The 71,579-nt window shown below is 39.5% G+C and overlaps 5 protein-coding genes across 10 annotated transcripts; 1 reads left to right on the top strand and 4 right to left on the bottom strand.

Moving 5' to 3' along the window:
• Nucleotides 1-15,013: 15,013 nt before the first annotated feature.
• LOC144702494 (Protein kinase superfamily protein) lies at nucleotides 15,014-17,756 on the bottom strand. The gene has a single exon (XM_078574554.1). The coding sequence runs from the start codon at nucleotides 17,682-17,684 to the stop codon at nucleotides 15,309-15,311; it is 2,376 nt and encodes a 791-aa protein (XP_078430680.1). The 5' UTR covers nucleotides 17,685-17,756; the 3' UTR covers nucleotides 15,014-15,308.
• Nucleotides 17,757-21,845: 4,089 nt separating this feature from the next.
• On the bottom strand, nucleotides 21,846-30,250 carry PTAC17 (plastid transcriptionally active 17). Its single transcript, XM_078574515.1, has 11 exons — nucleotides 29,865-30,250; nucleotides 29,638-29,703; nucleotides 28,674-28,854; nucleotides 25,127-25,323; nucleotides 23,558-23,608; nucleotides 23,381-23,472; nucleotides 22,912-23,039; nucleotides 22,606-22,697; nucleotides 22,372-22,476; nucleotides 22,061-22,214; nucleotides 21,846-21,938 (listed from the first exon to the last, which is right to left on the bottom strand). Exons 1-10 carry the CDS (start codon nucleotides 30,183-30,185, stop codon nucleotides 22,077-22,079), a joined length of 1,371 nt encoding a protein of 456 aa, XP_078430641.1. The 5' UTR covers nucleotides 30,186-30,250; the 3' UTR covers nucleotides 21,846-21,938; nucleotides 22,061-22,076.
• An 865-nt stretch (nucleotides 30,251-31,115) lies between these two features.
• LOC144702447 (calcium-binding EF hand family protein) lies at nucleotides 31,116-34,589 on the bottom strand. Of its 2 annotated transcripts, XR_013581253.1 has the most exons (9): nucleotides 34,094-34,589; nucleotides 33,553-33,620; nucleotides 33,120-33,343; nucleotides 32,962-33,045; nucleotides 32,670-32,883; nucleotides 32,269-32,445; nucleotides 32,080-32,199; nucleotides 31,521-31,782; nucleotides 31,116-31,390 (listed from the first exon to the last, which is right to left on the bottom strand). XR_013581253.1 is itself a non-coding variant. In XM_078574499.1 (8 exons), exons 1-8 carry the CDS (start codon nucleotides 34,437-34,439, stop codon nucleotides 31,588-31,590), a joined length of 1,428 nt encoding a protein of 475 aa, XP_078430625.1. In that variant the 5' UTR covers nucleotides 34,440-34,588; the 3' UTR covers nucleotides 31,408-31,587. The 2 variants fall into 2 exon arrangements, 1 of the variants encoding a protein (XP_078430625.1); XM_078574499.1 differs by lacking the exon at nucleotides 31,116-31,390 and having other exon boundaries at nucleotides 31,408-31,782; nucleotides 34,094-34,588.
• A 186-nt stretch (nucleotides 34,590-34,775) lies between these two features.
• LOC144702464 (protein trichome birefringence-like 14) lies at nucleotides 34,776-38,097 on the bottom strand. 5 transcript variants are annotated; one of them, XM_078574552.1, is made up of 6 exons: nucleotides 37,853-38,097; nucleotides 37,568-37,643; nucleotides 37,268-37,465; nucleotides 37,065-37,184; nucleotides 36,641-36,836; nucleotides 34,776-35,844 (listed from the first exon to the last, which is right to left on the bottom strand). In XM_078574552.1, exons 3-6 carry the CDS (start codon nucleotides 37,431-37,433, stop codon nucleotides 35,019-35,021), a joined length of 1,308 nt encoding a protein of 435 aa, XP_078430678.1. In that variant the 5' UTR covers nucleotides 37,434-37,465; nucleotides 37,568-37,643; nucleotides 37,853-38,097; the 3' UTR covers nucleotides 34,776-35,018. The 5 variants fall into 5 exon arrangements, with proteins under 5 accessions (XP_078430678.1, XP_078430660.1, XP_078430654.1 ...); XM_078574534.1 differs by having other exon boundaries at nucleotides 37,065-37,187; nucleotides 37,268-37,476; nucleotides 37,853-38,096; XM_078574528.1 differs by having other exon boundaries at nucleotides 37,065-37,187; nucleotides 37,853-38,096.
• A 24,399-nt stretch (nucleotides 38,098-62,496) lies between these two features.
• Nucleotides 62,497-63,104, top strand: LOC144713891 (uncharacterized). Its single transcript, XM_078588627.1, has 2 exons — nucleotides 62,497-62,878; nucleotides 62,929-63,104. The coding sequence occupies exons 1-2, from the start codon at nucleotides 62,497-62,499 to the stop codon at nucleotides 63,102-63,104; spliced, it is 558 nt and encodes a 185-aa protein (XP_078444753.1).
• Nucleotides 63,105-71,579: the final 8,475 nt, after the last annotated feature.

Raw genomic sequence — 71,579 nt, 5'->3', positions numbered from 1 at the left:
CATGATATTAATTAATAAATTTTGATGAATGTTAAGTTAGCGCCTTATTACCCTATACCATTGGGACATAATATAGGTTCCAATATTTTGATACATATGTTTGAAAGTTCCTAATGATGCCTTAGGTTTTTTCTTCCCTAAAATCTCTCTCCCTTAGGCCCTATCAACAGTTGGATACAACTCAATCCATTGAGTTTGAGCAATCTAAGATATCAAAGTATCCATGCGGATGGATCTTAGTGTTCCATAACCCTCACATCATCCCCATTTGATGTCATATCTTGATGAAGACTTTCTTGATTACAAATTTTACCCTGGCCTGTTTGGAGATTCTCCCTCTCATGTTTTATTCAAATGATCTTCTTCGGTGCTTCGATTCACTTCATTCATGTACTAAAATGTTTCTATTCTTTGATTCAATTTTCCAATCTGACCATACCCAGGAACTTTCTTAGTTTAAATGATATCCAGATTTAGTTAGTATTTAATCTAAGGTCAATCCTTGTGTACTATTAGTTAAATTTGCAAAGACAATTCAAATCATATTTTTCTTCCATCAGTCTATAAAATTTCAAAATCCATTTATAAATTTAGTGATTCAATAAGAGTTTATAATTGATGCTTAAGTTATGCATATTTTGGTCACATATCCTCCCTAACCTTACAACAAAATGTATGAATTTCACTATAAATATTACTAAGGCAAATCAATGATTTACCAACATAACCTATATAATATTTGATAAATTAAATCAATGTTAACTTTGCAGGGTTGAATCCCAAAATCCCCCTAAATTGGAATTTTCCATTACAGTGAATTCTAAGTCGATCTCATTGATGTTGGGCAAATTTTAACCATTTTTGGAATTTTTTAGCTTGAGAGGTCATGGACGAGTATAGGAGAGGGTTGAATCAAGAAAATAGAATGAACCAGGCAATTGAAGGTCATTCAAGTGCTAAATGGTATGAAAATTTGTACATACAGAAAACATAACATGATGCATTAATCTAGCAATCTCATTAAATTATGAATTAAAATTATGGATTAATCAACAACAAAAGTATGGTAAGTGAGTTTGAAATATTAAAATAATCTGGAAACTCAACGGTTCAATGTTGGATCTCAGCTTTCTACTAATTGTTTTCCGTTCTAGAGCCATGAGTCTGGCTTAATTCTCTTCCTTGTCAGAGATCCAATTCATGTCAAAGAAAGGCCTCGATATCATATTCCCAAAAAAATACAAAACAAACAATCACTTTTGGAGCATAAGTTCCACTTGTCCGTCATTTCTAGTTCCACCCAGCACCAGATCTTAAAGGTGGCGGGGGCTCTTGGACTGTGAGTGGTTATCAGTTCAGCCTAGCAGCATGTCGTAATGAGGGGATGTCCGGAACCAAGGTAGCCAGTATCAACCATAGCCCTGGTTTGTTGCTTTCTATGTAGTATATTAGTTCATTTCCACTTTCCCATGTAGCCCTGGTTTGTTGCTTTCCATATAGCATATATTGTATTAGCTTGTTTTGACTTTCCTATAGCCTTATGGGCTCCCACTTCCTTAATCTGCCTTGGTGTATTAGCAGTCCTATTTACCATATATTGTTCACTGTCTTTATATATATATATATACATATTGTTCACTTTAAGACAACCCCGGGAGTGAGCAGGGATAACACATTGAAGGTTCTGTTTTATCACAGAGTAATCTGACCATTCGATCAGAATATGATGCTATGTATATTTTGTTTTGTTGAGGCTTTGACATTAATGTGGTCCTCTTTCAGCATTCCAACTACCTTATTTACTAGTTCTGGATTTACTCAGTTTGGACTAAGTCAACCCGATCAATTTCACTTAGCCAACTAGCCTTATCTGTAACCCTCTTGTGCATGATTAAGGCTCTTGGACAGATGACAGACCATCATATGGCAGCCATATACAGATTTATATGGTGGCTTGTCCAAAATCCAAATGGTAGATGGCAGGATATCATTTTGGATGGAGCAGTTTGGGGAAAATTCAGGTAAAGGTCGAACTCCCATAAGAATTCTAGGCGGGTTAGGGGAGAGAGGGGTGTACAATGGCAGTGATGGTGGCACTGGGTGCAAGAAAAGGACTCAATGGCCTGCTCAGTACATGAAGGGATTAGATTGGGAAATAAGGGTTTCTCAACCCCTTCACCCCCCATCATTGTTGCCGCATCCTTCTCTGCAATCATGGGAGGGTCAAATGACAGATAATGGACGATTTTAAAAATGATACTAATAAGTCCATAATTCTTCAAATAAGTAGAAAAATCCTCCATCTATATTTGTGAAGACTTAAATAAATCATTTATTTATGAAAAATTATGGAAAAATAAAAATTTTTAAATAAGGGAAAATTCTTTTTACTAGATATATTATCAGTAACTCAGGTGAAAATCTAGATTAATTTGGGCTTGATTTCATTCATATTAATGTCTTTAGTATTCATAACGTATTATATAGTAGGAAAAATGATTTTTATGGATGAATAAATAAATTATATCCAAAATACACTATCTCAGTAACTTACTCGCAAAATTGATGATATATGATGTATCAAAACATGATAATAATTTAAATTATCACTAGATGCACACATTTTATACCTCAATGTTTTAATCATGTACACCAAAAAATTCTCACTATTTATGTCTTAAACATAAAGGTTAAAACAAGGTTTGTAATACAGAAATTATTTTTAAAATTTTATCTACGTTTTATGTCACCAATGCTGGGTGTTATTTTTTATCCCTAAAGATATACCTATGTTTAACTTATAGATAAAACGTATCCATACTAACAACAAAATGCAAAATAAATATATGACATCAGGTACGGTAGATATTTTGATCAAGATCAGGATAATGCTGCTGAACTATATAGAACATCTCCCCCATTTATGATCTCCAACTAGGTAAATTTAGGTCTTTCTTGACTCAAAATTAAGTTGTATTGAATATCTTTTCTACCTACATATCAGCATCATAGGAAGTAAACTTAATTGTTGAAAATAAAAGTCTCAGGAATTAGACTTATTATAAAAAATTAATCTTTTGATGGCTGTAAAAGATTCCTTCAATTATTTTAACTTGATAAGCCCTTGGTCAACAGAAGGATACTTGAGATGAATTGTGGTCAATTATGGAAACGTGTATAGCCATATCATGATTTCAATAAATTAAATGAATCATTTGGTGATAAATTCAAAAACATGATACATAGTAACTTCATCATTATGATAATTTCACTTTATATTTTATTTTCATATAGCGATTTTGACTTTTGAAAGTAAAGTTAAAAGATCAAAGCGTTTGAACGTGGGTGTGTAAAATTTCAGAACAAAATGCTACTCAAATACAGTTTTTTGAGATCAGCCATACTTTGTTTGATGATTCAAATATTAAAATCAGTCCACATATGTAGCGAACTGTTAAATGCTTAACTGAGTAAACTTTTTAATGATTTATGAATGATTAAATATTGGAAACAACTATTTATTGAAATAAAATTTTAGGAATGACGAATAATTTACAAAGTGTTGTGAGATTTTTTGGATCATCATTTGATGAGTTGATGGTGTTATATACTTGACTTGATAATGTTTATAATTAATACTTCTTAATTTTAATAGTTGAAAATTAATTAGGTGTATCAACATCACCTATTTTCTTGTGCACAAAGATATAAAGGTTATGATGAATACAAAATTAGTTTTTCCTTGGAAGGGTAAGAATGTATAAAGAAAGAAAAAGAATGTTGATTGTGTGTTTATATATTTTCACGATGCCAAGAGTGATAATGCAAAAAATCTGAAACAGCGACTAATAATGCTATGTTGAGGAATTTAAATCATTTAAAAAATAAATTAAATAAATAACTCCCTAATATCTACAGCATGTTAAGTAATTTATGGACTTATTCACAACAAATCAACTTTATTGGTTGATCAATATTAAATTTATCATTTTCAAACTTACATGCTATTAAATTGGATACGAAGGATGTTCAAAAGAAGGAAAGGAGGAAAAAGAAGTAAATAGAGGAAATGTTTAAATGCAAGTTTATTGAAGTTTTCACTCAATCTCATCTCTTGTTTGCATTGAAAAATGCCTGATCCTGGAAAAATATAAGGATGTAGACTTGAGAGGAAGCATTGAGGGCTCATTAAGCTTACATTGAGGTTTTGGGAACTTAGATTTCTATTTTTCCATCATTATCTATCTATTTTTCCGTTTAAAACCATCACTTTCACCCTCTAGACACTTGTTTTTCCCTACTTTCTCTTTGTAGAATTGACTCTTTCTCTCTATAGACTTTCATCCATACCCCTAGTTCATCCCCTTAAAATTTCATAAAATCTCCTTCATTTTTTCACCCCCAAATTCCCTCTCAAACACCTTCTACTCCCCTTCTTCATTTTCTCTCTCTATCTCTTCATTTTGATATTTTCTCTCCCTAGACTAGTTTCTTTCTCTCTTCAAAACCTACTTCTATCTCTCTCTAGATGATTTTATTTCTCTCTTTAAAATGTATTTCTATCTCTCTTTAAAACGTAATGTTGTGCGGCATGTGTGCGTCAGGGACACCCCTCTACTTGCCGGTCCATGCGCGGGAAGTATGCATGAATGCAGGGTACAAGAGTGCCATGTGCAGGACTTATCCAAATCAGCCAAGTCCTGACCCTATTGGGCTAACCCAATCGGGGTGAACCCATTGGGGTGACCCAATTGGGCTTATCCAACAGGTCACCTAAATGGGCATGACTGGGCCGCTGACCCGAAAACCCAAACTGCACTCTGCCGCAGCTCCGCCACCAGGGATCACTAGAGCAGGTATTTTATTCATTTTATGCATTTAAAATTTTAAAATTGATGAAAAATCAGGAAAATTAGGCAAAAATCTTTTATGCATTTAAAATTTCCAAAAAAAGCAGGAAAAATCCTTTAAATTCATATAATCAATTTCTAGTGATTTTAACATCTGAAAAATTCTTTAAAAACCTCTAACTCTCTTTTTTAATATTTTTATTATTTTGGTGTAAATTAAATTTCAGAGATTTCTAAAAATATTTATTTCATTTTCTGTTGTTAACTAAAATTAGTAAAATTAGTGTAAAATATTTATAGTGATTTTCCTTGTATGTCGGCCTCAATTTAAACCATAGAAAATTATATAAATTAATTTAAAAACCACAAAAATTACACAAATTATATTTCTCATCTTTAAACTCATTTACTTCAATTAAAGCTTCAGGAAAGCTCTGAAATTAAATTTCTACCGCTCTATGATCGACCCCTTACTTGTCCTATATTAATTATAGAGTATTTAAGTGGAAATTTTCATAAATATTGTTGGTTAAGTATGAATTAAAACAACGACCTTTAAACCCTAAATTTGGACTGGCGATGATGTCGGAGAGTTGAATCAAAAATCAAAGTATCCAAGTTGAATAATATTATCTAGTTCCACTCATTTGATGAGTATGACCCGGCCAGTACTCATTAGTGTGGAGATACTAAATAAAACTATTAGGTTATATTTAGAAGAAAGAGTTCAACTAATGGATCCGGATAAATCCCTTAATGGTATTGTACCAAACTAAAAACATATTATGGATAGATGGTTGTAGTTTGACTATGAACGACATGTTCCTATTCATGGAAATACAAACTGTCCTATCTCAGGTGCAACCACATAACATTATTGAGTGGTCTAGAATGGATTGACTGGCCTTGGTATAAGAGGAGACAACTCAAGATGATACAATCAAATGCTTGGCTAAGGAATTGTGCTGTCATATAAGAGTTAACCAGATAACTCAAATGACCGATTATGTTATTATAGTTGACCATACCCTAAGTCACCTTAGGAGTATCAACAGGATGAAAAACTATTTGTGCATGAGTGTGATGACAAAAAGGTTCCATGAGAGACCCAATATATTACTCTGTATCTTCTAAAGCACGACGTGTAGATAAGCACCCCACATATGGAAACTCAACCAATAAGTATTCTTTTTTATGTCAAAAGATATAATTACAATTCAGAAGTTTTTTTATGAAGAAATATCATTAAGTATCAATTGGAGATGTCCCTAAATGAAATTCACCAATGCCAAAGTTTTAAAGGTGCCCAAGCTTCTTATTCCTTCTTCCCTTGGTTCCCTCCACTCCTCATATGATCTAAACATCATAATGATGTTGATAGATTGATAACATGGACCGTCAACACTGAGGAGATTCAATGTTCTGGGGTTGCATGGATACATCTACAGGCTGGACAAAAAATTCACACATCTTACTTGAGGATATGAGTTTTGAAGATTTTTATGATTCCATTTTCATTCTTCCACTACATGATCAGTTAATTTTCATCTCGAAACTAGTGCGCAGTGCGGTAGTCTAGTGCAGAGAGTGGTAGTTTCCAGCAATAGAGGGTGGAGAATGGTGTTCTTTAACTAGCACAATATTTACTACCACTCTCTCCCTAAACTATGTTGGGGACTGCACACCCAATGTGCATCATAGTCTCCTATAGGAGGTTACTTACCGCTGCATTACAGGGGTCTACTAAGCCCACACAGGCTTGGCCAAAAATCCCAAAATTTTGAACAAGTTTGTTTTGCTCAAGGAAATTCATAATTCTCATGGATAACATGACATGCGCATTCACAATTACAAATCTTTAGTTGAGACCGCCATTTTCACCACCAACCACCGCCACCAATCACTACAAAATTTAGTTTTCATAAATTTAACATTTAAAATTAAGTAAAAATGGAAGGATCTTAAATTAATATTTATGATATTAATTCTAAATAAATCTCTAAAATATAGTAAACTATTAAAATTATATATTTATCCTTTATAAAATTATATTTTAACTATTTCTTGCATCTACCTATTAAATCAAATATGGAAAATAATATTGAATTATTTAAAAAAAATTAAAAGATAAAAAATATTTAAAAATTTAATATTATGCATCCTCGTGGATTTCCCCTTGGTCATAAATTAGAGGGACATAAAACATATAAATTTGGACTTATTATTCATTATCCACAACAGCCATGGGACTTGTGTAGGAGAATAAAGATGAATCAAATCACACATTGAAAACTAAATTACAAATTCTTAATGATCAAATCTGTTTACACATTCAAATCAACAACCATTTTGTTCCAAAAATGAATCATCCCAAGATGCCAAGATGTCCTCCTTCAGCGTATATCCTTGTGTTCCTCATACCATTGGGCCTTGGAATTGGCTAGAGTTCTGTTAGGTTTTTTGATGTAACACGACGGATGTCAGGATCGAACGTCTCATGTTACACACAGGGAGGGCGAGGACAGTCATGTCATGTAGTGGAGATGACTAATGTGGACGTAATGTAAGTGATAATGCAACGATGAAATCACTGAGAAGTATAAATCCGGTGTCGATGAACACCAACGACCACTAGGCTGTGGTCAATGCGACCTGGGAATGCCACTAGGCTCCCGATGACCCGGACGACGGGTTGAAGTTAGACAGTGCGAGTACTACTATTGCCGCTCTTGCGTGCACCATATAAAGCGCCAACCAAGATAGTATTGATAGAAACCTATTCCCACTTACGTATTCCAATCTATCACTAACCTAAACCCGGCGTTGTAGACACGCGCGGGAGGCACTAAAAGATATATAATAATGAAGAGAAGGATTTTATGAGCTTACCTGTAGCAGCAGGCGAGGCGATGACTGGTTTGGAAGCAACGGCCAGTGAATCACACATAGGTGCGATGGCATCGCAGGTAGATGCAACAACGCAAGGAGGCATAGTAGTGGGGCAACGCGGCGGCACGGCGGTGGTCGATCGAGATGGCTGAGGGCGGCAAGGGGCAGATGCAGGCAGCGATGGGCAGCCATGGGGCAGCCGAAAGCAGCTCGGCGAGACTCAGGGCAAACGAGGGCCGCCGAGCACGGCAAAGGACAGCAAGGGTGTGGCCGAAGGCGGCTCGGGGCGGTCGAGGCAGACGAGGGCACTGAGGGTGGCCAAGGGTGGCCGAGGGCGGCCGAGGAGGGCCGAGAGCAACCGAGGAGGGCCGAGGGTGGCCAAGGAGGACCGAGGGCAGCCAAGGAGAACCGAGGGGGACAGAGGGGGACCGAGGAGGGCCGACGGCGGCCGAGGGTGGCCGTGGGCAGCCTAGGGCAGCCGAGGGTGGCCGTGGGCGGCCAAGGGCGGCAGAGGTTGGCCGAGGGCAGCCCAAGAAGCAGGCGGTTGCAGACGGGAAGGCCTGGCAGCAGTGGCAGCCAGAACTCCAGCAGTGGCGACGGTTTTCAGTGATCTCTAGGGTTTGTTTTCTCTCTCCTAGCTTCATAATGGCATTTACGTAAAATATGGAAAAAACTAAAAAACACTAGAAAGTCAGGAATATCCTTTAAAAATCACATTTTTAATCTTTCTTTTCTTCTCTTCCAATGGGTGACCCCACCTTTTATAGGGGCAAATATGGGCCTCCCCGTTAGAAATAAAGGGAAGAAGGCCCAATAAGAGTAATTAGGGCCTCCTAATAGGAGAGAGAAACTCACTAACACGTCCACACATGCGCAAACATGTAGGTCCATACAACGGTCCAAACACGTGCGAACAAACAAAAACAGACACATACGCGGCCGACTTACAAGGCCTACTAGACAAGGAAAATAAGGAAAGATAATGTCAAGCCTTTGTGGCCCATTGACTAGGGTACTCTGAAGGCTAGGTCTTGTGCGTGAGGCCTTGCTTGACAAAGTGGTTTGCCGGGGTCTTCAAAGTTGGATGCCCCCCCATCATTTTTCTCACCTTTGTGAAAAAAAATAGGAGGGGGAGTTAGTGGGATAAATCGAGGGATTCAGGACTCAGTTTGCAACTCTCTAACTACTTCTTTAAAGTTAAAAAATAAAACATTTAATATGGCCAATATCCAAAGAAAGGAACTTTAAAAATCACATAATTCTATAGCACATCAATAGTTATCTCATTTAAGTCATATAAATCTCGACACACATAAGCATTAATAATACTGCATTACATGGAGTTCAAGCAAGGTAAATTTAAAATGGCATAAATATACATAAAATGATATTAATAAAAAAATCAATATATTCCAAAATTTTAGTTCATATGATGATAAATTTATTATTTAAATGCTTAAATATATATGTATCAATTCCACATAATTATGGAAAATATATATTTAACTTCTCAACTTAATTAATTACTAACCTCTTTGAAATGCCCTTTATACTCTCCCCCATTCGCGCATAAAAAATGTTTAAGATAACAATGAAAAAATGAAGATATTATATCACGTAGCCTACTAATATTAAAGATGGGAGAGGTAGAAAAAAAGGTAAGAGCAGACATACATAAATATTCCCAAATGATTTGATAGAAGCACAAAAGTATCCACATGGGACAAAGAAAAAAGATGAAGAAAGGCTCAAGATGAAAATATAGTAAATAAAAAATACAAATCCATGAAAACCCTCCATGTAATGCATTTAGTTTATTTTTATATTTTTAAGATGGGTAGAATATGCATAAAAGTTAGTCCTAAAAAAATAGAGAAAGTTATATCATCATGATGATGTGTGAAAACTGTCCCATGTCATGTGAATTTAAAGTACAGTAATGAGAATGTAATGAAAGACCAAGAAGAAGGACAACAAATGAGGTTGATAAGGTGAAGAGCGAAATTTTTTAAGGAAGATAAAAAGAAAAGGATAGCACAAAGTGGAAGATTGACAGACTTGAGAGTTATGCAGTAATAAGGAGAGTAGGTGAAGGATGGGTTCCTACAGTGGTACTAGGTAGACAAGATAGGGAAAGTGGGTACTAGGTAGTGAGGTGAAGCAGGTACTTATAGTTTCCAAGTTTGGCTTTAGGAGTGATAACATCAAATTGGATCAACAAAATTATGATTTTATACTTATTTTTTACCACATATTTTAGATTTTCACTAGCATTATTCGCCATTTAAGGATAAAATGTGAAATTTATGATTTATTTTAGTAAGGTAGATTTTTATACTTAACCTTAGAGTGAAGTGGATTTCTCACATTGTTTTGGAGTTTTATTTGAAAACAGGACTTAGGTAAGTTAAATGTGAATTTGAGATACAAACCAGAGGAAAATAGAAACCTAAGCCATCTAAAAGATAATAAGAAGAGGCCAATGCACAAAAAGCCCACTCTAGAAGCCCATTCAAAACTCCGTAAGGACCAAGTCAACTAAAGGAAAACATTATGGAACTAACCCACAATTTGAATGTGAAAAACCTAGTCTCAAATATGGGAAAGAGGGAATGTGGGTCCAATGGATCCTAACCCTCTGAACCCTTGGAATTAATTCCAATGGATGGAGGAGTTGGGGCACCTCTATTTATTCTCTTCTCCCCTCTCTGTGTGTCTCATCTTGCATTTCTGCTCCCAATTTGTTTTTGGAAGCCTAGTGCATCAGATTTATTTGATCATGATTCTTGGAGAATGCACACCACTTGGCTGTTGGGGGAAGTGATAATAAGGTTTGTATGATCTCCTGAATGTTTGATTGGAATTTTCCAACGCAAAAACAGCACTAAAACTTCCTCTTGTAGCAAAAGTTACTGTGTTTTCAGTCTACTAACCCCCCAGCGGAGCACCGCCGCCCACGAATTGTGATCAAAGGTTTTCTTTAATGTTCAAATGTTATTTTTTGCCCTAAAAATTATCCAATAATTCCAAAAAAATCATATTTAATTATTATAATTTATTAAAAACAATATATATATATATGTATTTCATTCATTTAAAATAGCTTTTACTAGTTTTCATTTATTTCATTGATTTTCCTATTCAGAAAACTTTAAAATACATAAAAAATATAAATCACCTAAAATATTAATTTAAAAATATATTTGAAATGCAAAGTTACTCTCTTATTACCTGCTTCTTGTGGATTCAACCCTTACTCTTTCTATTCCAATGGAAATTTTATAAATATCGTTGCATCAGTCAGACTTTAAAACGTCTTATTTAACCACAATTTTGGTTTATCAAGGAGGCTCAAAGAAGGTAATTTTGTCCTTATGACTTGAGGAAATGAACACTTCTTCTAGATGAAGGTTTCGCAAAATGACGATGATGATTCAATAGACACATGGACTTGATCTGGTCAACCAAACAAGCAAGGATATGGGTAAAATCAATTTGCATATTGCTCTTTCCGAAAATGATACCACTTCTTCCCATTTATTTTTAGGTATGGCTTACCGTATTAGATATCATATCCACTTTGAAGGTGACCAAGAGGGTCTATCTAATACAAGAGCCTTACTTTTCTCTACAGAAGCTAATAGAATGAAGAATTGGACATATTTGTCAATGGGTTTGAATTAATGGAATTAATGCATGCCAAAATATATAATACTAAATAATTGTGCATGTATCATTAGATGATGTGCTTATTGCTTTCACACTCAAAATACCCTCAGCAGTTATACACATTTTCTATAATTCAGAGAATACATAAATCAGGTAGGAAAATGAAACTCCATACTGTACTATGTAGGTGCTGATCATCTTATGATGAATGTGGGTGAAAACTGGAACTTCCAAAATACTTTGGCTCCTTTTTGGGTGATTAGTACAGCTCAACAAACAAACTACCCATTATTTCCTCTTTTAAACAAAATAATGAATTTGATGAATACTTAAGAGGTGGATGTGTAGTAGATCAGAATCCTTTAAGTTATGCATGTGGGAAGCTTAAGGGGTCTCCTCTTGTATATGTAGGGAACACTATAAACAACAAAAGTGTGAAGACAAGTAGGACAGAATCCAGCTTCCATTAGATAAATCAAATAAGTGGAGTTGATAAACTACCAGAAACAACTAAACGGAAAATATAAAAAATTAGTCGTGAAATTAGTTTATGAACATTAGAAATCTTATATAACTCAATCCCTACATAGATAATTTTGCATTTTAATGTATGTTTCAGGCCTTTTTAGTAAAAGTTATTAATCATGAAACCTTTTCTCATTACAAAAAGAAACCATTAGTCATTTGAAATATCATCTCATTAACATGGGTCTAAATAATGTGGAGCACTGAAACGAAACATGCAGTTATATCTTTCAATAATGAAGTATTCATCCAAATTTTTAGCGTAAAATCTAAAAAAATAGGATCAACACCAGTTGTGTTTGTAGTGTTTTGTTATAGCATCAATGGTTGTACTCCACGTAATTCATAATTTCAAACAAATAGATAAACCTTTGTGTCTAAATGTCGAAATCATGATTTTCATGAACCATGAAATCGAATGATTTAAATGTTTAATAATTGAACACAACCTTGATTAAAGCGTTCCTTGAAACTTAGCTTCAAAGTAGAATAATCAAAATCATTGAATAGTTCTAGGGGTCTAAAAGGGATGGTCCAAACCATGCGAGCGAATCCCGCTCGTGCGGTTGTGCGGATGTGCGATGCGGTTGTGTGATGAACCGCACACGATATTTGCACACCACACCGCACACTGCACCACGGTCGGTGCGGTGCGGATTTTCACAATTGTGCGGATTTTTTTAGTCCGTCCTCACCCCCCCCCCCCCCCCCCCCCCCCCAACCCCGCTCTCCGCTGCTGCCCCCCTCCTCTCCGCTATTGTCCCCTGCTGAGTCCGCCGCTGCTCCCCCTGCTGAGTCGTCTGCCCGCTGCTACCCTGGTCGGCCGCTCCTCTGAGTCCTCTCCTCTTCAGTCTCCACTGCTGCACCGCTCCTCTGAGCCCACGCCCCCTCCGGCCGTCCCCGTCGGCCCGCCCCCCCTTCTAGCCCACGCTTCCTCGCTCCGGCCTGGCCGGCCCGCCCCCCCTTCTCGCCCGCGCTTCCTCTGACTGCCCCCGTCGCCCCCCCCCCCCTCCTGCCCGCGCCCCTCCGGCCATCCCTGCCGCCCGCTCCCCCCACACAACCCCCCCCCCCTTTCCACCCCCGCCGTGTTTGCCGTCTTTGGGGGGCACCGTCTTCTCCAGCGCCGCTGTCTGGGCAACGCGGCGGTGCCGATGTCTGGGCGCAGCGGCGCCGCCCTGGCCCGCCGTCTGACGGTGCCGCCGTGTCATAGTAATTTTAATTATTAATTAGATTAATAGTTAAACATAGTAATTTTACCAATTATACTAAGAATTAAACATAATTATTTTATTTTCCAAATCGCATTAAAAAACCCTTAATAATTCCTTCAAAATGTGCGAATTTAGTGCGCTGTGCGGTGTGCTTTTCCGCACAAAAGTGCACCGCACACCGCACAGGCCATTTTGTACGTGTGAAAATTCGCACACTCGGTGTGAATTTTTGCACCGCACCGCACCGCACGACCAACTCTAGGGTCTAAATGCTCGGCCATTTGATGCTAAAAATGCAACAGGTGTAGAAATTTGATTAAATGTACTAAAAATGAAAATTTAATATAACTTATTGAAAACTTTAATAAAATAAAATGTATTCTGACTTATTAAATTAATTTATTTAAGAACATTATGTAATAAAATACTAAAATTCCTGAAAAACTCAGTATATAAGTTTGAAAATAAATTTAATCATTTGAAATCATAAAAAATGAAGACATGATCATTATAATGTAAATATATAAAAATCAATATATCAGTGCAATAATTAGCATGTCATTTATGGGCAGAAGTCATTTTATTCTGCAAAACTCAAAATGCCAAAAAAGTTCAACTAATCGTCCACTTAACAGTCCTACTGTGTCACCAGTACGTCAAGTGGCATGGTTCACTGGCAAAGTAGAGTTTAAAGTAATGCTTCGTATTGTGAAACTAGTGACTAATAGAGAGGATAATAATGTCAAATGGATTTATGCATTGAGGTCTGGCTCTTATTCCAGAGTACCTGAAATTTTATCTCAATTCAATCAGGAACGTCAAATTTTGATAAAAAACGTAACAAATACAATATTTTATTTCTCTCTAACATAATACAACGCATCTATTTAATGGCATACACAATGCCACTAATTTAGATGGTTCCTCGTTGTCCAATACGTAATCTTTGTATTTTGTAATTAATTCTCAATCCAGAATTTTTCCTTAAGATACTATGCAAGTCTATCTTGCCTTTAATCTCCATCTAACAAGTTCTGTATTTGTTTATACCCTATCCCAAATAACTATTTATTCCTCAATCACAATATTATCAAATATGTTTAGTATTTACTCAAGAAATTTAGTAAACATATGTCGATAATTTTCCTTTTACCATTTCTGTATCTTCTCTTACTCTTCCCTTGGTCTTTCTTATACTCTTCTTTTTATCATCATAACTTCTAGATTTATACAAATTGATCATCATAATAAACAAAAATTTACCAACTTGCATGGTAAATAAGTTCTATGCTTCTTTTTTTCTTTTTGGATTAAACTTGGACAGCAAAAAGAACTTGTTTCGAGCGAATTTGTGGTCAACCAGTTGTTCATAACATAAGACTGCTTCTGAGCGCCAGAAGTTATCTTGGTAAGGTTTGACTTTGGGCTTCACTACGTAAATAAATGAGATCAAAGGAGTTTGGTGCAAGAAACTTTAAGAAATCCGTCCCCAAAAATCCGTCACCTTACTGGCAACTTCTATCACTTATCAACTTCTATCACTTATCACCTTACTGGCAAATAAATGAGATCTTGATCCTTGCTTACGGCCATGGGCTTCACAAATATTTCACTTATCGTTGAGCCATCATTACGTTGTAGGTGATGTTTATGAACTGAATCCTACATACAGACCGACTGTCTTTGTGCTGCTGAAAATGATCACTAAACTCAGGCACCATTGCACTGAGAAGACATGTATGAAGAATAGACATGTATGATGATAAGTTGAGTGACGAGATGAAGGATTTGATTTCGACTGACCAAAAATGACCAGTCAACTTGGAAACAGAGGAAATGGATTAAACATTACAAAAAGAGCGCTATAACTTAAGACAGCTGCAGAAGTAAGAAAAAATGGGATTGATAAAAATGGCGTCGCTTACATGTACATTTTGTAGAGATGAGAGACCCGAAGGAATGGTACAATCACAATTATTAGACTCCCTTTTGCCATGTACAGAGCACTGAGATGCGGGGCGACCCCTATGATAAAATTCTTCAACAATGGAGGAAATTCCTACTCCAGCTCTTAAATAAAGAGGTGACCAAGCACAACATCTCCCTCTGCATCTTGAAAATCCTGCCGCTGTGAAGCCAAGGAAGAAACCATGTTATAACAGTCTCACCGAGCTCTCCAACGTGATTTGTAGGGAAACCCAGAAGGCGGCGACGGCGAGAACTCCATTGGCAGATGGGGAGGCTCAGACTCCCCAGACAGCATAGCAACAACTTCCTTGATCGTCGGTCTACGGGATGGCGATCGCTGGAGGCATAAAAGAGCAACAGTAATGCAAAGGAGAGCTTGATCTCTGTCCAAAGACTGCAGTGAGGCATCAACCAGGTCCATAAGCTTCCCTGCACGAGCGAGATGGCGCGCCCATGAGATGAGGTTGGCTCGTTCAAAATCAGCCATGGGCGAGGCCGTGACCTGAAGCGGCCGCCGCCCAGAGATCAGCACCAGCAGCAACACACCAAAGCTGTATATGTCACATTTCTCAGAGAGCAGACCTCCACCACCATACTCTGGAGCTGCATAGCACACTGTCCCTCTCATGCTCGGCGTGCTGCTTATGCCGCCGCTCTTGGGCACATCGCCGCCGGCCCAGTCATGGCTCGTCCGGCCCCTGGCCACCCTTAATTCTCCACTAAGCCCATCAGTCCATCTATCTACGCTCGATCTGCTGCCCCGGCTCCACGCCATTCTCCCCTTCTTCCGGAATGAAGGGTGCTCACTCACATCTTCGTCCTTTTCCCACCATTGTCTCCCTTTGCCTGTACCAGAGTCACTAGCACTGGACCCTGAAGGACCCTGTCTCTTCTTCTTCTTCTTCTTCATGTTCTTCCGGGTGAGCTCCTCACAGAATTCTTCCCTCCACCACTCCCTCGGCGCCCGGTTCTTCCCCTTCTTCCTAAGCCAGCGTTCATCCAGAGAAGCCCACCAATCCAAACGCTTCTTCTGATCAGGCTGCTTTGAGCCCTGCCCAACCTCCAAGTTGTTTGAGGAAGAAGCATCAGCCCAGCTGGGTTTCGGCCTCTCCTTCCTCAGCTCAGCACCAATCCACTCCATGACATAATCCTTCACAGTGGGTCTGCCATTGGCGACCTCAGGCTTGTCTAAGCTGCTGGACACAGACTCCTGCCGTCGCCACCAGTCCCTCACCGGCGCCTCACTTCCGGTCTTCCGCCGCCACCGCTTACTGCCGGGAGTCAGCAGTTGGGCACCGCTGTCCACGCTCAGCTTGTCGTAGCCGCCGCCGCCGACCTCCGACAACGACCCGGCATCCATGGCACGAGAGGCGGTCGCCGCCATCGGCGACAATTCCCCTGGTTCAGTCAGCCTCATCGAGCCGCCGAGCTCGGCTTCTAACCCATCAGAAGCTTCCTTGTGAAGGGCAGCAGGGATTGGGTCAGCGGGCTTGTAATAGCTCAGATCATCCAAGGCGATGGTGCAGGTGCTCTCCGTCTCTGCGACAGTAGTCGAGACGTCATCGGCGATGACGACGGAGCCGGCGTCGTCTCCGGCGACGGGGAGAGCCATAGGACTGAGAGTCCTGGCCAAGCCGAAGTCGGCGATCTTAGCGGAGAAATTCAAGTCCAGGAGGATGTTGCTGGGTTTGACATCGCCATGAATTACGGGAGGTTCGCAAGAGAAGTGCAGGAATTCGATACCCCTGGCGACGTCGAGGGTGATGGAGAACCGCTGCGGCCATTGCAGGAGCTCAGGGCACTTGCGGTCGAGGAGAGCGTCTTGAAGGCTTCCGTTGGGCATCAGCTCGTAAACCAGAAGCGAACGCCGGCCCTTCGGCCGGCTCTCTTCTTCTTCTTCTTCTTCGTCCTCGGAGAAGGCGCTGCTGATGGTCCGCCCTCTTCTTCTTCCCCGGATCCCCCACTTGTCAGCCTCCTCCTCCACCGAAGACTTGGACCCGTGCCTCTTTCTTCTCTTCCTCTTTGTCCAGCCTCTCCTTCCCAGAGCACCGTCTTCGTCATCGGAGCAGAACCCAATACAGGAAACAACGAACCGGGAAGGATCCCCGCTTGAATCAGCGCCGAGAGCGAGAGAACTGGCGATGGAGAGCTCGTTACGAAACTCCCGCTCGCCCTGGAGAGACCCGTCTTCCATGACCTTCACCGCGACTTCCCGGCCGTCGCCGAGCACGCCGCGGAAGACGGGGCCGAACCCGCCTTGGCCGAGCTTGTTGGAAGGCGCGAAAGAAGCGGTGGCCGCGCTGAGCTCTTCGTAGGAGAAGCGATGGGGATGCTCGGGCTTAAATTCTTGATCTACCGCCGGGGCGGGCTCCGGTCTTGATCGGCGCCGGCGGCCGAGGCGGTAGACGGCGACCGCGGCGGCGAAGAAGAAGACGATGAGAAGGCATACGCTCGTAGCGACGATGGCGGGGAGGACGGAAGCGCGGCGAGAGCTGTGGCGGGTTCGGGTCGCCGTCGCCGCCGCGGCTGGCGGCGGCGGCGCCGGGAACTGGCGGAGCCGCCGAGATGGCATCAAAGCTCGGCAATTTTGGGGGTTTCTTCCCTCTCCCCCCTTCCGTCTTCTCTCAGTGAAAACTCGGTCGGTACCAGCACGTAAAATCCCCCCCCCCCCCCCTGCGAAGCGCGTCGCTCCCAACGGTCCGCCAACGGATCAATTCTCGCCACGTGTGATGTGTACGTTTATCGTCCCGTCCCGTCGTCCGTCCCGAGTACAAAGGGAGCTGTTCAGCTTTGTGCAGTCCTTTTGCTCAGGAAAAGGCTTTGTCCATTTGAAGCCAGGGGGGACGCCACTCATATCATGATAATGCCTCTGGGCTTTATTTGATATCAGATTTCGCACTTGATGGGAATTACTCTTAATGTTCCGCCCGGCCCTCGGGACACTTGATGGGAAAGATGGGGCCTTGTTTGTCGTTATATATATTGTTTATCTTGTCAACCAATCACAAAGGGTCGCATCATCCATGTATCCGACCTGTCAATGATTTATGGTTGTCTGCTCATGCATCTGGTTGATGACGAATTTTGCTATAACCCTTCATTTTTAATTTTTTTTCCCATGTGACACCGTTCTAACCATTTTGCATTTTTATTATAAATAAGTTCTCTAATTGACATATGCTTATGGGTGCGTTGTTTGTTTTTTACTATAATGTATCAAATAGATGATGCCATCTAGGTCATTTATTTTATTTTAAATAAATCTATGTAGATATAATTCACAAACCTTATAAAAGTGGTAAACAGACCCAATATTTCATAAAATTTGGCCTCAAATTTCTAGAAAAAGGATGCATAAAATATGGATAGATTCCTTCCAATTTATAAAATAATCAATAATTATATGTAATAGTTATTTATATGAGTATTGACCATTATATTTGACACCTCAAATTTTACCTTTTATAATACTACGACTATTCATAAATATACCTAATATAATACACTTAAGTTAAATGGGATTCACAAATATTATGTTTTTCTAGCTCAATATATTTAAGTGGATATATTCATTATTTTTGGATATTCGACCATGATTGAAAATGGGAGGACTCAGGATTGAATACCTAGACAAAGGCATTTTACCCATCTATTTAAGTCTTTAGGAAATAAATCCTACGTTGTATCATTCTGAAAAACCATATATGTAATCATTTATTTATACATTATTATTTTTAAGGGTTATTTAATCATGATACTTTTCTTTTAGTAGAAAAATATTCAATGTGTGATATTTTTTATTAAGTACCTGTTTGATACATTATTGAATTTTTTTCATTAAATTAGAAACTTTTTAGGTAACCACAATCTATGAATTAAATTTAGAAAATGCACAAATTTTTGTTATTGTTTTAATGTATCACATAATATGAACCGATAAAGGCTGAAGTGAATCTGGAAAGAAATGAGACACTATTATTTTCCAAAGATCTAAGATTTTTTTATTCACTACATGGTGAGGCCTTTGCCTGACACAGACAAGGTCGAACTGGACAAGGATACTCTAATGATGAACCTCCACAAGGAAGGTAGACCAAGAGATATACAAAAACATTTATCTATATCTCCCCCTCAATGGAAATGTGTTCTAACCACCTTTTTTGGTCTCTGAATGCACAGTGTTTGTGTACCTCGAGGAGAGGGAGGGGCACCAACCAGCTCTAAGATTAATAGTTGTAGGTTGTTTCTGTCTCTTGGGAATTATTTACATTTTGATTAAAAATTACGCTTCATGAATATCTATTCCGTTAATGATCAGAACTTCCAAATTTCATCAGAACATAATTACTTTTTACTATCTTAGATTTTGATTTACATTCATCCTATTCCAGATTATGTTCATGACAACATTATTAAATTGATATATGTATCATCTACAAATGGATAATGGCAATGATGATGACCTTTCATCATAATTCTTGATGCCAAATTCAGATAGGAATCCTTGATATTTAATTGTTCTATTTCTATCTGGAATTTTTCTCTTGAACTTTCTTGAATTTCTACAAACGTGATCTAGATGTACAGGGTCACCCTAAGTTGTATGGATTTTAGCTTGCTCAGTTTTGTAGTAGAAGTGGGGGAAATTAAGCAGAATTGTAAATTATGTAAATTAATCCCTGCAAATTCCTTTTTTTAACCAAGTTTTACTGCATTATCGTTGAAATTAACTATAAAGGAAAATTAAAATTTATAGAATGAATGGAAAATTTAGAAGGAAGTAATCACCAAAGGAAGTTATTGACACAGATGATGTTGTTTCTAATATTTTCCTACTTCTTGATTTACTTTAGTTTCCCTAAAGTTGATATTTCTTTTAATTGATTAAAGGAAGAGCAGTTTGACTGTTGGTACACTTTGCCAGGAAGGATGAGTAATGGCATGTGCTTTTCAAAACTAAATTGTAAAACGGATCCTGAAAATTGAAGCATCTTCCAAAACCTAGCGGTTTAAATCTCTGTTAATATTTCATTTGAAGACTGGATTCTATATACTTCTACATGTCACCTTCAGATAATAACTCCCAATATCAGATACCATAATGTAATAGATTCCGAAGACATTTCTATCATCTTTGCAACTTGTGTCAGTAACATTTGTCACACAAGCAATGGTAGATCAATTTTTTATAAACAAATTCTTGGAATACGATTCCCTATTTGTACAACTTCTTTACTGTCATTATTTTTGTATGCGTAGATCAAGCACATGTTCAAAAAAAAATGAGATTTGAGAGTTGCTCTATTAGAATTGAAGAACTCATGGGCTACCCCATGATTGTTTTTATGTCATTTCATTGAAAATCTGAAGCAATCACTTGCCCGTCCCTAGATCTGCATCCCAATTATCGAAAACCCAAAATCTTTTAACGAATACTAATTTTATGGTTTTGATTTTAAAGTATAGATTTTCTTATTAATTTATTCTTTCGGCCTCGAATTTGAAATTTAGCAGCAAACTTAAGTCAAGTCACTTGATCAAATAGAGACTGCCCCTAACACATCATTGACTGAACCAGGATCCAAACTCTAAAATCTAAAGAGGATCTGTCAAGAGGAAAATAGTAGGGAGAAAATTATGAAAAGTATTTCACCAAAAGTTTCGTTTAACTGTTGTGTTTGAGTCCAAATATTCGTGCAAAAAAAATGACAGTTTGGGCATTTGAGTTCTCAATAAGAAAGGATAAATCATAGCGGAAAATGGCACAATCCACTATTTACCTTGATAAAAATGTGACAGATAGTCTTGGATATTTTCATCGGTGGGGTAAACTTCTTACAGTCATCTTTGTATGAATAGACAACAGGAACAAAAAGATAAATAAATAGATGAGATTGGTAGTGGTATCTATATTAGGCAAAAGATTTCCTCCCTATATTATATAGTCGATTGATACATAATCTGTGCAAGAGGCAATTGCTTCTGAATTGTTAAATACCCACCCAAATAACTATGTCAAATAATAATGAATTGCGAAGGTTTCGAAGAAGGAGATTCTAAAAATATGCTAACTAAACTTAACGTCTTTACTGAAGTCAAGTCTCTACTATAGCCACACCCTAATTTCAATCAATCAATTAGCGACACAGACTAGTAATATCATCACAAAGTAAAATTTCCCAAATATCAGGTAAACCCCTTAACATGGGGCTCGTTTAAAGTTATGACTTTATCATTGTTAAGGTGGACAAAGACACTGATTGAAATTCATTTTTCAAGGAGCATCAAAATTCTTTCCTACTGATCATATTTTTGCGTTCAACAACTCAGCCAATTTTATATCAGTGTGGATTGACATCTGATATCGCTGATGCAAGGGATACATTGATCCAATCGTAGCAGCCAAATCATGGTGGCCATATGAGTTGGATTTAATCAGCACAATTAACGTTATCTATCACAACACTTTTTAAGAATCGGGCATTTTCAGTATCTAAGATCAAAGTTTTAAGCATTAGAAACGGTACTCAGCCTGATTTCTTCATGTTTAAGAAACATATTTCTTCATTTTGGATACTGAACATTTCCAACGATCGGATAAAAGTTAGCAGCTTACATGTTTACCAATTTTAAACGAGAATGAATTCTTCCCATAACCCCTCTTCTTCAAAAGTTAAAAACTAATTTTTTTTAAACAAAATTATAAACTATATTGCTTGTATCCGGAGGAGGATTGTGAAAAAACAAAGTTTTTGAGCTAGGGAATACCTGGCCGAATCATTACAACGAATAAACCTGTGAAACCGGCTAGTCCACAATGAGACATCTGCACCAATAATGGTCGGGTGACCTTTAATTAGAACAGCTATAAGAATATGCTCAGCCAACATGAAAAATCAGCACATTATAATAGTAATTTTCATGAAAGGAATATAAATTCGTAAGTACCTCGACGCCCCTTGAATCAAATAAGGCAAGACATGAAGCCCTTCTCCAGTTCTTCGGCGTTCAGATTCCGCCCGATGAACACCAGTTTGTTTGTTCTTGCTTCCCCCTCCCCCCAGGGCCGGTCAGGCGATCCTTGGAAGATGTCGTGGACGCCCTGAGACAGTCAACAGTTCTCCAAAACGTCAAAATACTAAAATAATATTTATTTTCAGTTGAGGGAATTGTCAAGAGTTCTGAAAAAAGGGATTGCACCACCAATTATCAAGCATAGTGGGCTAAATAAGACGAGGGGACAAGGGCAGGCAGCAAACCTGGAATACGAATCTGTCACTCATGCCATCAACTGATATGATTCCCTTCATCCTGTAAATATCGTCGCAGCGCTCAAGCAGCAGTGTTCCCAGCCACATATTGGCCTGCAGAAGTGGATCATGAAACTCTAAGATGAACAGATTGACGGCCAGACGGACGAACAGACAGATGGATAGACGGACAGATGGATATGGAGAGAGGGAGAGAACAAAAGCTAGGAGAGAACAACATACCTTGTCTAAATTAAGGTTACCCTCACAGACAATGCTAACGGAAGAGATTCCGGGATCATGAGTGTGATCATGACCATGAGCATGAGCTCCTTCTGCAACAGGAGATAGAGCACACATCAAGTTCTATGTAGGAGAGAATAACTTAAGGACGGACAAACGAATGGATAAACAAAGATAGGTGATCAGTAATTTGACATGAAGGAAGAGGACACAACCAGTTTGCGTTTTCAACTGATGACAACCACTATGGAAAATAAAATACAATAAATAAATTATTCTAAATTCATGTGAGAAAGTCAGGCTAACCGTGTTTGTGATCATGCTCGTGATCGTGCTCATGATCATGATCATGATGGTGATCGTGATCATCACCTTCATCTTCACTATGTGAGGAGTCATCCTTGGATTCTCCAGCGTTTACAGCACTCTCTATCCTGAAAAGTGATGTAGAATCCAGAGAATTAATGTTATTATTAAGTTAAAATTGTATTATGACGTTAAAAAAAAGGAGGAAAAGATTGAGGAAAAAATAAAATATGAATGGCGGAGAGACGGAAAAGGCTGAGTAAAAATCAGTGCAAAAATGACAACAAAATCTCAAAAGAAAGGAAACTTCACATGAAAGTTCAAATCAAATGCTTGTGATAAATCCTGACAACTCCTTATGGCAAGAAAAATCGGTTCCACGAAATAATAACCCAACTCTAAGCCACGTGAGGTACAAAAACCTGCAATGAGCATGGGAAAAGCAGCGCATGGTCGATCATGGGTTTACCTCTCCAGATCAAAACCCCCAATTCCAAGGACATAATCGAGATCTACTTGGCCATACTTTGTTTGCTTCACGTGAGCCATGCCATTGATACCCTGGTTCAAAAAGCAAAGAAAAGTGTATTTCGTCAGATCTAATAGAAACAAAAGAAAACCAGCGATTGGTAACTGCACAATCGACCTTCACTCTTTGTACAAGAGTGGTCACATCTTGAGTCCCAACGAGATCAGTCTACAAAAAAATGAAATTCGAATTAGTCAAGAACAAAAAGAGAGATAAAACATCGATTAAACCCGACGATGAGTAGCTTCTGTCAACCAATTTTGCACCAGACGAGAAGAATTACCAAAATTGAATGTTCATAAGGGGTGATCTTAACGCATTAGTGCTTTCAGTCTGCAACCAGAAACAGGTACAAAAAGAAGATTTTTTTATAAGGAAGCGGAGATTAATGAGAGTATTTTCGCATTGTTTCTTGCTGAAATGGTATGAAGTGGTCCAAGGTTCCAATACGCCTAGAGGTGAGGCGCAGGGAATAGTGATTAGGGTTTGCAGTATGAAGGCGAAGTCATCATCACCATATAGAAAACATCATAACCATAATCACAAACGTGCTTGACGATGATGCCAAGATGACGAGTTTGGATGAGCAGACAAAAAAATGAGAAAGAGAGATAAACGGAGAGAGAGAGAGAGAGACGGAAGAGAGGGGAAGATAAGCGAGAGAGAGAGGTAGAGACTAGAGAGAGATATGAGAGCTAGAGAGGAGATGGAAGAGAGGGAGAGACGAAAGAGAAAGAGAGAGGGACAGAGAGAGAGAGAGGTAGAGATAGACGTGAGAGAGAGAGAGACGGCACTTATATAAGAGGGAAAGAGGGAGGAAGGAAGAGAGAGAGAGGGAGAAAGGAAGAGACAGAGAGAAGGAGATTTAAGGGATACGCACAGAGAGAGATGGGGCGAGATAGTTGCAACTCACAAAAAGAGTCTTGACAGAAATGAGTGGAGGTGGAGAGAGACAAAAAGAATGTGAAGATGGCGTACTATGATTAGATAATTTTATGAGTTTCTTCTGTCGTCCTCCAAGCCGCGTACAAGTGATAACAATGATGATAAGGATAGAAGTAAAAGAGAATGATAGAATCATTGAAAAAAAAAGATAGAAGAAACGGCGGGAATGATAGAAGAATAAGCAGAAGTAAAAATGGTTACAGGCCTCGATCAGTCCTTGAACCCCCAGGGAGAATCTCCCAGCCAGTTCAACAACTTGCTTGACTGCCCTCTGTAACAGAGGCCTACGCGTAATAAGAGGGAAACTACCCAAAAATCAAAATGATGGAAATTCCACTGAGAGGCGCCTGGGATCCTAACACACTTCTTTAGGAGGTATACATCAAAGACTGGGTAATTAAAAAAAAACCAATCACAATCTTCGAAAGAGAATTTGGACGTCTTAAAAGAGTAGATGAGCATACTCAAGTCTCAAAATCCAAAGAAAAAATCATCATTCAAAACACCATGTCTCAAACCAGGTTAAACCCACCAGTATCTGACACAGATCTTAAAGACGTTAAAACTTGATTGATTATAATTAATACCTACGCTCTATTTAAAATCATCAACTCCAAAGCAGCGGATAAACAACATACAAAGAAACTAGAAAGGAGGCATAATTGCCCAATGAAGCAGCTACCACAAAACAAGCAATTAGAAGATTCATATTAAGAGGAAATTGCTTCAATAATGACCAACCTTGTTGACAATTATTCTGTCGGCATATGCTACTTGCTCAATTGCCTCATTGACCACTCCTTTCGGTTTGACTTCATCAAGATGAAAGTTAGCATGTTTTGCATCAACAAGAGTAACCACTCCATCTAATTTCACAGACGAATAGACAGTATCTTCTGAGTAGAAAGTTTGAATAATAGGAGCAGGATTAGCAAGCCCTGCAAGAATACAAGCATCCAATCTGATTCATAAGGCTTAGAAGAAACACAGAAAACAATTTGGTAAAGTAATTAACTGATATAGCTCAAAAACTTGACATTTAAATGAATAAGACAAACTTATGGATAACTTTAGCCATACAAACATTGATATCAAAAAATCGAAACCAGAAAACAATACTATCTTCCAATTCATAGCCGAAGAAACCTTCTCAATAATTAAATCGCAACAATATTACTATTCCTTTTTTCTAAATAAAATATTCCTTCTGCTTAATTAGATTTTTGAAAAGTGTTGTGATCGGTACATTCAGCCATCCCCATCTTTCATCTTTCAGTATTCAAGACGTCAGTGGGAACTGGGAAAATGATTGACATCATGATGAGGCGTCTCTTACGGAGAGGATCCGGGCCAGATCATAGCCATGGGCTCATGATGGTTGCATGGGAGATTGTGCGTCAAACTATTAAATTGGGAGGATTGGGGGTCTTACACATACAAATTATGAACACAGCAGTACTAACAAAGTGGGAGGAAAGGATTATGAATCCACAAGACGACCTCACCATTCTAATACTGCAGGACAACTATGGCTGGGGTTTGAATTGGGAGACAAAAGCAACTCTGTTCCAAGGGGCATTGATCTTTTGGTGAGGACTCAAGCAGATCTTTCCCCAGGTATGGCACTTCTTCTCAGTTAAGTTATACGATAGCTCAGCATTTTAGTATTGGTTGGATGCATGGTTGCCATAGAGCGTGGAATCTGAAGTTAGTTGGTGCCTTGTTGAACCAGAGGGTTGCAGATTTCCTGGACATGCAACAGTCCCCGGCACAGTTAAGCCAAAGGTGCAGCGAACAAGATGGCTGGACATGGGTCACGAGGACACAACAATCATTTATTTTTTAATGCCCTTTTGCTAAGATTGGGCCAGCTAAGAAATATCAATGGTGGACGTGAATTTGGAAGAGGTTTTTTGGGGCTCAATCCAGAGTTGCAGGTGTATAAGAAAGGAAGAAGACCGGCGGGTCTGGTGGCACTTTGGGCTATATGGTTGCATAGGAACTAGGTGCTATTCAGCAGCTTCTACTGATGAGGCTATTTGTGAGTTGGAGGGACTTACGGCGGTGTGGTTTCCTTGGGTCGTGGATGGAGAGAAGAGGGTTTAAACATGTTTGAATAGACAGAGATTGGCATTTAAGGTTTGACTAGGAGGGTCACCATGTCGTGGGGTGATCGTCCCTATTAATGTTTTTAAAAAATTGAATTCATAAAAAATGTTTAAACTTCAACACCTTCTCTCCAATAATGAAAGCATAAAATATCATAAATACACTAATTATATTTTCTCCATCAACCAACTACATATTGAGACATGGTTTAATGTATAGTGAATGTATCAAAGTTTGTCCAAATGAAGTTCAGACAGACCCGAGCCATTATTACTACAAGAAGCAAACTGGCAGGTTCCTTCTCAGGAATCAACCCGAAAAGAAAAGAAAATAGAATGCATATGGAGCCTTAAAACGCTGCCAGAAGCAGCTTGGGAACTCCAACGAGACTACCTATATAATTCAAACGCAAACCCTGTTCTACTTACATGAGTTTTAGAACAAAACCAAATGACAACAAAAAACAGTGAAACGAGCTTCTTGCCCTGAACCAGCCCAACGGCCTGACAGGCTCATTCGGTGGGCCTCGAAATGCCCCTATGCCTTTTTACTGATAGGTCCCCAACAGGACCATATCACAAACAAATCAAACCACCACCCAAGAGGAAACAGATATCTGCAGCTGAGTTGATCTAAAGATCAAAGTGATTTCAGAATCTAACCATAATTTGTCCACAAACAAAACAAGTATCCACAAAGCCAAGTTGACGGTCTCAGATTGCATGCGTCGACCCATTAATATAGTATATTTCTGAGAAGAGTTTGCTGCCACCACCTATCAGGCCGACGAGCTGTCTACAGAGCTGCATCCCTACTTACCTGGTTCATGCACAATATGCATTTTCTGGCAAAACAGTGTTTTCTGATGTCTTTATGTTCCTCAAGTCACAAAGAATCTCATCTCTGCTGGGTAACATGTGATGATAAGCGAGCTCGGTCAAATTTATTGATTCCATAAACTAAAATGGTATTCTGATGCGCATCGATTCTTCTCCAAGCACTACCAAAGGAAGAAGAGGAAGCACATGTGAGAAGACCTGCGTTGACCATGCACGTGTGAAGATCTCCTATAGATAAGAGGGGACCGAGAAGATCACGGCCGGTCTTTTTCTCAAGAAGTTAGTTTGCCACTTGAGGCAAAGGGGCTGGGGGTGCAGGATCGAGCCTGCCAACCAGAGGGAGCACTTGTGGAGTCCTCCTGAATTCTATCTTTTCCATCTACCTCTATTCCTCTCCATCCTCGTTCTTCTTTCCGTTGTAAGGTACATTGTTCGGTTTGGTATTGTTGAAGACGATATATATATCTTTTTGAACAATATTGATATTGATCATATTTTTCCATCAAATATTGGATTGATATCATATTCCTCATGATAAAGTGAGATGAGGCATTTCTAAAATTAATTTAATTATGTTAGACATCGACATTACAACCATTGGGATATTCACCATTCGTCAGGTCTTCATCCCTTGTATAGTTCCAAAAAAAAATCAACATTACAACCATTCAATACTCACCGTTCTCTCTCATCTCTTATTTTGGTGCTTTGAATTTATTTTCATTATTGTACCAACACGCCTATGGAGATGCCACGTGTCATCCTGTAAATGTTATTGGCTCACTTACTATATCGGATCCAGGCTAACGGTTTCGTTCATTAGCCTGTCCACAATGTACTATTACCTGGTATTTAAACCAGGATCAAACGTGAATGAACTTGTCGCAGTTTTTCCTCATTCTCCCTGACATCAAAAGTTTTGTCTTCCCTGCAGCTCAGCTGTAATTGTCGACAAGACTAACTACAAATTGGATCACAATGTACTATTACCCAGGTAATTATGACCTTTCTCTATCTCCTTCTCTCTCTCTCAAACTGTAAGTGAGTCAGCAGTTATAAGCGACCCACAATTTCTTCATCCATATTTGTAAGTGGGCATGTTTTTTTTTATAAGTCTCCGATGATTTCTGTTGTTGTTTTAGATAGGCCTACTCAGAATATTCCCTCGTGGGGAGTATCTCCCTAAGTGACATAAATTTAGCCGCGGAAATTCTGTACCAAATATAAATGAAAATAATATTGAAGAAAATATATAAATAAATAATACAAAATGAGAAATGAGAAATGAGAATCAGTGGAAGATCTAAAAATTGAATATTTCATTTCACTTTCAATATTACCTGTAGTCTCTATCACAATGTGGTCGAATTTTCCTTTCTTCCTTTCAACCAATTCAGAAATTATTCTAACAAGATCACCTCTCACAGTGCAGCATAAGCATCCATTATTGAGCATTATAATGTCCTCTGTTCCAACTCTCTTTTCGGCAACCAAGGAGCCATCAATGCCAACCTCACCAAACTGAAAGTGCATGCAAAACCAATGTTCTGAAGGTAATTCTATAGTAGAAGTATAAGAATGTACAAGCAAAAAATATGAAAAAATTGTATTCCTAGTAACGCAAAAATATTAAGAAGACATTTTAGAAAAGATAATTATAAAACTCGCATTAAAAATTCATGCCCACTACACTTCCTCCTTGCCGCAACATTAGCTCTAAAAGAGAATGCCAAGCATAAAAAAGAATAATAATTCAAGAAAAAAAGGTTGACGCCCTTCAAGAATGCAGTGCATCACTCACATAGAACCGCAAATGATATAGCTTTCATTAGATATCAAAATATACCGGGAATCTTAAGGAGGCAATAACTTTGAGATGCAAAACATTGCTGCAGCCCGGTTGCCAAGAAAAATGAGACATCACGGCCAACAATTAATCCGACAAATGAGACACCACGGCAAACAATTGGAAACGTAGACTAAAAGAAATAAAAAAGAATTGAAAAAAGACTCGATTAATTTTCATCTGATCGAAGGAGAAGAACTTTAAAAACGCGCAACTCGTAATGATTCTCGGACTGCCGGAGGGTTCGCACAAAGAAACGAGCTGTTCGTTCGAAAGTTTGATCTTCCTCAAAAGCCGGCACCGATGATAGAGGATAAAACAACATTTCCAAGTAACTTCAAAGAATTAAATTTGATGAACGGGAAACATATGAAAAGCCAAAGAAATGACAATACAGTAAACTGAATAAATCAGCCTAGCAGAGTAACAAAAAATCCAGCGCATATTGAACAGATGACCTCGTTCTCGATCACCGCAATACGCTTTCCGTGGTCAGCAGTCAAGATGTGGTTTAGCAGCGTCGTCTGTCGATTCCAATTGCGCCACCGGAAATCAAGAAAAAAAAAAGGTCAGCAATTAATCAATAAAAACCAGCACACGAGGAACAGATTTAAAGCACCAAATCGCCCAAGGCGAACGAGAGAAAAAATCCAGAACACGTTCAAAAATCATTCTCTTCACCCACCTTGCCGGCGCCGAGAAAGCCGGTGATGATAGTCGCGGGGATGCGGTTATCGGGAGGGATTTTGGTCGTCTCGGCGGCGCTCTCAGCCTGCGTTTCGGCCGACGGCGGCGACGCGGCAGCGGAGCAAGTGAAACGGCGGAGCTCCGCCGTCCTCCGGCGCGGCGACACCGCCAGCCGCCGCGTCGCAGAGAACGCGACCGAGCTCGGCGCCGCCGCCACGCGGCGGAGCGGCAACGCCCGCGGCCAGTCCGCCGTCGCCGCCACTCTTCTCCTCGTCAGGCCGATGAAGCTCGTCGCCAGCTCTGCCGACATCGCCGCCATGGCGCTCCTCGAGCTCCTCTCCAGAGACTTCCACTCTCTCCCTCTCTCTGTTTGTAATGGCACTGCGCGGCGAGATAATAGATAATGTGTAAATCTCTCCTCACTTGGTCGTCATGTTGCCCTATCATCATCCGCCACGTGGAGGAAGCCCGAGATATTTCTCGTATTTATGACCTTTATTTTATTGGTTTTACTTTCGAAAATGTTTTATCTTCGGATTTTAATCGATTAAAGGCCTTTTCTTTTAGCCTGCCCCACAACTTGAGAGTGTTGACATCTTTAACTCATGCTCGGTGGGCGACGGGGCCAATCCAGATCCAATGGCGTGATGACACCTGGTGAGTTTGATAAATATTGAAAAAAAAACAAAAAATTCTGATAATATTGATAATTGTTCAATTTAGTTCTAAATTTTGCTTCTGATTGTTCCATAAACACTGATAGTGCGAAGTCAAGGGGGATGTGGATCTAAGTTCGATTGGTCGGACAGATTGATTGAACCGAAATCCTGATCGGTCAAGAACATAGATCGAAGTATTCTAGATCTGAGAGTATGCAATATCGATTATTTAATCCTCGTTATTTTAGAAATTTTGTACAGATAATTGGGCCAAATTTCGCACAAATAATCTGTTAAGTATAGTTCCGGATCATCCCGGACGTGGACGATGGACGGGAGGGGACGAATGTTGTCCCGTCCGACGTACGGATTCAGTGTAGGAAGGACGGGACGAATTTTAGTCCAACAGTAAGAAAACCATCCCGTCCAGTCCTCCCAGGACGAGTTTTCGTCCCGTCCCTCGTCCTAGACGAGAAAACCCATTTTATATTTTTAATATATTAGTATAGATTTTTCCAAGTTTTTTAGGGAATTACAGAGGAGAGAGAATGCAAAGGGCCATATGTACAATTATTTCTGAGCAATAGTTCAAAAAAAAAACGATTATTTCTGAGCAGCATCTGCTTGCACACACGTCAAAAAATAGTGACTTTGATGCAAATTGTAATTGCGAGGCCACGTCGCTACATCTCAACCATTGGATGTGAATCCGGCGGTTTTCCGTCCAGATTTCGTCCCATGGGATGAAAACCGTCCCGCCTGGTGGTCCCTGAGGCGAATTTTCATCCTGAAATTCGTCCGTAACTTTGGACAGGACGATTTTTTCGTGCCGGGATGAAAAACTCGTCCCATTCGCGTCCCTGCACTATACTGACAAGCCAATTTAGGATGGTTCCCCCTCTTATACAAGTATACACATATTTTTATCCTTTATCCTCTAAAATATTTACCAGATAAAGAGATATACACGCTCAAGACATTTACATAGAACTTACACAAAGAAAGATGCTAAAGGTGGCCCCAATTGATCAATCTGTACCAAGCTCATCTTGGGCAGGAATTTCAGAGCAAATGAGCCGTCGAGGACGAAAACCGGCCCGCTAGCCACCGGCGGGCCGAGGCCGGCTGCCGGACCTCAGTCTCACGGTGTCTCAGCGCCGCCAGAAACTCCTCAAAGCTAAGGTTTCCATCCCCGTTGACGTCAAACACGTGGAAGATGGTCTCGACAACATTGTCCGTGAGGTGTACCCCGCATACCTAAAAGTTAACGGTCAAAGTCAGCGCTAGCTCATGATAGTGGGAATAAAGCTCAATGACAGGCAACATAATAGGACGGAATGGCATTTCGTTCTGTCATCCTCCACAGAGACTGCAGTCTCTGTGCTCTGGGATGGACAGAGCAGATGACTGAACCGGTAGGAAGGCTCTAGGGTTTAGTGTTTAGGGTTTATGACAAAGGCTTTCATTCCATTTCCATTCCCAATTCAGGATGGATGCTTGCGGATGGTATGGTATGACAAATTTAGTCTTAAGTAAAGGGGTAGATCGACGCACATTGGAGGCAGCCCTCTGGAAGTCCGCCTTGGTCAACAGGCCGTTGACCTTGCCGTAGCCAAATAGGGCCAGCTCCAGCTCCCGCAACCGTGTGCGCAGGCTTGCAAACGCCTTGAACTCCTGCAAAATTAAGGCCCACCAGGCTGAGTCAACGGCCCTTTAAACTTGGGAGCAGGGGCAGGGTCAAACCTCAAATGTGATGCGGACGTGGCGGAGATGGGGCTGTGAGTCAAGTTGGTCCGCCCGGTCCAGGAATAAGTTCAGCTGTCGGATGTCGGCAGAGGCCACCATGGAGAGGGCTAAGTCCTTGGCTGGGATCGTCCCCCGCGAGTGGCAATCATAGTGGGAGAATTCCAGCCGAACGATCTGCATAATCAGATCCAAGTGTCTCAGTATTTTACAAAGAACTACCAATTTTGGTGTTTCAGAAATTCGGTTTCATGATCTTTGTCGAGAAATTTTCTAATTAAAAATACAAATTTATGAAAATGTTCAACTTAAAAATACTGACTGAATGTCAAACGGCTTGGTTTTACGAAGGGGAATAGGGCCACCCATTAAAAAAAGAAAAACTTAAAGAGAAATTTCACCTCTTCGTGGAGATCTCTGAGGAACTGGACGAACTTGTCATGGGGGAGGCGCGATGCACCGTCCTCACCGAAGAAGTAATCGACGAGACCGCCGTCTTCGACGGATCGGCCAGCCTTGAACCCTCTGCGGAGGCCGTCTTTATGGGATACACCGAGCCGATTGTAAGACCGCATCAACGACATCACCTTCTTGAACTCCTCCTTATCTATTTCTCTGCAGAAATTCAAAATTCGTCAAAATAACCTTTAATAGGAACCCACCAGTAACCCCTGCTTCAAATTGAGGCCTCACCCATTGTTATCAACGTCGAACATCTTGAACGCCACTGAGAAGCTTGACTCGGGAATGCTGAGCAGTGTGACAAAGAAGATGTACCTGTTTGATAGAGAGAGGAATAATCAAAGCTCATGGGATTTCATTCAAAATGAAAAGTTGGGAGATGAATATACTCGGGGAATGATATAAGGCCGTCATTGTTGGTGTCAAAGAGCATGAAGAACTTTGAGGGAGAGCAGTGCAGCTCTCCAGGCTGAGGTTCTCCTCTTAGGTAACCTTCTCTCACTAAATCGGATTCTGAAGGGGGGAATACAGGCACAACCGCCCTCACTAAATCTCCAGGGGTCATGAGCAAATCACCTTCCGGTGTACAGACGGTAGCAAAATATTCGAACACCTGATAAGAAGGATGCATTAATTTTACAATGATTTTTTTTTGAATCATCATGAGCTATAAATGGTGTATAAAGTTCAGGAGAAATCATGTCTGCGTAGAGCTCTCCTTTTGGAAAAAAAATTTCCAGGGAATTCAAAAGGTATTATCAAAATTCAGACAATGAAATAATAAAAAATAAATTAAATAAAAACAGCGTAAAGAGTGCACACCTTCTCAGGAGAGCTCAGCATCCTCATCCGCTTCTCGTAGTTGAAGAAAATTTTTCGTCTATAAGCGTCTGCAAATGAATCAAAACGGAACATGAGAAACAAAAGGAGAAAAAAAATAATTTTAATCGTAATATAAAGTTGGCTACTCGCTTATTACAATCCGTCCGAGAGGAATCCCTTCCTAAGAACACGAGGCCACTAGAAAAAAAACATCAACCCAAGACATTAGACAATAATAGGTCTCCAGAGATGAACACATGAATTCAAGACGAAATTTTGTGATAGCTGGAGGGAAACCACAAGACGATACCATTAAGAAAAAATACGGTCGTCTAAAAATATATTTTGGCGTTATCTTGCATCTTAAAGACGGGAGAACGTAGACCGGCATCGTAGAAATTAATAAATCAAGGAAATTTCCTCTTCTGCCAGATTCGAAACCCATCCAATAGAAACCACTCAAGTGAGATACAATCATCACAGTGTGGAGACATTTTAAAAAAAAAAAATCACAAAAACAAGCAAAAAAAAAAAAACTAACCTCCAAAGAGGAATCTACCCTTCTTCTGCCGGCAAGAGTGCGTCCCCAAAGACCCTTCTCCATCGAGATTCAGAGAATCTCCAGGCCCCAAACCGGGTGCTTCCGGCAACGAAGAACCAACGGATGAGTTCGACGAAGCATACCACAATCCCAAACCAGAACCAACAGCCGCGATCCCGCCTACAGCCTTCAAGAACACCCCAAAATCTCGACCCTGCGACGACCCCGGCCCCTTGTCCCCTTCCACGGCTGCCTCAGCGATGGAGTACTTGACCGCAGACAACCCTCGGATCGACTGCAATATCGACACCGCGGTCGTCGTCCTCTTCAACAAACCCGACAACATACCTTCCCCCCCGCGATCTCGAATCCTCGAACCAAGCACAGACCTCGACAGCGGCTCTTGAATCGAATCGAGAACGGTCAATTCCCGATCCTCCCAAAAATAAAGATGAACAAACAGTCGTGATAACAATAACACTCTCCCTCTCTCCTCGCTATTTAAAGGCACGATAGCGAGAGATTTCCGGAGCTTTTTCCTATTTGTGGACGAAATCCACGGACAAGAGAGAGAAGCGGCGATTCGTCGGTCGCTCCAGGGTGATATTCTCCGCGCGCTTGATGGAAACGTTGCGGGGTGAGAATATCACCTCGCAAAAAGATGATGACGTGGACAGAAGTGGGACTTATGGAAATAAGAATTAATGAGGAGAAAGGCGGGCAACGAGGATCTCGTCCCACGTGTCGTCGACGTCGGGTGGGGCCCGCAGGTGGACACGTGGCGGGATCAAAATATCTATGATGATGACGTGGAGGTAAGTGAGACTTTTGAACGCAGAGTGGGGCCCGCAGGCTGTTGATGGACCATGGCGGAGCGATCACTAAATGATGACGTGGAGGTAAGTGGGACATAGGGAAATAAGAATTAATGAGGGGAGAGGCGGGCGAAGAGGATCTCGTTCCACGTGTCGGGGACGCCGGGGAGGCACCAATGGAGGCAGTCGTAGACGCCGGGTGGGGCCCGCAGGCTGTTGTTGGCCACGTGGGCCTCGTCGCGGAGAGCCGACAAGGCCGTTATATCCAACACGTGGACCCCAGTGCCGGCGGCGGCGGCCGCCGCCTCCTTATCCGCCGCCACGCCGCCGACGCGGTCCCCGCCGCGGAGCGGCGTCGTGTTGCCGCAGCTGCCGCCGGTGTTCCAGTCACCGCCGGCGAAGTGGCGCGGTGAGATGCTCCGCAGGAACGCCGTAAGCCCGCGGGGGTGACCCGCCAGCTGGGCCCCCACCCAGCGGACCACGCTATGCAGGGTCAGGTTCCGCGCGCGCCAGATCTCCGCCAGCCGCCGGTCCGCCAGCGGCGCGCCGCCCACGTACATGTCCCACCGGTTCGCGGTCAGCTTACCGCGGTTCCAGTGGTGCCCGGTGTTCAGCACCAGGACGTCGAACCGGGAGATGAACCGCCGGAGGAACTCGACCGGCCGGTCCAGGTGCATGGCGAACCGGCCGTTGACCGGTTCAAGCTCGCAGAGGCTGGCTGACCAGTAGAAGAGGATGGTGGTGTTGGTGGACGGGAAGCGGTAGGCCCAGCCGTCCGGCCGGACCGCTCCTCGCGCCCGGACCAGCCCGAATTCCCGGCCCACGTCATCCGTCGCCGGGGACACGTCGTCGCCGCCCGAGACCATGCACATCAGCGACTGGAACTGCTGCCGACCCAGCGAGTCTCCCACCAGCGCAATCGTCTTGCCCTTCATCCTGCCCACTCATGTTAGTCTAGTTTTTTTTTTTTTCAATCATGAACGAATAAAAAGGAAGAAAAACGTTCAAAAAAAGAAAAAAAACTCGAGTTTGACAGTATTTTTCTGGCTCACAAGAATCAAATGTTAGGAATCGTCAAAAGAAGTATGCACAGCGCTAAGTTGAAGGAAGCTGACAAGTATTTCTCTCTAGTTTTGTTTTTGTTTAACAGAAAAAGAGAAATACCCCCCGAAGAAAGTTGAATTTTTTGGTTTTGTTATGGTTAACAGAAATAAGGGAAGTCGAGGTCAGGCAGTTTTTCTCCTAGTTTTGTTATACTTGACAAAAATAAACGAGAAAAAACTTATCAGAGGAAAACAAAACACAAAGTCGACGAGTTTTCTATTGGTTTTGTTCTTGAAAGCAAAATTAAAAGAGGAAAATACGAAAGGCGATCGAAGAGAATTTTCTTGTTTTGTGACTGTGAACCAGGAAATCACAACTCCAGGTCGATGATTTGCCTTCTATTCTTTTCCTTCGAGCAAATAAGCGAGAAATATTCTATCAATTGCGGAAAACACAACTCGAGGTCCAAGAGATTTTTCCAGTATATTATGGATTGTTAAAAACAGAAGGGAAAAAGTCAAAAGGTGAATATACAGCACGAGGTCGACCATTTTATTCTGTGTTCTTGTAACCGTAAAACAACAAAAAATAGTCAAAACCACGAAAAAAGCTCGAAATTCAGTATTTTTCCAGCGTTCTAGTTACCCAAAAAAGGAGGAAAAAAAAAAGATTTGTTCTTTTTCTTTACCTGTCAAGGAAAGTTTGGCCATCGAAGATCGGCATCTCGCAGCCATCAGGCTGCCAGCGGTACCCCTCATATGAAAAATCCGTGCGCTTGGACAGCCTGCAAGCCCACATCTCAGACAGCCACCGCTTGCAGCTGAATCCGGAATAAAGAGGCCGCTTTGTATCAGGAACCCACCGTCCAACGCCGTAATCGCACTCTGCCCAAACACAATCCTCACCAATTAATCTTTTTTGAAGAAATAATCACAAACAGTATAATTCTTGAATATAATCAAGAACTCACAAACAGTATAATTATTTTTTGAAGAAAATAATCACTAAGAGTATAATTCTTGAATATAATCAAGAACTCACAAACAGCATAATTATTTTTCGAAGAAAATAATCACAAACAGTATAATTCTTGAATATAATCAAGAACTCACTGTTCTTTTTAGTGGGATTGATGATTGGCGCTTGGGCAGTTGCAATCTTTACACTAGAATTCGTGGATTTCTCTTTCTGCCTTTCTTCTAGGAGCTCCTGTGACGAGTTCCCCAGTTTTTCTGCTGCGCACAGAAGAAATTCTGCAGATGAATAATGGATAATAATGGAGGATAGAGAGATGAACAGAGAAAGAGAGAATAACCGGCAGAGAAAGTGTCTGGCGGCCATTGTTGTTGAAGCAAGGAAGGCACGAGCGGAGTGTTCTCCCATGCCCAGATGAGCAGAAAGGTGCAGACTACAGCGACGAGGGCAAAAGAGAGCTGTTTTCCTCGCAATCCGTAGAAACCCTTGTTCATCTTCGGCTGCATCCTCTACAAATCAAAGCCGCGGTGGAACTTTCCTGCAGATTCACTATCCATAACTCCAAATTCGCCGACAAACTATGATAAAAATCAACTGAGTATCAACGGATCAGGTTAATTTTTGTAGTTTTGCGACGTACCCCGGCGAAAATTTGCATACCTAGGGACACCCGCCGGCGTACAAATCAACAATTAGTAGCTCGATCACGCCCATTCCTGCAATTGGAATCCAAAAATGCGCACGAACTACGTTAAAAATCAAAACAATTCTTCAGATCAGGGTAAGCTGACGAGTATGAACGAGATCGGAAAGGAATCAAAAACGGGAAAGTACTTTTAAGGGGAAAAGATGCGCGGCGCAGCGCAGATCTGTAGCGGATTATGGACGAAGTGATGACGATGAAAAGAGAAGAGATTGAACGTACCTGCGAGCAACAGTAGAAGAAGAAGCTACGGATCGAGCGAGACCAAGAACAGGAAGAACAGGGGGAGATGGCAGAGAGAAGTCGGAGCCACGACGCGCCTCCCTTCGGACCAGTAGAACGGGTGAAAAACGAAGCTCTCGAGGGGATCGTGACCGCCAGATTCCACAAAACTGAAATTTGTACAAGTTTCGAGTTCCGAAATCCGAAATCAAAGGAGAAAAACAAAAAAAAAAATCACTTTTTTAAAAATTCTTGCTGGGTCAGAGCCGCGTGGTACTTTGGGTCAGGGGTTGACAAGATCCCCACTCCTAAAATGGATACTGTTCAGATTATTGGATCCTAAAATGGATATCGGATGTTGATATCGATAAGAATCTCACTCAAAGCTCGTTAGGAATCCATAATTATCTTACTTTAATTGAATAAAATTAAAGTAAATCAAATAATGCATAATCAGGTAAGAAAAATTTTGACTCTCTTGAAAAATTTGTATATTTTGCATGTCGAATTGTTGAGTAGGTATAAAATTTGAGAACTTAAGACTGGAGAGTCAAGTGTGAGGCAGCTGTTGCGGCAGCCGGCGAGCAGTGGCAAAATGGACACGGCTCTCTTCATAAATCTATAAGAAATTCATTATCGATTTATGAAGCTGGGCTCTCTTCTTCTTCCTATTTTCCTTATTCTCCCTCTCTCAGCCTCTCAGTCCTAGAATTTACTCGTTATGCATTATCATTCTAACAATATTTTGGGAAATTCTATTTAGAAGTAAAAAATTCAATTGCAATTTGTATGTATTTTCATTTGTATTTTTCTGTTTATCTCTCCCTAAATTTTTGCCATCTCTCTCCCTCCCTCTTTTTTCCTACATATTTTTCACACTGGCCCATCAAAATCATCATCAAAGTTTTCAGATAAATTATTCCCATGTCAATGTTCTATCCTCTACATTATGTTGGATGCCATTCATCTGGTACATCTGTGGTCGGGAATCATGTAGATTATATGTAGAGTTTATTATTCATCATCCTAGATGACATGTTGATGGCAAAGAGCTGATTTTCCTGGATAGTGGAGGAACATACCGACGAGGGCTTATTAGAGGAAGAAACTAGTGACATATCAGAGTCACACAGATCAGTCAAATATCCCCATATACTAAAGTATTTGATGCATATAGATTATTTTGAGATATGAGTATGAGCTTTATCGAGCCAAGAACGAGATGGCCCATTCAAGGGTAGCACTAGCATGCAGCTCAATATTGACGAGCTTGTGGGTGATGGGACCTCAGGCATATTCGGCAGAAGGTGACATCCAAAGGGTTGGACTATAAAGGAGATAGAGAACATGATCACTCAACTCATTTGCCTCACTAACTTATCATAGAATTTGGTTGATAATGACATGAGGAAGGAAACTTGGTCATATGTCATGCAAATTGAGATGGAACCTTGTAGTGCACGGGTCATCAAGCCATGGATGATGAAGTCGTTTGACAAGAGGAAGGAAACTTGCTCAGATGAAGGAAATTTGGTTGATAATGACACGAGGAAGGAAACTTGGTCATATTTCATACAAATTGAGATGGAACCTTGTAGTGCACGGGTGATCAAGCCATGGATGATGACGTCGTTTGACAAGATGAAGGTGGAGATCAAACCAATTTTCCCCAAGGTTGAGCGAGTATCAATCACAGCAGACTTGTGACTGATGGATAATGTTTGTGGCCTATTGAACATAATGTGGACTAGATAGATACATTTTGAAAAGTATCACTATTGTGTATTATAATGACAGAGAATATTTCTAGCCTATTAGACATAACTGTGCGCTAGACAGATGCATGTTGTTAGTATGACAATCGATCAAGCAATTAAATATGGTTGTCATATTTTGAAGAAAGTAACATAAAATCACAAGTCTTCAATAAGAACCATTATGAAATATCATCATGATCCATTTTCCAGTTTCTCAAATAATTGTTTTCAATCATCATTGTAGCTCTCCAACTCTCATTTAGGGAATGTAATGAGGTTAATGCTCCAATATCATCATAAAATAATATTTTAACTGAATTTAAGTTAAAATTAATGATACTAAAATTGTTAATGTGATCATAGGCATGAGTACCATCATCCTTCTTCATATTAAACATACGAAGCTTAAGTTGTTCCTTATTTCATGCTTATGGCTTTTGATAAGTGTTTAAAACTGCATACATCATTCTTGTGGTACTTTTCACATGCTTCATATCAAATTACACATTTTTCCATGGTGAGGGAAACAAACTCAAGGGCATTTCGATTTGGTTTAAATAAATTGTGACAGATTTTTTTGACAAAAATAATATTTGAATTTTTTCTCACAATGACCAACACATTCTCCATCGTTTTTTTTAAAAATTGACTTTTCCTTGTTCATTACCATCAATCAAGCTCTTATGTTCACCAATATTTCCCAAACAAGGGAATCCCTAGCCCAGCTTTCAAGGAAGTTGGTTCTGATACTACTTTTTGGGGAATAAGAGGCCTATCAACCATAGGAGAATCAAACAAGAGAAATTGTCAACTCAACGAGAAAAAAACCCAAATGGATTATCCACATACTGCCGTCTACACAGCTACACATGAGTGCGAGGTCAAATAGGTTTTGCAACTATGTAATGTTAGAATATATATGTAGCATGCAAGCCAAACACGCATTCCACATCTTGTTTAGTATTCATCAATATAATATAAATTTATTATAATGCGCATGTAATGCTTATAATCAGTAGTTGACAAATATATTCAATAAGTGAATTATGATGATATCATGATATGACTATCATTAGTATTTAAGTATATGTTCTAAATATTTATTTTACATGGATATTAGACAAGGACATTAATATATTTGGAAATAATTTACCATATTTTCTTGCTCATGAGACGAGTATAGCTGATGATGCCTCAATTAGTATGGACACCAAATCCTTTTATGTATACAAATCCTATATGGTATTATACCTAACATCAATCAGATTGATTCATGTTACAGTTGTCCACGGGTACTTAGTTGCGAGCCCCCAAAGATACCCTATGGATATACAGTTAGGGAAGAACACAGTCTAGTCTCGGTCTAGTTTTACAGAAAACCTAAACCTAAACCTGAAGTTCAGTTCGGTCTTGATCATGGTCTAGTCTGGGTAGGATGTGATCTCGGTCGGCCATATTGACTAATTAATGTAAAAGTTAATGTCAGTTGACTTGGTCCGCTCACTTCATCTATCTAGAAGCTATATGAATGTTGCCTCTGGAATGTCGAAATAGTATTAGATAAAGAGAGAGTGAGAGAGGGAGGGGGATGTAATGAGAGACTGATAGAGTGAAATAGGGTGAGAATGAGAGTGAGAAAAAAAGAGAGTGGGAGAAAGATATATGGAGAGGGGAGAGTGATATTGAGATAGTGCAAGACAGAGAGTACGACATGGAGAGAGTTAGAGGCAAGATAGAGAGAGTGAAAGAGTGAAAGAGGGAGCGGGTAAGAGGGAGAGTTTGAGAGTGCGAAAGGGAAGGGGGGGCAAAGAGAGAGATTGAGAGAGGGAGAGGGGGAGAGTGAGAGGGAGAGAGAGCAAAAGGGAGGAACTATGAGAGGTCGAGTGTGGGAGGGAGCAGGAAAGAGGGAGTGTGTGAGAGAGGGAGAGAGGGAGAGGGGGGGGAGAGAGAGGGAGAGAACGAGAGAGACCAAGAGAGAGAGGGAGAGAGGGCAAAAGAGAGCGGGAAAAAGGGCGCACTAAAGAACGAGAAGGAGAGACGAGAGTGAGAGTGGGAGAGGGAGGGGAGGGAGGAGAGTGATAGAGAGAGAGAGAGGACAGTGAGAGCGGGAGAGAGTGGATAGCGAGACGAGGAGAGAGGGGGATAGGGGGAGAGAAAGGGAGAGGGAGAGCGGGATACAGGGTGAGAGAGAGAGAGAGGACAGCGAGAGGGGGAGAGCATGAGAGTGAAATAGGAAAAAAGAGAGAGAAGAAGAGTGGGATAGTGGGAGAACGAGAGGAAATGAGGAATAGGGTGAGATAGAGAGGGGGAGAGGGAGAGGGGAAGGGTGCCGAAGAGATAGAGAAACTTAATATATTGTATTATTTATATATTTTATGTGTGACGGTAATCAGTGCAGTTCGACATACGAACAAAAACCAGAACCAAACGTTTGGTCAGCCCTAAAAAGGCTGACCGAGAGTCCAATTCAGTCTAGTGAGACCAAACTACAGTCAGGTTGTGTCCTTCTCTATATACAGTTGTGTTTTGACAATGACCAATGAATCTCTAATCATGATATTTCAAACCAAAGCTGATTGTGTGGTAAAGATGGGATCGACTACACTTGATATAAGAAAATGTTGACTTGAGGATGAAGATGAAGTTAAATCCATAGTCATTGTAGTGGAAATATTGGGTGTGTCCTCAATTTTTTAGAGTTATATAGTAGTAATAATAAGAATGCCTAATAATATCAAAATTAGGGGTTTAACTCATTGTTGGTATTTTTTTAATTATTTAATTAAAATACAAACATGTACTGACTTAGTAACTAAGCTAGTGATGAGTATGGATCGTCTGCACATATTCAAGATTTAATGTTCTTAATTTAGTGATTATTGAGATGAGATGTGTACTAGTTACTAAATAATCTAAAAAATGTGACGTGAGATAGTGATATTAATTTAATGAGAGTAATTAGTAGATGTGATAATTAGGATTTAAGAAGATTGATTGAATGCAAGAATGAAATACAATAATGTGAATAATGACAAGAGTAAGGTAGAGAATGATTCAAACATTGTAAGTGACCAGTAAGTTAACGATAAGACGATGATGTGAAAGTGGTAAGACATGATTTAGAGAATGTATGGTGGTGATGTGATGGCGAGACATGGTAGTGAAAGTAATCTAAGCTAATGACAATATCGAGAAAGAACAACGTAAAGCAAAGATGCTTATTGTAGATCCTTACGTTCCATTAGGAGCACGATAATTTGTGAATGCAAGTAAGCTTCCCCTCTTCTCTGTTGCTTCTTCCCACGCACCAAAGATACCAAGAACAGACTTCATGGATCTTAGAAACTCATTATCTTTCAATCAGCCCACATGAGTAGGAAGCAAGTTTAAGCGTGTTTTCGCACGGTATGGCACGTGTTTCCACGTTCCACGTCAGTTTTTTCTTCTTTTTAATCAATTTTTGGGGCACACATGTGCACCACGTGTACTACTGAAATTGTTGACTTCTCTTTTTCCTCTTTTTATTCTTTTGCTCTCTCGATTATCGCATCACTTTTATTGTGATTTAAATCCTTAACTTTTTCTATTGGTCCACGTCGCCCTACAAATAAGAATAAAGAGAGTTTCAGAAACTGATTGGCGCATTATGGCGTTGCGATTTGTGATGCCAAAATTGCACCTTTCATAATGATTAATAAGGCTCATGATTACATATATTCGTGATTGATCACCATTCAACTAGTTGAATGGCGACATGTGGCCGGCGCAAATCCAAGGCAAAAATATATTAATAAAATATTGTAAAATAAATACAAAGTCAGAAAATTATGTTAAATGTATACTTCCACTTAGGAAATTCACATATATCTGAATATGAGTTCAAAGTTTTCATAAAAAATATATTCAAAATTAGAAAATTAAGTTCTTTAAAAGTATGATGTTGGAAAATCCTTAAAAGTACGATTAAATCCACACAAATCTGAATATCACTCTAAAAATACGTTTAATCATTTAAAGGTCGATAACACACATTTATAATCATTTTAATGCATAAATAATTGTAAATTTGTAAGAAATAGCCCAATAATTTTTATGTGTCATCAATGCCCTATTAGGGTATGAATGTTAACCATACCATGAGTCATTTGAGAGTTTCATGTGGATGAAGGATTATACATACATAGTAACTGATGATGGTAAATATTTTCTGAGAGAGTTGGCTTACTATGTTCTGTCTTTTAGAAAAAAAAAGGCTGGTAGTACCCTAGAGGTTGGCAACTTATCTATAGATTGGGTTAAGTTACTGTGTGACTAACATATATGTATATGTTGATAAAGTAATTTACTAAGATAAGTCTATAAAGGTTGTTGTGTTATTAGAGTTATTGATTAGATTGATATATGGGCCTAGGGGGTCACATGCATAAATTTTTTGGACGTTGGTGCATACATTCAAAGTTTAGAGACCTTTATAAAATATCCAAATAGTATAAATATAGGGACCACCCTTTTTTATATACTTATTTGAGTCATTCTCTTACTCGTCCCAAGTGTTGCTTTCTATGAGACTTAGTGGTGAGGAGATTGGATTTATCACTGCATGGTTCAAGGGAAAGAATAGTTGATCCAAATCATTAGATATCATGCTGAAACATCTACAGTTTATGAATCTAAACGGCTCAGAGATTCTTATATTTTTAGGATTTTTCTAGATTTATCTTATATGTAATTAGTGGATAAATTAGGTTATATTTTTAATACATATTTATATATTGAAGGGTACTTTTGTTCATTTTTTTCAAATTATTATCATTAAAGCATTGTTCTTGTTGATTGATGGTGGAGTTGACATATTGTGGAATAGGGAAATCACTGTCGTGTGATAACATGCAATTCTAGTAGCTTAAACCGAACATATTTACATGTTTACTTGCATTAAACTAATTATACATGCATTTTATCAATCTTAAAATGATTAAATTTGTTTTTAGAATGCTATTCTGGATTTTCTGCATTCTTATGTATTTTTTGGGGATTTTTTTGACATCACATTCTGGAAGAATATAATTTTTTGAGTCAGAATAAAAATTTTCTGGAATTTTCTGACATTAAATTTGTAAAGATATGATTTTTCTAAGTCAAAATATATATTTATTTTTATTTTTGGGCCTTTATTTTATTTGATATGAATTTTAGAACATATATTAAATCCTTTATTTTTCCCATGCCAAGTCTCACCGTTAGATTCATCAAATAGTGACCAATCATAGTTAGGGATAATGACTAAGATCAGTTAAAACTAATGAATCATTAAGACAAGTTAATGATTGGTGTCAGCCAATCATTTATCTAAGCTATTATGGCATTGTGATTAGTGATGCCATAATTGCATTTAAAACTAACGAAATTACTTTTTGATTTTTAATAGCGCAGGGCGACATGGAGGAATCAAACAAAAGCCACTTTTTTCATAATAAATGGACACGGAGAATGAGGCTCGACTTTTGCAGTTTTATTTTTTATTATTGCCAACCAGTCAAATATTGCAGCGGTGCCGACATGTCATTTGACATATGGCACCATGTGTACACGTGGCTCACATGTGTCACACTCTCGTTCGATTGAAAGTGAAAGGTGCTGCTATGGTCACATGTTGACGCACGGCCATGTCAATTGCCACAAGGGTCATTTAATACTATATTTAGTTAGTATATTATTATTATCTTTTTTATCTCTCCAAGGCAACACGTGGTGTGACAAGAGCTGTCGATTGTGGATGACGATGAAGAATCTCAGCCAATTATTGCATTACATGCTAGGATGATACAGAAGTCTAACCAAATTAATGGCTAGGAATCTTTGGATTAAATTAATGGCTAGGAATCTTCCAACTTTTTTGCTTGATATCCGACAATCCAAAACTTGGATTATGCTGAAATTCGAAAGGTAGCTTCATATTCATTCTTATATGCATCCATATAGTTGGATCCATAAATTGATCCCCGATCTTTGTTAAAAAACATCTTCAAGCTCTGATCCTCCTAGAGATGCATATTGAAAGAAAGTAAAATTTTGAAGGTCCATCAAGGGTTTTTTGTGTATCTAGTGGTTGGAGAGGTTCAACGGAGAAGTGGGGAAGTTGATCTGTATCAGGAAGATGCCCTGATCATGGTGCAATATAGGGATCTAAGGTTAGCCTATTGCATTAAACTGAGTCTTCTCCATTACACTTAGGTAGTGAATTCAGCATCATTATCCATCACCTATATCTATTACTATCACTCTTCGACCTTTGTGATCATCCATTATCAACCCTATGTAACATCCACTATCATCCACTTCACATCTCCTCGTACACCATTACAATCTCACCATCTATGTCTCCACTTCCCTTTTAGAAAAAGTATATAACTATCTCCATTTTTATCATCGTTCTACCTTAGTTTCACTATCTCCTTCTTTGCATCCACTATCGTCCATGTCACTACCACCGCCACCATCACAATCATGTCTCATATTCCCATCCTCATTATCATAAACCCTAACTTATAAAACTCTAATTAGCCGCCTCGTATCATTCATTCTCCTCATCATCTCACGCCACATTCACATCCACATTGATCCTCTCATCTTACTCAATGATCCACTACTAGTACTAACACGATATTCATCTATCTTCTTAAATTCCTCCCATCTCTATCATAATAATTATCTTTACTCATTCACTGGCTTGTACGCTATACATATTTCTTCTCATCTTCGCGACTTCACCCAATGAAGAGAGTTCATTCCCCGACATTCATTCCCTGTGGACATGACCCTTACTCAGCACTAGCTAACCACATTATTTACGAGTATAGGTTTATAAATATTATTTATTAAACACAATGTCACAATGAATTAACTTTAACCCTATTTTTGAGTTTATCATCGTGCCCATTGGTTTGGAGAAAAGGGAGATGTTGTGAGTGTGGATGGACCCATATCATATTAATTGGACATGATTATGGGTGCATGGCATGGATTACATGGCATAGACATGCGGGATGATGATGGTGCACTTACTTGAGATGTCTAAAATTTCTGTAATAGTCATTGGATAACCAACATGCTTTCTATTATAATAGATTCTTCTTAGTTCTCTTGCATTGCTCACTTTGACTGGTAATATCAATCCTTACAAAATTTCTATCTCATTCTAGTACATGACTGCGAACTTGTTTAAGAAGGAAGAGATCCTACTTTTTTTAATTCAAGTTTGAGTGAATTAGTGGATGATAAAGTGATATATAAAGGCTTAGAACATGAGATCTAACACATTGAACAACTTTGATTAAGTCAATATCCAATGAAGTTCAAATTTTTCCTTTCAAAAATTTGGTCTTCATCTCATCTCTATGTTGCTTTGTCGTACTATAGACGTAGTTTAGTAAGTCAATCTGCACCCTGGGAGATTAGCCTACTATTCACACATGGTTCAATCATCTAGCCCATATCTATTGGCATGTATTTGTGAACCTTAGCCCCCTTCCTCAGCCCAGTCACCAACCAGTTGACACATGGTGGACATCTATAGTATAGGAAATTTTATCAACACATATGTAAGTGAGTCACTTGTTCACGTGCAAAGGTTAGTTGCCCCGGCAAGGCTAGAGAGACAAAGCCAAAACAAGGAGGAATCATCAATGAAAAGTGGCAGAATCTGAGACGAGGATGGACATGTTGTAGATAGAAGTAGGAAACATGGAAAAAAACCATGAAAGGAATGAATAAGTCATTTTAAATTTCTCTGGAGGTGTCCAAAGAGAGACAATGCAACAATTTTTAGCAACACATCTTCTTCAAATCACCTTTTTTGTTTTTTTTCTAGTGAAGAACACTAATGATTATTGTCCGTTAATTGTTGAACATGTGAATTGCATGTGAAGAAAATAAGCTAAAAATGTTAAGTGGAATCAAAACCCAATTTTGTGAATTAGAGTTGGATTAAAGGAGGAAAAAAATTATCAGCAAAAGAAATGTGTCCCCACCAATAACATCAACCTCAAACATTTAAAAATTATTATAGAGCTTTTCCTTCTCATTCCAATCATTCTGATGCACAAACTACATCAACCTTCATGGAGCTTCTAAAGAAAATGGAATAAAAAAGAAGATCATGTTGGAAATGACAGAAAGGAAGTGGATTGAGATGTAGAGAGAGGACAAGGAGTACAACCTCAACAGCCAAACCTTACGATGAAAGGTAAATTGAACAAATTCAATCCCAAGGAAAATAATTCATTTCAAATTCCTAATCAGCCTCTTGCTAATCCTAAGATTTTATTATTTTTAGATAGCAATTTTGATTCATCGTGTTATTCATCCTTTGATAATGTGAAATTCTTTTCATAATATTGAGAATAATTATTATTATCTTCATGAAGATCATAATGTTGCCTCATCTAATATCTTAGTGATGTTTTATTTAGATATGATCATGATGGTCATAACCTTGTTAGTTGTGACCCATACAATAATAGTTTAGATGAAATTAAATCTGACAAAGAGGTGGAGGAAGAGATGGTCCTTCTAGCCGTAGTACAAAACAATACTTTTGATGTTGATCCTTGTTCTTTTGTTTATTTTCTCATTAGACTGCAATAATGAGAAATCATCGAAACCAGTGAATCTTTTTATGTCATTGATATTGAGCTAAAAACACTACCGTGTAAATATACATATTTGGTACCATGTAAATCTTTTCCTTTGACTATATCATCATTGTTATCCTCTGAACAATAATTCAAATTTTTTATGTTCTAGTTACTTAGAAATATGCACTAGGATGGAAAATATAAAAAATTAAAATAATTACTCCAAGAAATTGTGAGTATGGAATTTTTCTTGAAGAAAATTCTAAAACAACGAAGCAAACTCAATGACAAATCAACCCTCACATGTAGGAGGTTGTTAAAAATGAGATCATGAAATGGCTTAAACATGGTTTCATGTTTGCAATTTCAGAAAGTTTCCTTGTAGATGGGTATCTGGGATATAGCCAAATCAAAATTCATAAAAATGACAAAGGAAAAACCATATTTATTTGTCCAATGGGTTTTTTTTGCATTATGAAAATGCCATTTGGGATGTGTAGTTCACTAGCAACCTTTCAAGTGCATGAATGATATGTTTTCTAAATTAATGGGCAATTATTTATAAATATTTATGGATGATGTTTCCATCTTTATTTCTTCTTTTGACACATGTTTATCTAAACTTACAAAGGTTTTGTAGACATAAGTCCATAAAATTTTGTTGCCGGAAGAAGTCTCACTTTATGGTGGAATATTGAATCGTCCTAGGGAACCATATTAACAATTATGGAATATAAATATATATGGCCAGAATAGAGGTCATATGGAATCTCCCCCTTCCCAGAACCCTTGGTTAGCTTAGGGGTTTTCTGGGGAATAATGGCTTATATAAAAGATTTAAAAATTATTCTAAACTTAATGGAGTCTAAAATATTTATCCAACCAAGCTCAAGAAGCCACCAATAGTTTGGGGATGAGAGTAAACAAAACCCACAAAATGATTGGATAAAAATAACATTCTTCAATGGGAGATAAATGTTCACAATAGAGGTCCAAAACAGCACGTACAAAGGGAGAAAAGAGAACAAGTTTACACACTTGGTGTCACCTCCTCACAAAAGCCTCTTTTCAAGATGCTATGTTGTCCCCAACTCTTCTTCAGCTCTCCAATTAGCTAAGCTTGAAGCCTCCAAGGTTGCTCTCGAGATACTCTCTAGAATTCCTTCCAGCACTCCTCCAGAATTCCCTCAGAGTTCTTCTATCAAGATGAGGCAGACACCTCCTTTTATAGAGATTCTTGGAAGCTTCTAGAGATCTCCCTCTCTAGAATATTTACATAACTTTATTGAACATCTAGAAAGACCCACAAGTTTCTAGAAGGGCGCATTAGCTTCTAGAATAGTCTAAAAAAAAGATTCTAGAAGCATCTAGAAGATTCTAAAAGAGGCTAAGAAATTCTAGGTCATTCCAGAGGCTTCTAGAACATGAGAGGAAATCAATATATGCATATTTTTTTTATGATGATAATGCTAAAGCCTCCTTTACTATTTTGAAGAAGCTTTGAGTTAAGCGTTTATATATGATGCTTATAATCATGTAGTGAGAGCTTTAGTAGGTTAAATAATTGATAAGAAGAAAGTTGCCATTTATTATGCAAGAAAATTTCAAGAGTAACCCAATTAAACTATTCCAAAACTGAAAAGGAAATTATTAAAAATGATTTTTTCATTCTATTTTTCCATTTTTTAGGTAAAAATGTTTTTGATCACATCACACTAAAGTTTTTATTTCATATAAAATAAATCAAATTTTACACAAAAGGTGGATCTTAATTTTACAAAAATTTGTTAGGAAAATCAAGGATAAGCATGGAGTAGATAACACAGTACCAGACCATCTTTATCAATTACCTAAAAAGTTATGTACTCCCATTTGTGATGCATTTACTAATGAAAACAGAATAGACATTTGAGTTAAAAACCTTTTGTGTTATGCAACCATTGTTAATTTCCTTATAAAATGACTATTACCTAATAAATGGGCTGTTAATGATGTAAAAAAGGGTTTTATAAAGGTATACATTATCTTTATGCACCTATATTTTAAAATTTGGTTGTCACCATGTGTTTAGGAAATGCCTGCCTAAGGAGGAACACTAGACCATCTTAGATGCAACCATTGCTCTTTATGTTGATGACACTATGCCCCAAAAATAACTGCCTTAAAAGTTTTAAACTATGAGTTATTTTGGGCAATATAGTTTTTGTACATAATTATTTTCTGCTCAAGCTGTTTGAAATGCCAGGTTGTGGTGAAAATGGTGAAGAAAGATAAAATGCAACTTCACCTTGTTATTGGTAGATTTTTTTGATTGATGGGGACTCTTCAGTCTATTTGTGCTTAAAAAACAGAGCTGCAATTAATGCCAAAAATTTTGAGCTAAATCAGAGAAAAAATTCAAAACATAATAAGATATAGTGTTTAATTTTAAATGGGATCCCTTCAAATTTATAAAGAATAAAAATAGAATTCTAAATTGGGAGGTGACGATGAATGAATTTTTGAGAAATTTTAGGGACAGACATATTAGATATGGAATTGAAATTTTGAATCATAAAATTCTAAATCTATTAAGAGAAAATTAAAATCATTCTTGATAGAGAAATTAGATAAAAATTGGGGGAAATTGACTTTTCAGTTTAATCTGAAGTATATTTGAATATAATTAAGATAGTAATTGAGATGAGAAACACCAGATATCAATATTGTGTGATTTTCAACTGTTTTTTTAATGTAATGAAGTGTTCTTAATCATTAAAAATCCTCCAAAGGTATGTATGTGTGAACCATGCCTTGGCATTGTAGAGACAATGAAGAAGGAAATCAATACAACAAGAAGAAACTTATTGTTTCAATCCAACATGCGAAATTTTTTTTGACTGAAGCAGTTGTTGCGTCCTTCCTAGAAAACTAGGGTCGGGTGAGTTTTCTAGGTGTTTTTCTATCACTTCCCATATTTTTCTCAGTCCAATCGTATGGATGGATAGATGATCAAAATACGATACTACCCTCAAATTTGGGCCCAATCAAGTGATTGATTCTCCAAATATTGCAATGTTGATTTCAAAACAATCTGAGCCGTCAGATGATATTGATCTTTCATCCATGGATGCCAATTGTATTAAAATCTCCAATCTGACAGGTCTGCACCATTATTCTTGTTTTCTCTGCTTACCAACCTCGTGTTTCTAGTTCTCTCTGGGTGCTCAAAGAAAGACAATCTTTAAAATAAAAAGGTATAAAAGCTTACTGCCCTGACTTTAGTGCCACAAGAGCGTCGTTATACCAATCGAACTGGGTCTCATCCACCAGACATTAAACAAAATTTTGTTTTTCAAAAAATAATGCCATAATGTTGTGAATTTAAATGCCAGGATAGTGTTGTGTTTCGGGTGATAAAAATAATCTATGTCGCCATAAAATCTACAAAAATATTATAGAAACTCACGTCTCATTTATTGGAAAAAGAGCCACGTTTATTTTATTTATCCACATCAAAATGTGCTATTATTACATTATTACAAAAAGTCATCTACATTATAACTCATGCTACGTGTTTTGTGGAGTTGAAAAAACAAGTGAAACAATTGATGTGTTATGGCATCACGAATAACGGTGCCGTTATGATTCCTTCTCCGGTGATTGGGGGGAGCTATCATTAACCAAATATTGGCCAAACAGATAAGGGCATGTATTGAGTGAATATTTAAACCCAAAAAATATATTAAATGCATTTTTTAAAACCTAAAAATAAAGTCCCTTTCTGATGATAGGGGGGCTATCATTAACCAAATATTGGCCAAACAGACAAGGGCATGTATTGAGTGATTATTTAACCCTGAAAATATATATTAAATGCATTTTTTTAAACCTAAAAATAAAGTTTTAGACTTCTAAAAAAGATTCATACGTGAAAATCAGTAGAAAATTCTGGAAAATATTTAAAATACAGAAAATTTAATCAATGTATCTATCAATTCAAAAAAAAATCCCTTTAAAAATCAATTTCTTAATCAATCTAAAGTCAGAAAATAAGTGAAATACTTGAAAAATCTAAAGTAATAAAAATCATACTAAAAGCAGATTTAATTAATCTAAAACGTGATAACATGAACATAAAGTAAACTGTATGCAAAGAATTATGTAATATGCATGAAATTTATGATGATTCACATGTTATAAACAGTGGTAGTCAGTATGTTCGAGTCAATGTTTCCATGCAAATAATTGTGTTTGTGTCCCATGATGTAGACTTTAATAGACTGTATCTAATAATAAAAAATGCCATAGCTTAGGATATAATTATTAAATTATTAAAATGCGAGTATCATATAAATGTCACAATAAAGTTTAAATGGGTATAAATGCAAGTTTACAATTGAAGAAAAATTCTAAATAATTAAACATCCCCTCTATTCTCAAATAAACACATAATTAAACATTTGATGTGGTACTTAAATTATTTAACTCTTAAATTATTCAATCAAATGACTCCCATAAATTAAATACCAGGAGGAGGGGTTGTGAGGTTGGTAGTCATGTGGCATATGCCCATATATATCTCGAAGTATTATCATAGGCTAGGAGATTGGGAATTCTAAGGACTACATACACTGAATGGCCAGAGGTCTTAACGTACCTCAGGTTGAAATTAATAAAAAATAAAACATCCCTGGAAATTCTAAGGACTACATACACTGAATGGCCATAAAATCACATGCAAGAAGAACTGGGACTTGTATCTGCTTAGCGAGAAGCTAATAAGCAAGAAACTGGTGGAGTACCCTGCTATGGAAGAAGAAATCATATAATTAGTGGGGAAAAATCTCTAATGCGAGAGGCCGGGGCTCATGACATTGAAGGATGACTTAGGGATGGGGATGAGGAAGCAAAAGAGCAACAAATCACTTCTTTTAACAAGGGAAACAACTCCAAGAAGTATAAAAAGGGTAAGAAAGCACAGGTTATCCACGACTCTATACTGCATAATAATACTATAAAATTAGACAAGTTACGATTGCTTGAGTGATCTATTTTGTCATCAATCTACCATTATATTAATGCTATTTCATTCTATTTCATAGTGATACTATGGTGATGACAAGTTAGTATACCTTTTTAAGGCAATAGAGGGCCTGGTCCACAGTTGGGAGTGATATTGGGCTGTGCCACTTGGCGTAGCCCATTAAATAAAGGGTATATTTGTCATTTTGGAATATCGATACCTGCACCTATAGAAACTCAGCTAGTATAGAGAAACCCTGACTTCTTCGCAGCGCAGAGGAGCCGCGATCCTTCGCAGTGCGAGGAGGTATCAAATCGTCTGCGAATCTGATTGTTCTTCCTCTTCATGATAGATTGATTTTTTCGTCGCGTAAATTTGATTTGAGGCCCTGTTTTGGTTCGCGAGTTTAAACTCTTTATGTTAGTTCTTCAGTTCTCGCTTTTTCTTCTTCTTATTTATCCCTTTTAGCTCGCGATATCATCTCTAGTTTTTATGGACTAGGAAAAATGTGGTCTTGCCTGTAGAACGATGGGCTGTTTAATTTCCAGTAAAATTGATACTTTCAAGCTCTTGGGTTTTCTTTACCTTGCACAAATGGAGTCGTTTCTGGGTCATGTTGGTCTGTTAATTAACGAGTGGGTTCAACAGTGTAAATTAATATGTTTTATGTTCAAGAGGAGCTTATTTTCCTATTGGCTAAGATGCGACGAAGAGATAGTCTCATTTGATACTATTTTCGCATCTTTGGTGTTGACGGCCGACGGTCGTTCAGTTAAAAAAGCTGATATGATTGTGCGAAGCTAACCATTGTATCACTTATTTTATTATGATTATATTTCTTTAGTTATGTTTTCTCTAGCATCCGTCTCCCACAGCCAAGTTATTATGCAAACTCTATATGATATGTTCAAATTCAATATGTTAATGTTCTATCTTCGTGAATTTATTATTTGTTGTGTAGCATTTATTTACGCTATTCTCGAGTACTATTACTTGCAAAACACATGTCACGTTGATCAAATCTCGCTCATATTTTAGATGTATCTCTTTTTTAATTTCCTTTGCTTCCAATTTGATCTATGCTAGTGACAAAGGAGTGAATTAATGTTGCCATGAATCGAGTGTGAATTGTTCTTCCCACCCCACGAATGAACCATGTTCATAACTTTCGAGTTGATCTCACTTGTCACGCATTTGCAGGACCAAGGTAATAGAATCAAGGAAACAAAGCAATGGATCTTCTCTCTCTATAATGCCTCTCTCTCCCTTTCTCTCTCTAGAATGCCTCACTTTATCTCTCTAGAATGCCGCTCTTTCTCTCTCTATAATGCCTCTCTCTCTCCCTTTCTCTCTCTCTAGAATGCCTCTCTCTCTAGAATGCCTCTCTTTCTCTCTCTAGAATGCCTCTCTCTCTCCTTCTCTCTCTCTCTCTAGAATGCACCTCTCTCTATCAGAAAACACCTGGCAGGTGGAATCCCTGTTATAACGTGGAATCCATCGTGGCTGCCAGGTGGATTCTGCCAAGTCAAAATCTGGCCGGAAATCCACATGGCAGCCACGATGGATTCCATGTCATCACCGGGATATGTCCTCGTCGACTAAACGAGTTTGGGATATACCGTGCCAAAAAAAAAAGTTTCGGATAGCTCTCAGATTTTTGAATCAGTTTGGGATATTTCTGCTATTAACCCTTTAAAATTTGTTTTAAACGTTTCTAAAATTAATGCCATCTCACTTCTCAAGTGTGGGATTCAACATGTGATGTGATCTGGTGACGATTGTTTTGTTGAAATTCTTACATATCTTCATTTATTGCTGGTATAGCCTGAGTCAATCCGCGGATAGCTGTGTCTAAAGCTCTCAAATTAGAATCCTCGAGACATAGATTATCAATCTATGTTAGCCTGCATCACCTTAGTAACGCTCATGTTGTCTAAATCATATATATCAACTTCACATGCATCATCATCTCCATCATACAATGTGAATGACCTCAAGGAGGCTTAGACAAAGTGTTCAGCATGTGGGCAGCACAACCCTAAGCTCTTTTGTCTGTAGCATCATCATCCACCCATTAGTTGACACGTTATTTTTGGTGATAGCAACAGCATACATTGAAAATTGATAAACTTTCCAAGACTATGATGAGAAAAGGGGATGAGGGATTGATTTGTTTCAGCCCAAAATTCTAAAACGTCTAAAACACAATTGTGCTCATATTCACACCATTATGTGTCCCCATGATCTCTAGAATCGTAAGCACATGATTACACTGTTCCAATTCATTGTCCACCCCATGAGCAGTCATATTGAGTAGGCCACACAAATTGTTGGCAGTCCATCTATCCTTCGTTAAGGAATACATCTTTCAGCCTCCATGATCACATAAATTTTTTTGTATGTGAGATTTTATCGTCTTTGAGCCTTATGGGTTGATGCTTATTTGAGTGCCATATTTCCTCATGATCTTGTACCACTTGTTGTCGACAATGCTCTATAGTCCATGAGGTAGAGAAACTGGGTTATATTTTCCATCATTCTCTCTAGACTCTTTGTCACCACTCCACTCTGGCAGTACATATTAGTGATGGAACACTGGTTACTACTAATGACCTTGAACTCATTATGGATTCTAGAATGGCTGAACTCCAGATGTCTGCGTAAGATATTTATATACCCATCTTTATGTCTAGTCAATGTATTTCACAACCAGTAATCTTTCTGCTCACGACATAATAAGCAATACCATTTCCCCACTGCAATATTTATGGGATGATTAAGCACTTATGCCTTCCCTGTACATTATGTACCAGATGTACACGAATAATAAGGGTGATTTCTTCAATATCATTTGGCCATTATACTTGACCCAACTCAATATGCATGTTAGTACTAGTAAAAGCCATACTTGAATATGTAATAGAGATGAAAGATGAGAAAAATGTTGAAATAAGCTTGCATCATTGGAGTTGAAAAATTATGAAATAAATTATTAAGGCAACATAAATGACTGAGCCCCACCCCCTCAGCCCATTTTGAGCCACCCACACCCGTCACCGACCCTCCCATTCCATCTTTGACCCCATTTCCTATCTTCCCACTCTCGCTATTGACCCTCCCGCCCTTTCTGTGACCCTTACCCCACCTTTTATTAACACTCCCATCCCTTCATAGTGTGATCGATTCCCCTCTCACCTCCAAGTGATACACCCGCCTTGTCACCGACCTTCCACCCCATCAAATCATTATATATGTGTATGTGTGTGTGTGTGTGAGTGAGAGAGAGAGAGAATGCAAATTATAAAACATGCAAACTTAGGTATTAAAAGACATAAATTATGGCAAAACACCTGCATTTTATTGTAATATAACCTTACATTATGGTTGTGATGCCATGCAGATTATGGGATGATGATGGATTGTAATGGTGTGTGAAGTGTGATAATTTTTTTATAAAATTCAAGGATCTTTAATGGGATAAAAATGTGAAAAATTACCCATCACCTCTTGTCAGCCATCCTATCATTTTTGTCCATCCCATCAATCCATTTGGGTTGTGTCGCGCACTAGGTTAAGGCATTAATTAAACGGCCATTACAAAAATTGTAAAGGATAAGAGAAACAAAGAGGATAACACATCAATAAAAAGGGGATATATATTTGAAGGGAATTTAATTTAAATATTTAGATGATCATCAATTCTAAGGTTTCTTGTTCCCTTTGTCAACAGATTTCATGATCTAATTGAAAGATTGTGTTGATTAATCTGTCATACTGTAACACATGCTTGAATAGAAACAACAGGTACATGTTTCAATATTTCATATAAGGCTTTGGGGGTCAAACATGAGAATGCTTTGGGATGAATCCAGTAGAGGATTTGGGGATTGACTAAGATAATGTGGCTTTGGTGATTTAGGGATCAGAGAGATGAAGGACTCCCTAAATTTATTATTTTCTTGATATGTTCAAAACCCTATTACAAAGTGGGTTAACAGAGGGGGCCTTGCACAAACTCATTGGTTAGGGATTTAATGGCTCTAGTCTAGATATCCCTAGGAAGCCGTTAAGGACAATCCTAAGTGTTGGAAGCTAAGAGGGGGGGTGAATTAGCTTATCTTCTTTTTTTTTACCTAGTTAGCTTTTAAGATTCCTTGATTTGACACTCACCTTCTTTCTCTCGAACACTTAGATTTACTTGGTTCCTCGATCCACTTAGTGATCGAGTCAATCCAAGGCCCCCCTTCGAGTCCAAATTAGGACTCAGGATAATCTTACTAAGGATCCTCCCTTGTAAGGTACCCTAACCCAACTTACAGAGTTGCTTCTGCAGAGGAGTCTTCCGATGGCACGTCACGTTCTTTGGTGCACGAGCTTCAACCCCGAACCGCCTTCGGGTAGACCGTCACGAACTCTTCCTCGTACGTCCACTTCCCTCGTCACTGTCACGTCCTTGGTGCCACCAACGTCACCTCCCTGCCTTCTTGATCTTCGTCACCTGTTCAGATTAGTGGAAGAAACGATATACCGCTCCCCGTGATTGATCAAAGGTCAATCACCGCTCTCAATGATGTATGAATGATCAAACAAACTAAGATTCAAATGTAATATCAAGATAAATTCTGAAAACCTTTTTTATAAGTACTTTCAAGATCAACAAATCAATTCCTCTTAATCACTTTCAAAAATAATATCAATCCCTTCACTATCCTTCACAAAATCTCATAAAAATCACCACTAACTCAATGATTGTGGAGGAAACTATCACCCTATTCAGTAAATAAATGAATGATGAAAATTAAAAACTTCCCTTATCAATGGAGAAGCACAGCCACACTGATTGCAGGGGAGAAAATTCACAAGAAACAGTACTTTCTTCTTCAAGAGTAGCACAAGAGAGATGTTTTTCAAAAGGGATACCTCAACCCTTGCTCTGAAGGGGTATTTATAGGGGTAGAGGGGTAGATTGTAATTTTCTGAGAATTTCAAAAAAAAATTGAGCTCAAAAGGAGCTGTAATTAATTTTTTATGATTTTTCAAAGTTTTATAGAAAGTTTCCTTAATTAAAAAAATAATTATAGTAATTAATGCTAATTAAAGTAGTTAGGTTTAATATAGGAATTTCAAAAGTCGGAAAAAATACGATTTTTAGAAATAAGAAATGATTTTGGAAAGTCAACCGTCAGACCCGACCTTTGGAATAAATCGAATTTCCCAATTCGATTTTTCAGGTCCAAAGTAGATTATATATAAATAATTTATTTCTACACTAAGAGATGACTTCTGGTAAATCACTTCATTATTGAGGCGGAGGTCTTGGGTTCAAATCTCGTTCTCCCCATATATATATATATATATATATATATATTTTTAATTCAATCTTTAGTAGCGTACCCGACCTCGGATTTAACTGGTTAAATTCACCTGTCGGGTCCGCCACTAAGGCTAATGGGCTCCGCCCATTTAGGCCTTATTGGGCCCTTCTTAAATGAACTAAAATGCCAGAAATTTATTTAGAAGTCAATTTTGCACTATTTAAAATACTTTTAATTGTTTAAAAAATTCAGAAAAATATTTATAATATTTTTAAAGTATTTAAAAATATTTCTAAGGCTTCTGAAAATAATTTCAACATACGTTAAATATGAAATGACTTTTTAAAATATTTTAAAGTATTAAAATAACATTTTAATACTTTAAAACTATTTTCAGAAATTTTAAAAAACATTTTTCATCCTCCCAAGTACTTTATGATTATTCTAGTTTATTTTATAGTTTTAACACATTTAAAAAACATAATCTTAAAATATTTTAAGCTCTAATTATAAATTAGTTTCTTAATTATAAATTCATGATATTAATGTAATTTAGTGTACATTAAAACAAAAAACCTCAACACTAAGGTTTACACAAACAACTTATGTCTACCCTATACTCTTCTCATTCATATATATGAATATCGCGGATTGTTTAACATCTTAGTTTATATATATTCTTAATGACCCAATTCAACCCCCTCAGGTGAATCCTTGTCCATACAAAGCAATAATATAAATAAAAGTTCATGAAAAAATAGAGGCTCAAAACTTTTTTTTTATCTATTTGTCCTGGATTTTTTGTTCTCTCTTGCCTTAACCCAAGTGTTGCTGTTGTCGCCTGCCAATCTTGTTATGGTAGCCTTCTCTGCCCATTTATGTCATCATTTTGTCATTGCTATTTCTGTGAACCACAGTTTTTGCTGCTGTTGAGCTATCTTTTTTTGTTGTTGTTTCTGTTCAGGGTCTTCCATGTATTCCTCTATCATCATCATCTATCTACTGATGCTGCTATTTAATGTGTCCTTATGGCATCAATATATTGACAAGGGAAAGTCAAGGAGAGCTAAAAACTTATATAACGTAAAACATATTTTTGGGGGAACATATGCTTAATTTGGATGTCAAAAAATGTGAAATATAAGACACTCAGTAGCTTCCATTTATATTCACAAATTTTTTGATAGTAAGGATGGAGAGGCTACCCAAAAATAGTTTTTTGGATATATTAATTTAATGTTGTGACATGTTATTAGGGTTTTTATAAAATTTAATAATGATATTTCTAGAATAATTTAAAGGCGACTTATGAATTTTTACAGGTTTTATTTTGAGTTTCCCTCATGTCACCATCTGATTTATCAGCTGCAGCTTAATGTATGATTTTTACTAATGATTATCTGGGTTAATCATAACAAAAAAAATGCGGTTATGCTCAATCATGAGCTTAAAAGGTTTTTATATTTAATAATACATAGGGATTGATGGCCGAATAAAAAAATGTTTGATTAAAATTTTAATGGATGTGATGGCACCACAGAAAGCTTCAATTCAAGTTTTCATGAATCGTACACATTGGGAAATGGATGTGCTTATTTATGTTTCATGATGTGAATGCATCATCCACAAAATGTATTACCACGTCACATATTAAATGTCACATTAAAAAATGTATTTGTCCTTTTACGTTGAAAATACAATTGCCAACTTAGTGAAATCTTTTCCCTGAAGAGCCCCCATAATAATCTCTCCATACTGGTTCTAACGAATAGCTACTTGATCAGCCATACTCATAATATGCGTGGGATTACATAAACATATTATATCTTGATATGTTGATGTCCTTAAAATATGAATAATTAAAAATGGCAATCCCTCATGAAGCGGGGGCCTCCACATGCAAAGCACGGCGACTTATAACCCCCTTCCCCTGGAGTTGCCTTCCCCAGCCTTGGGTTCTTGCCCTTGTCATGGCCCCTACCGTAGCCCGATTTCAACTTCCTCTTTAGGCCTTGACTAACTGGGGTCGTCGGTGCCTTTGTGAGTTCCTGGCGTGGCTTGTTCCACTTCCCAGATTTCTCTTCTGGCTCTGCAACTCTGCTGTCACGGAGGTTGACCATTCCCTTCACGGAGGTTGACCATTCCTAAGGTTGTCGAGCTCTTCCCTCGCTTCCCACACCATGTTGTGCGGCATGAAGTTCTCTTTAATCTCCCGCACCAGTTCCTCAAACGTCTCTGGTGGCCAATCTCCAGCCTTTGAACGTTGATGCCACCACAATTTAGCGTCGTCCTACAGGAAACTGCTGGCCTACAGGACTTTCTTTTCCTCTAGAGTATCATAGATCTCGAAGTACCTCTTGCAGTCATACAACAAGTCAGCCAAGTCCACCTCCTTATGGGCACCATTGAATTCTGGGGGTGGCATCGTGATTCTTTCCCCGCCTCTGTTGGATCGGGGTTTAGGGACCTCAACCCGTCGTAATTCTATCATTTCAAGCTTTAGAGACATCACCATCTCCGTGAGCTGCTTCACTATGTCTTGTAAGTATTCATGTCTCTCCCTTGATTCCATCCTCATGTCTTCGAGGTTCGAATCTGTTTCATCCTTGTTAGTGTCCACTTGGGTCTTCAAACCCAAGAGATTCTTTTGCAGTAGGCGGAATTCCTACCTATGATGTTTAGCCTTCCGTTGTCTCTCTTCAAGTGACTTCGAGTGTCTTGCCAACTCCACCTCTCCTCTAATTTGGTTCATGAACACACGCTGAAGAGGCCAAACCTGGCTATGACACCAGTTGTCACACGATCAAATTCTGAGCTAGGACAATTGCTTGAATCTAGCGCGTGCTGGCCTCAGTGCTTGAAGCAAAACACTGAGCAGCTTTGATCTCTTACAGCGGAAGTATTTTCAATAGCTTAAGATCAGATAGAAGGGGTTAGAGGAGAGGGTGGGGACGCAGCCCCATTGAGGAATAGTGTCATTGCATTAATATCATCAAAAGGATTACATTGCCCTCATAGGCATTACACGGGGGAAGACGAGGGTTGATACCAAAGCAATGAGATGAGGTGCCATGCGCCTTGGTGGAGACGCTCTTGCGCCTTGAGGCCTGCAGCCACGCGCACGCACTTGCTGGTCCTACCGCTACACGCGTATTTGAAGAATGTGAAGCATATTGTTGCAGGCGAGACGAGGAGATTATGGATTGAAGAGGACATAATTTATGCTAAAGAGAATTTGTTGTATGTGCCGCAGCGAGTGGATTGCATCGAAAGCTCCTCTACGACGCATAGAACGCACCCCACGCCAGACACCTAGTACAAGCACACACGCTTGCACTCCTGTCTAGCAGCTATCACTAGCCTAGAATGGGACGGGATGTGGAGGCATACGTCCGTTCATGCCTGGTGTGTCAACAAGACAAAACTTAGAAGGCTAAAGCTGCAGGAACGCTGGAACCTCTCCCAAGGGCGAACAGACCGTGGGAGTCCATCTCGATGGATTTCATCACTTGTCTTCTGTGCATGGGTGAGCACGATGCTATCTTGGTGGTTGTGGACCGTTTCTCCAAGTATACAACATTCATCCCTACCATGTCGGAAGTGTACGCGGATGGCATGGCTCTCCCATGTCGCAAAGTACTGGGGTCTTCCATTGGACATCATTCACGGGTCATTTCTGGGAGTCACTGTTTAAGTAAATGGGATCCAAGCTCAAGTTTTCAATGAGCTTCCATCCCCAAAATGATGGCTAGATGGAGCGTGTGAATGTTATGCTTGAAGAGTATCTACGACACTACGTTTTGATCAACCAAGAGAATTGGGTGGAGCTATTGGATGCAGCACAATTTGCACACAATATCAATTGGAGCTTTGCTATGGGGCATTCCCGTTTGAGATTGCAATGGGAAAGTAGCCGCTAACTCCTCCATAAATGGTGAAAAGAAAAGGGAATGGTCACTTCCCTGCGGCCTTCCACTTTGCGCGTGATTATCGCAGCCACATTGAGGAAGCCCGTGAGGCACTAGAACATGCTGCTCGAAGAATGAAGAAACATGCACATCGACACAGAAGGGATGTGGAATTCCAAGTGGGTGATCTGGTCTTATTGAAGACAAATGCCCAGATGTTAAAGACAAAACAGGTGAAGCAAAGGCACAAGGGTCTGATACCATGCTACGACGGTCCATTCGAGGTGGTAGCGAAGATTGGGCGAGTAGCCTACCGACTCAACATACCCCGTCGGCTGGTGTTCCATCAAGTCTTCCATGTATCAGTGCTGAAAAAGTATATATTAGACTCTGAAGATGCGACGAGTAACCAGCCCCAATGAGAACCACCGAATGTGTGAGCGCATTTTGACTAGAGGCAGAGATGGTCCTGGCGAAAAGGGAGATTGACTGGGAAGGACATCACGATTGCTACCACAAGATTGAGTACCTCATCAAGTGGAAGAACAGACCAGTCGAATCAGCAACGTGGGAGCGCAACTCGGATCTGTGGCAATTCGAGGACCTGTTGCGGGCGTATGAAGCAACGTAGTTGGCGTCGACGAGGGCGTCGTTAAGTCCATGCAGTGGGGGTGTGTTAGGCTCTAACTAGGCGACTTCCTGCCCAGAGGCCTGCGTGCATATTGGGAGGGCATGTTTGACCTTAGACTCACGATCTGTAATGACTAAGTCCTATCTAGTGCAATGTTGTAGCACACTAAGGGTGGTGACACCCAACCCTGATCTTTTAGGCCATCGCCCTTGTAGCGGTAACACACTATGGATGGGGCGCGTGCCCGTCGACGCTCTGCGCGGCGGATCAGGGTGACCCACGCGCACTAGAGTGCGCGGGCTGGCAAGAGCGCCGTGCACACATGCAGGACACGCAAGCGGGGTGGTAGTGCTATGGTGTGGCATGCGGAGCTATGGAAGGAGCCGCGTTACTACGCGCGGGCATCATGCGCATAGCGTGTGCGGGGCGCGGGGTGGGAGACGGCTCGCCAAGAGACTAAATCATTGGGGCACAGTGAGTGTCGAAATGGCTTGGGGCACGTGGCGCCCCCGGGGGTAGCGTTGGGCGTGCACTGCCCATCTTGAGGTGCCGAGCACAAGAGCGTCTGAGTGGGCTGCACGATGAGTGTCAGCGTGGGTGCCGGTGGCATGTGAGATTGCCCAAGGCTGGGGCGGCATGTGTGATCGCCACGCCCATGGGCACACGGTGCCCAACCCAGGGACGTGTGTAGCTGCGGGGCTGGCAGGCGCGCGCTCGTGGCTGCAGGCCTCAAGGCGTAGGAGCGCCCCTACCAAGGTGCATGATGCCTCGTCTCGTTACTTCGGTATCAATCCTCATCTTCCCCCATGTAATGCCTATGACAACAATGTAATCCTTTTGATGATATTAATGCAATGACCCTATTCCTCGACGGGGCTGCACCATAATTCACTCATAATATGTGTGGGATTAGATGATGCTATTATATCTTGATATCTCGATGTCCTTCTCAAGTATACTTCAAATAGCAATAAACATCTTTAAATACTGGTGACTCTCATATTTTGATCTCATCATAATTCATTTAGGCATAGAAGGTATTAGGGTTGGACATTTAAGACCAATGACTAGTTTGATCAGACCGAACTGGGATCGTAGGTCCTCCATTTGAGGGTGGACATTTTGGTTGGGCAGGTTTAGGTCCAAGGGTCAAACCGGACCGGAACCAACAGAAAATTATTAAATATTTATTTATTATTTTTTTGTAAAATTCTAAAATATATTAAATCCAACTCGTCGGAGAGGTTTCTTTTGAGCTCAGCATAGGCGCCATATATTTGACCATCTGTGGCCACCCACTTGATGTAGAGGAGTACTTTTTAGAAGATGGATTGCAATAAACTATTAAAACCTCTTTCTCTATTCAAAGTTTCTTCCTTATCTATTTTGGAGGGAGAAAGACCTAGAGAGGGAGACTGAGAGAGAGGGGGGAAGGAAGGAGAGGGAGGCAAGGGTGAATCCATCAATGTCCTTCATTATATGTATCACATGTTTGTTCTATGAATATATGTTAGGCCCCTAACTAGGCGACTTCCCTGCCCAGAAGCCTGCGTGCTTATTGGGAGGGCATGTTCGACTTTTTACTCGTGATCTGTAATGACTGAGTTCTATTTAGTGTACTACAATGTACTAAGGGTGGTGACGCCCAACCTGATTTTTTAGGCCATTGCCCCCATAGTGGCGATACACTTCGGATGTGCGTGTGCCCGTTCGCGCTTAGGCGGGATGGATCAGGCAAAGCATGCGCTTGCTGGGTGCGCGGGCTAACAAGAGCGCGTCGCACACGGGTGCAGGATGCACAGGCCAGGTGACAGTGCAACAGTGACGCACGCAGAGTTGTGTGGGGAGCTGTGCAACGGCCGCCCGGGCATCGTGCTCATCGTGTGTGCGAGGCGCGGGGCACGAGACATCCCGCTAGGAGACTAAGGCATTGGCGCACAGTGAGCACCGAGACGGCATGGGTTCCTGGCGCTCCCGGGGTAGCACAAGGCACGTTGCACTTGGCTTGAGGCGGTGAATGCGGTGGCGTCGTGTAGTCTGCGCGCAATAGGTGTCAGTGCGGGTGCTGGTGGCATGTGTGATCGTCAAGGCAGGCGTGGTGTGTGTGATCACGACGCCCGTTGGCACGTGGCGCCCGACCTAGGGGCACATGTGTAGCTACAGGGGTAGTAGGGGTGCGCGAGCGGAGCGGCAGACCTCAAGGCGCAGTAGCGACACTACTAAGGTGCAAGGCGCCTCGTCTCGTTACTTCGATACCATCCCTCGTCTTCCCCCATGTAATGTTTACGTCTACGATGTAATCTCTTTTGATATGAATGCAATGAGACTATTCCCCCATAGGGCTGCGCCCCCTCCCTTTCCTCTAACCCCTTCTATGCATACTTAAGCTATTGTAAGAGACTTCCACTACAAGAGATCAAGGCTGCTCAGTGCTCTGCTCCAAGCACTAAGGCTGGCATGCCCAAATTCAAGCAATTGTCCTAGCTCAAGATTTGACCGCGTGACAATATACTATACTAGTGAATATTGCACGAGATGTGGAATGTTTGATTATCTTGTAGGACGCATAAGTTTTTCATTCTCTCAAGGATAGATTTCAAGGAAAACATAAAGGGCATTTCTACGTAACTAGAATCAAATTAAGATGGGGTTATCAATAACATATCCATAATTCCCTACATTTTATATATATTTAGGAATCTGAATAGTCATGTATTTTTCTATTACGTAGATTATTTGAAAGTTCTAAATTTCCTATGAATATCATTTTACACATATTTGGGGCATTTTTAACTAACTTTAATGAACTTGTATGTCAATTAGTTTATTTGTGATGAATATTTTCAAGTTCCATCTGTGAAGAAATTGAGAAAATTAAATGGGAAGATTATAAATGGGCTAGAGCATTCCAAATAATTTCTAAAGTTATTTTTAGGCTATTAGTCAATAGTGGAGTATTTTTTTGTTTTGGGTTTTAAAGTAAGGGTTAAACAAGGCTCTATTGATTTCTGGTTATTCATCCTGATCAATGTAAGTGTTTTGAAGTTTTCTTCCTTAAATCATCCTTTTCTTGAAGAGAAAAATGACCAATTTTGAAAAAATAAGTATAGCATTTTAGGAAGAGGCAATTGGGGCTCAAGACATGAGCATCATCAATTTTGAATCCTTGATCTACATTTTCACCATCATCCCCATATTTTCATCTACCTCTCCTTCATTTTCCATCACTTTATCTCTCTATAATTTGAAATTTTATTTTTCTAAACGTTGGATTCTATCTGTAATTCCTCTCCCTGAAACTTTCAAAAAAATATATTTATTTTCCCCTGCGAAATTGAATTTTTCTACTTCTTTTCCATTTACTTCGCACACATGCCTTCTATAGCAGGGCAACCCCTATTTCATAGTGAGCATCTGCTAAGCCTTTAAGGCATGTGTGTGCAGTAATAGCTTAGGAGATGGCCCTGCACAGTAATAGCTTAGAAGATAATAACAAGAACTAAAACAAGAACCCCTTTATCCAAGATTCCCACCGATCCCTCTCACCTGCCCACTTTCCAATTCCACTGTCTGCTCTCATAAGTGCTGATTTTCAATGCTGACAAGCTATTATTTTTAATCATTCAATAAATGAATAAACATAGGAAAGTATATAAAAATAAAAATAATACTTCCCTGAAGTTTTTGTTTTAAATTAATTCTATAGAAATCTCTAAAAAATATCCAAAAATATATTTCTAATGAATATTAGATTTGACTGCTTACTGCATTTATACTTTTAAATTAAATAAGTTATAAAAATTATTTATATTCATTTTCTTCCATTTATTCTTGAATATATGTCCTAGAAAATTTAAAAAGTTTATAAAATTCAAATTATAATAAAACTAAAATAAAATTCAAATAAAAACCCTATACCTATATGTTTTACTTATAAATCTTTTTATCTCATTTGGAAGCTTAGAAAGATTCTGAGATTGAATTTGTTCCTATATTTGAATTTACCCCATATCATCCTATTAGAATTGTGAAGTATTTAAATATTGTTGGCTGTGTTTATTAAAACAACATTGAACTTGTGAATATCTTCTTCACATCCAGTTTTCCCTGCATTAAAGCCCTCAAATCAAGCAGGATCTTCTTCGTCATTGCGCTTAAGCAAACTAAGAGCACAGATTTCTTATATTCTTGAGTTGCAAGTGTTTTCGTGGGCTGGTAAATGTCAGACATGCACAAGAATCACTTAAAACTTAGTCATCATAACTTCTCTCTTTCTATGTTTCTGAATTGATTCATCTGCTAAGTTGTTTTAGTTCTTGTTATTATCTTCTAAGACATTACAGTTAAGCTATTATTATCTTCTATAGCAGGCCCACCCCTTTTCAGTTCTTTGTTTAGTAATAATAGATAAAGGTAGTCTGCCTTAATAGTATACATAAGTAATAAAAAAGAGAATACTAAAGATTCAAGCCAGATAGTTTCTCAATTCTGAAAAACAATACTTATTAGATGGTGTCTAATTATTGTGACATATCCAATGCATTTAATTAAAAATGTGACCAATTAACCAACCGATATTTTTTCTTGACACTGATAACATATTGTTGTTGCATCGAAACATAAAAATGTTTAGTAGTCCGGATAATGTTGAACTAGGTAAAATGAAATGGTTGAATAATTGAAAAATCAAATTATTCACGAATGTACATTGGATGTTGAAATTACACATTGAATTTCTAGATCACTTCTTGTGTATCTCCGCTGTCAGGATACGTGACTTGTTTTCACTTGATTTTGAATGATAAGCTTAAGATGTTGGTGATATTTGAGAAATATTTTGACCAGACAGCTGCCACTTCTGAGAATTTCTCGAAAATCTCTCATGATATTCCTTTGCTCGAAGCCCAAACTGAGAACATATTTAACATATGGGCTGAAAAGTGAGAACATAATTCTGAAAATAGCCCCTATTTTAATATTAATATTTTCTTGATATGAAACTCTGTGACTGTTGCCTTGGTGTTTGAACTTTATTAACTTACGATGGAAAGTTGCATGCTTTTATCCCTTTCTGATAAGAGAGATATGCATCATATGCCTTGAGTTTGGTAAAAATATCTTCAAACTTTGGATGATTGGTATTTGCATTGATACTAACAACTCATTGAGCATATTATGTTCTAGACCCTCTCAAGAAAGTGAAAATCATAGAGCCTTCGACGACTTGTTGGCTGACTGATTTAAGGGACTCAACAATTGGTATATCTTTGTTCATATTATGGAATTGTTGATGAAGTTTTTTTTTGGCAAAAAACACGGTGTCAGGTACGACCAACCCCTAGGATTGTGCATGTAGACTGATCCAATCGTGCCCTGGATGCCACCGAGGGAGATTTTATTTATTAAATGTAGTGTTCAACATCATTTATAAGTGTGGATCGAGCGTATATGTCCCAATTACATACAGACCCTACTCCACCACGCCCTTGGTGCAGAAAATAAAAAATACATGAGCCGTACTTATAAGTAGCCAAGAGAATGTTGCTCATCATCGTTAGTGTGCTAGAGCCTGTAGCATGGTAATGCATGGAGTGTGCACAGTCCCCCTTGGCATTCGCAGATGTCAACTTTATGGTGCACGGTAGGTAGGCCTATCAGGCGAGAGAGCAAGCTCTCTCACTACTAGTGCTCCATGCAATACACCAGTCCCGTAGGCCCTCCTTCAACAGTGTGCGATGGGTACAAAGAGCCGGCATGCCGAGGCGCTCAACTCAACAGCATCCAAAAGCTGCCTGAGGGAGTCTCTACCAAGAGTGGAAGGATTTTATGTGCATACGGAGTGGTTGGAAAGGGCATCCAATGTCTGGTTGCCCTCGCACAGCTAGTGACAAACACTAGTCGGACGAGGGCTGCACTGCATGATGTCCTGCCATACGCAGTGCAGCCGCCACTGAGAGCATAAACCTGCATGAAGCATGTCAACTAACACATGTGAGTCCAATTCTATGACGATATTGTGAAGGTTTTGTTCCTCATAAAGGATTAAACCATCATGTATTGCCATAGCCTCAGCTATTGTATTAGTTTGAATGCCATAAAAGATGAAAAAACAAAGAAAATGCTCCCTATATGGTCACAGAGAATACCGCTCCCTCCAACTAACCTCGGGTTCCCTTTGGTCGCATCATCCACATTCAGCTTGAGGCTGCTCATTGACGGTGGATGCCAATGGACAATCTGTAGCCGAATTGTGATGGGGGCGAGAGTTTACTAGAGTGCCCCAAGTGTGAAAGAGGTCGCATGTGAGGGATGAGCTGCGGGCGAGGGGCGGTATGAGATGGGGAGATACACTTTATCCATTGCTTGACGCAGCACAAGATATCAATTGCTCGCATGGGGGTCCCTGAAAAATGAGAGGAATTTCACCCTTTTCCAAATCTCCCATAGTAAGTAAACTATGGTGACATGAAAGAATAGGCTCCACTTAGAGCGTACTAGCGAGAGAAAAATCTTGCCAAAATATGTTAGCAGTGTCAGCATGGCGTGAGTCTTAGTAGTGGGCGCCAATGGTGTGTGATTTGGCACCAGTAGTCTAGGGTGGTCTCACTATGGAAGAAAAGGTATTCCATAGTCTCAACCTAGGGGGAAACTGGGCAGCAATGACAACATGAATTGAGAGAGTGTCCTATACGGGTCACCCGATCATCAGTCGGGAGGCCACGATGCATAAGTCTCTAGGGGAAGAAAGAGATGGGGGTGAGGATCACCGGATGCCCGATACAACGACCTCATGGCTAGGGGGGGGATCTCTCTCGAAAATGCTCCCAAGAGGATCGGCAAGAGGATCCATTGAGGGTGAGCATCGAAATAGGTCAGTCATGAGAAGTCCCTATGGTAGTACTGAAAGCCTGTGGTATAAAATGTCTGGTGGGAGGCCATGCTGCTCCCAAAGGTGGCGCATGTTTCCCGTGAGCAACTGCGCTACAGTCAATCGCAGTTGATGAGGGGTGAAGTGGGTGTGGCGGGCTAAAGGCCCATCAGCAAACTAGGTATCATACCATGCGCTAATCGCGCCCTGGCCGACATGCCAACGGGTGAGATTGGCTATCTCTAACCAGTGTCAGTGTCAAGTTTGCCATCTACTAAGCCCACTCACGATGTCTGACTCGCGATGGGCCCACTCGCCGTACTTTGTGGAGATGAAACTCCCCAATGGGGAGTGTGTGGTACGCATACGCCACATGAGCTTCTTTTGAAGCATGCCTTGGACATCTTGAGGGCGTATGATCCCTAGACCCCCCTCGTCCGTCGGTCGACAAGCTTTCTTCCAAGTAACCAAGTGGTGGCAACTCTCTCCCTCGAGGTAACTGTACCATAAGAAACGTGTGCGCAGTCACTCCATAGAGTGGAGGACTGTGAGCGATAGTGAGTGGACCGCTAGGGTATGTAGCGCGATGCTCATGAGGATATGTCAAATAAGCTGGATGTGTCCACCAGGGGATGCACAACAAAGTTTTCATCCATCAAGTTTCTTTCTAAGCTTGGCCAACAAGGTATCAAAATAATGATGTCTAGTGGGACCAAGAAAGATAAGGCATCTAAGATAATCGAAAGGGAGGCAGCTTCGTGAGTATCGTTTATAGTGTTGGATAATCTCATAGCGCTTTACGGTGGTAGATGGACCAACCATAAAGCGACTCTTCAAGGCATTAAAGAGCTGACCAAAAGCTTGCTCGTACACAGTGAGTACACTCATAAGTTCCTTAATGGATTTTTTAGATCCATTGAGGAAAAGGATAACAACATTTGCAAATATAGACCGATGGCGCTCCCCCACTTCATTTGTCCAAGCATCATGTAGTTGTCGCTTTATAGCTGCCAGCTCCGCTTTGAGTTATTCGACCGTTGCGTGCATGTCCCCGAAGACATGTCTATTCCACCATTTCAGGTGGAACTTAAGGTTCCTCAGTATGTAGTTGAAGTTCTCCATAGGGGATGCAGAGATCGTTCCATGCCAGTGGTTGCACACAAAGTTATGAAAGGCTTCATGCTCTAGCCACATAACTTGGAATCGGAATGGGTGGCGACGAACACGAGTACTCGAGTCCAAGAGAAGTAGAATTAGTGAGTGGTCTGAGTAGAAACACAATAAGATCTTGATATTAATGGTGCATTGCGTCGATTTAGTATTATTGATGAAACATCTTTCAAGTCATTCATACATACGCGCATCTACCTGGCACTCATTGCACCATGTCCAACACTTGCCTATAGTAGGGGGATACACTCGTGAGGCATGGTGTATAAAGTCGTGGCCTGGCGGCCGACCTCCCTGGCGCACATTGATTGCTCATATGCAGTTGAAATCTCCTATTATATACCAAGGGAGATCAACAAGACGTGGTTGTTTGGATATGTTGGACGAGTTCCCCCCATTAGTTCCCTCACTCCATATATCTATATGATGCATATACT

This window comes from Wolffia australiana, chromosome 1 (assembly GCF_029677425.1).
Source record: "Wolffia australiana isolate 7733 chromosome 1, ASM2967742v1".
NCBI lineage: Eukaryota > Viridiplantae > Streptophyta > Magnoliopsida > Alismatales > Araceae > Wolffia > Wolffia australiana.
Note: the sequence above shows the minus strand (reverse complement) of the source record. Positions and strands in the feature narration are given on the sequence as shown.

Coding starts and splice junctions, on each gene's coding strand:
- LOC144702494 (XM_078574554.1), bottom strand. CDS start 17,684: ATGCCATCTCGGCGGCTCCGCCAGTTCCCGGCGCCGCCGCCGCCAGCC.
- LOC144702447 (XM_078574499.1), bottom strand. CDS start 34,439: ATGTTGTCGGGTTTGTTGAAGAGGACGACGACCGCGGTGTCGATATTG. Junction 33,344..33,552: donor TGCTGAGCTCTCCTGAGAAG/GTGTGCACTCTT, acceptor CCTTCTTATCAG/GTGTTCGAATATTTTGCTAC. Junction 32,200..32,268: donor ACGTCCGCATCACATTTGAG/GTTTGACCCTGC, acceptor TTAATTTTGCAG/GAGTTCAAGGCGTTTGCAAG.
- LOC144702464 (XM_078574534.1), bottom strand. CDS start 37,433: ATGCAGCCGAAGATGAACAAGGGTTTCTACGGATTGCGAGGAAAACAG. Junction 37,188..37,267: donor GCCAGACACTTTCTCTGCCG/GTTATTCTCTCT, acceptor TTCTGTGCGCAG/CAGAAAAACTGGGGAACTCG. Junction 35,845..36,640: donor GGCCAAACTTTCCTTGACAG/GTAAAGAAAAAG, acceptor ATGAGTGGGCAG/GATGAAGGGCAAGACGATTG.
- LOC144713891 (XM_078588627.1), top strand. CDS start 62,497: ATGGTGAAAAGAAAAGGGAATGGTCACTTCCCTGCGGCCTTCCACTTT. Junction 62,879..62,928: donor AGACTCTGAAGATGCGACGA/GTAACCAGCCCC, acceptor CATTTTGACTAG/AGGCAGAGATGGTCCTGGCG.
- PTAC17 (XM_078574515.1), bottom strand. CDS start 30,185: ATGGCGGCGATGTCGGCAGAGCTGGCGACGAGCTTCATCGGCCTGACG. Junction 29,704..29,864: donor GCTTTCTCGGCGCCGGCAAG/GTGGGTGAAGAG, acceptor TGGAATCGACAG/ACGACGCTGCTAAACCACAT. Junction 25,324..28,673: donor CATTGTGATAGAGACTACAG/GTAATATTGAAA, acceptor GTATTCTTGCAG/GGCTTGCTAATCCTGCTCCT.